The sequence below is a fragment of the Salmo salar genome, chromosome 24 (assembly GCF_965601325.2).
Source record: "Salmo salar chromosome 24, fSalSal1, whole genome shotgun sequence".
In the NCBI taxonomy this organism is placed as follows: domain Eukaryota; kingdom Metazoa; phylum Chordata; class Actinopteri; order Salmoniformes; family Salmonidae; genus Salmo; species Salmo salar.
Genome location: NC_138314.1, coordinates 27,013,742 through 27,073,243, shown reverse-complemented (window position 1 = coordinate 27,073,243; position 59,502 = coordinate 27,013,742). Strand labels below are relative to the sequence as shown.

Below are 59,502 nucleotides of genomic sequence, written 5' to 3'. Positions count from 1 at the left end.
GTCATGCTGAAACTACACTTCAAGGACGTATCGCTCGTTCACCCTGTGTATGTTACCAGCCTCGAAACTGTACCCCTGCTACTTGGAGCAGACTTGATGGATCGGTTACTCCCATTGATGGATTGGAAAACCAACCAGGTATGGTCACAGGCCACAGTGCCTTCTCCACTGACCACACTGTCTTCCCCTAACGCTACCTGCAACGCAGTCATTCACAAGGGGTATCTGTCGAAAGCACCCCTTGGGAAAAAGACGTTTAGAAACCTCTTGGTGCAGAATCCGATCCAAGGAGATATTACGATATCTCGACACATTCCATCAGCCAATCTGATTGACCATTCTTTTCATGATTTCGAGCCAGCTGTCTCTGTGAATGAGCAACTTCCCTCCTCCTTGCAGTCGTGCAATACGGTAGTTGAGATGAACTTCTCTTGCCCTTCAGACACTTCCGCAAGCACTGCGGCCGTCTCAGCAAGAAAAACATTGATGCGCAGAGTACACTCTGCTTCCGATGATACACCTTCTGCTTTGTTGGGGACTGTCACCCCTTACAATGACACTAATGGCTTCGGTCCAGCAACTGACCCAATGACTCCCACTGGTGAAAAACTTTGCGATATCACAGACCGATATCCTCATCTCAGTTTGCAGGTACTGAAGAGGTTGCCACACGCGGACGCGGTGGTGACTGACAGACCTCGACAGCCACTGAGGGTGTTGAAGCTCAAACACCAGGAGATTTGGTTGAAAGGTTACAGCCATTCTCATAATAACGCGGCCACTGACAACTCGTACATAGGGTCCGACCTTTTCATTTGCGCCTCGGACACCAACACCACCCGCTGGTGGGGGGGTCCCGAGACACAAAGGGTGGGAATAGTAGCCCAGACCCATGATGAGCCTCATCGAGGCCGGTTGGGGGGTTGAGACTACGGACAACACCATACGAGGCCGCCAGAGCATAAATCAAATCTAGTTGTAAACTCCCCTATGAGAACAGTGAGGAGCAGACAGGCCCCTAGACGGGGATTATCTTAGAACACACCTAAGATAGTACTGAGGTGTACCACACTGGTCGTAAAGGAAGTCCAATGGACTTGTCCACCTCCAAAACAAATGGCAACAATAATCATTCCTTGCCATGTGTAGGTTCAACTACAATACAACTAGTAATATGCTCCAATCATGTGTTCCGGTAGATAATATTTCAGAATAAATCGGTAGGACAACTGGACCCCTTGAATACCAGTACTAATACCACAGTCAGTCCAGCAACACTCAGTAAGAGGATTAGTAACCTCACAAGTTAAATTGCTATTGATAATAGCGACATAGGAGTCACTCAGAGTGCAACACGGGGAAGGGAATCTCCATTGCACTCTTCCAATGGTTAACACATGCCACTAATAAATAGAACCCTCCGTTCAGGAGAAAAGTTATTAGAAGTCATGAACCATGATCACACCACGTACGACTGGTCTAATATTTAGAGTACTTCCGTCGTGAGGTTAGCTCCTCCGTGGATAACATAGCTATGAAATAGACTTCATACCTACCGCCACTACAATAGTGGAAGACACCGTGACTTGTAGAAAACTACTATAGACTCCCTTGACACCAATTCTGACTGACCTCCAGGCATTGACCTGAAAATTACCTGACTACGTCAGACTCATTCTGAACAAGTTGTAATCTGCCAGGATACTTGTTTTTTTTCCCTTGACATGCGCGATTGTGTAAGCATAAACGCACATGCACAACGGAACATCCAATTAGGATTTATGCTAGGATCACTTAAGGGTCCAAGCAAAATACCAGCCTTAGTAAAGTTGAACATTTACTTCTAGGCCTTTGACTCTACAGCACTCACCAGTTTTCTAACCAGAAGTCCATAGGTCATCTTGTAGACTGCCCAAAACTAGTGCCTTACAGCTAGCTGTAGACTTATCATATAGTTGTCAACTTAGGATAGTACCCTAAGCGCCACCCCGCAAATTAGGAAAGCCCTAAATATGACATTAGACAATGCCATGATAGGGTCATTTTGCCAAGACCATGGACGTAGATAGAATACAGTCCAATTAGATGATTAAGGTGGCATAACTATATTTTGTTTTGTTTATGCTTTTATTCATTTTGTTTCATTTTCTTCGGCACATAGAAAGTGATAAAGCCATAAACAACTCCCCCATACAACCATCAGTTAGTGCCACAACGCCGCTCATTTGGGAGGAAATGTAATGATATATTTCATGAGTGTGTGTGCGTTGTTAACATCTGCCTAAGTTACTGCCCAGATATTCCAGTCTGGACGACCAGACGACGGGTCCGGAACGGCGATCCCAATCCGCTGCCGAGCCATGGAACGGACTTCTTCATTTGCAGAGACCCTACCCGGGTCAACCACCAGAGGGGGGACTGCAATAGCAACCACCAACTGGACATCTGCTGCCCAGCCTTGGAGCGGACTTCTTCATTTGCAGACACCCTACCCGGGTCGACCGCCAGATGGGGACCACAACGATGATCCACAACCAGGACAACCCAGGTTCATTTTTATGTTGGTTTACAACATGCAGGTTAATCGCAAGATTGAACCCAACATGGGGGGACTGTCATGACGTTGGCCTGTGGGTAAGGTTTATGACCCCCCCATAAATACCTTTCTCCCTTCCCCTCTCTTTCTGACCCTACTGAAGGACTGCTGTCATGAAGGACTGCTGTCCTGTTAAATATAGAGAGTCTGGGAACATCAAACAAATGGGGAAAGGAACCATATTTTGTTAATAAAACCAGTTGGAAATATGCTTTGGAATGTAATGAGTATGGATGTCAGTTCGGTTGTCATCTGAGACATTATGACTGATGACAGGACGACATAAACTGTACCTGGGAAAGTATACACCCTCTAGTTATCAGAGTCACATGGAATTGTTATGCAATTGAAATGTTTGATATTGAAATTGTTTGTTAGGAGATTAAATGTAATTTTAGCTTCCAAATGAGAGAATTGGGTTTTCATAAGGAAAGTGCCCTGCTTGATCAGTGGCCCACCTCTGTGAAGAGACAGGGGTTATAAACGATGAAACACATCCTTCCCCCTCTCCACTATATAAGCCTTTGACGAAAAGATAACCACATGTTCCAGTACGTGAGGTCTGCAGCCTCTACGTTAGAAGGACACACGTCAAGTACAGAACTAAGCCAACCTCGGCCAGCATCTACGACCAATCTACCGAAGTGCAGCTCAGAGTAAATATTTATTGCATTTTCCTTTTCCAAATGGGCGGTAATTTAGAATGCATAAGATAATGTATTTACGATAGCATAGCTGCTGTTTCTTTGTTCCTAAGTCTTCCCGCTCTTTCATTCAAGCCCAACCCCCTTTCCTTTGTGTAACCAGCCATCATACAGGTTCCGTCCACCAGGGATGTTTTCTGTATGACATCATTTGTATTCTGTGTATTTGTAATTCTGTGTGCTTAGTTTATTTAGTAAATAAATAATGAAACCCAATTTTGTATTGCTGATTCAACTTTTTAGCCAGGGTTCGTGAAGATAGCCAAGAATTTACAACTTTCATTATGAGACTGAATATAAGATAAGGGTTAATATTGACTGCTACCGATGTAAAATATTACTAAGTATTTTAAGAGTTTATTCGGAAGATAACGGCTCTATAAACGTTCTTCCGTGGTGCCCCGACTTTCTAGTTAATTACATTTACATGATTAGCTTAATCAGGTAATATTAATTACAGAGAAAGGATTTTATAGAATAGCATGACATATCACTTAATCCGGCATAGCCAAAGACACGACACCATACACATAGTCTGCGGTTGTGAGGCTGGTTGGACACTGTAACGCCCTGGCCATAGAGAGGGGTTTTTTGTTCTTTATTTTGGTTAGGCCAGGGTGTTACATTGGGTGGGCGTTCTATGTTCCTTTTTCTATGTTTTGGTATTTCTTTGTTTTGGGCCATGTGTGTGGCTCCCAATCAGGCACAGCTGAAGCTCGTTGCTGCTGATTGGGAGTCACACATAAGGAGCATGTTTTTCCTTTGGGTTTTGTGGGTAATTGTTTCTGTTTTGAGAATTTTCCTAACAGGACTGTTTGCTGTCGTTTTTGTTCATTTTGTAGTGTTCTCTTGTTTATTTGAATTAAAATTCTAATGATGAACACATCCTCTGCTGCACCTTGGTTCCCTCTTCCAGACAGCCGTTACAGACGTACTGCCAAATTCTCTAAAACAACATTGGAGTCGGCTAATTGTAAAGAATTTAACATTAAATTATCTGCCAACAGCTCTGGTGGACATTCCTGCAGCGCCAATTGCAAGCTCTGTCAAAACTTGAGACATCTGTGGCATTGTATTGTCATGACTTGACTTTTAACATTAATCTGAAGACTGTTATTTATCTAATCAACTAACTATGTTTAATTGTTACCCGATTAAATTAATAATGTAACAATTAACTCAATAGGATCTGGGGCACCACGAGAGCAGTTCTTTAAGGAGTTACCATCTCCCGAATTAAACTCAAAAGCTCTTTACCTATCACATCTATAAACAGTCAATTTATTAATCATAACCTTGTATCATATCATCATTCTGAACAGTCGTAACCTCCTTGCATCTGCAAAAACCCAAGCCTTACTTATGATTCAATACTAGACAAATTGCTTTAATTATTTATTTACTAGCTAACTAAATGGTAACACAGGATAAACATACACACTTAATACATTAAAAACAGGTCCCTAGTGGACTGACAACAATATGGCTGCTTGTTACAAAAGACATGGAGAGGATGAGAGAGAGAGAGAGGGACAGAGACATTGTAACGGGGTGAGTGACTGGTTGCCGGGAAGTCAGGCGCAGGAGAGCAGAGATGGGTGATAACAGGAGAACTTTAATATACACCCTGGCCCAAAGGCACAGGCGAGGCAGCACAAAGCACAACCCCGGTAACATGAACCGAATTAAACAAAACAAACAAACCTAGGTTTGAAACAAACCTAGTGCAAGCCAGCCTGTAGCGTAACACCCTACACAAAGAACAATTCCACACACAGACATAGGGGAAACAGAGGGTAATATACATTTAGTCTGATGAGGGAATGTGAACCAGGTGTGTGGGAAAACAAGACAAAACAAATGGAAAATGAAAGGTGGAGCGGCGATGGCTAGAAGACCGGTGACGTCGACCGCCGAACGCCGCCCGAACAAGGAGAGGAACCGACTTCGGCGGAAGTCGTGACAGACATAGAGACAATGTTGGTACAAATAGAAACTACTCTCACTTATAGTACTCATACTTTGCACACAATCCGCCACCTGCTTGGAGTAAGAAATCATGAATATATTTACGTGCAATTCCTTGGTTCGCCATGTATCTCTCGTAACCAGGCCTTTTCACGGCATGCTTGTAAGGCTCTGATGTCCGAAATGGTTTTGACAAGTCTTCTACTGTTGTCCTTTTCTGTAGTTGTCCGGTATCCGATGACTTGTCGTGTAGTCCCAAACAGAACTACAGAGTTTATTCTCCTTCTATTCGCTCTGGAAGATGCTTATTTGACAAGCTAGCCAGCCGTGTCGATGGTTCCCAGTTGGGTGATGAGCGTAGCGTAATAAGATGGTTTGAGCAGAGTAGTAGAATGGTCCCACTTAATTTTGCTTTTCTAGATACATTACCTAGGACAGCTAATCAAGCGTACCAGTGATTGGTCGTGAGGTTTATCGTCTCTACCTCGTGTTGAGATTCAGAGTTCAAACCAATTTTAACGTGAGCTGCAGCTCAACGTCTCTCTGGTGTGATATGTTCATTCTTAACCCATCATTTTATACAGTTTGTTAGAAAGGGGCGGTTGCGTCAGGCTGACACGCTCTCTGACAAGGGCCATATGTGAAACTATTATCTCTCATAGTTTCTCAAAGCACATCCCTTTCTTTTTTAATGTTTATTTTATTTTATTACCCATTTTTATCCCCAATTTCGTGGTATCCAATTGGTAGTTAGAGTCTTGTCCCATCGCTGCAACTCACGTACGGACTCGGGAGAGGCGAAGGTCAAGAGCCGTGCGTCCTCCGAAACACAACCCAGCCAAGCCGCACTGCTTCTTGACACAATGCCCGCTTAACCCGGAAGCCAGCCGCACCAATATGTCAGAGGAAACACAGTACACCTGGCAACCATGTCAGCATGCATTGCGCCTGGCCCGCCACAGGAGTCCCTAGTGCGCGATGGGACAAGAACATCACTGCCGGCCAAACCCTCCCCTAACCCGGACAACGCTGGTGGAAGTCATTCGTTGCAAACCTGATCTGAAATATTTGGATCCTCACAGGACAGTCATGACAGTGTTATGTGACAAAACTGAACATTTTAGAGTGGCCTTTAATTGTCCCCAGCACAAGGCGCACCTGTGTAATGATCATGCTGTTTAATCAGCGTCTTGATATGCCACACCTGTCAGGTGGATGGATTATCTTGGCAAAGAAGAAATGCTGACTAACAGGGATGTAAACAAATTTGTGCACAAATTTGAGATAAATAAGCTTTTTGTGCATATGGAATATTTCTGGGATCTTTTATTTCAGCTCATGAAATATGGGACCAACACTTTACATGTTGCGTTTATATTTCTGTTCAGTGTAGTTTTGATTTAGAATGGCCCATTATCAAATGGGCAGGAACAGGGGCAAGAAAAAGAGACATGTCATCCATATGCACTCAAATAGCGAATGGAGGCCACTTTCCCGCTAGTACGTTTTTCACTTATGTCAGGTAAAGTTAGGCTACTCCGGTAATTTCACTGTGCGAAAGGTGCTATTCTGCCCGAACTCTTTATGCCATGGGCTCTCCAACCCTGTTCCTGCAGCTACCCAGTGCTTAATTTGCGAAATCAAGTGAAATCTGTTCGGGAACATCGATAGTAACATGTTTTCACAACGAAACATATTTCACTAAACTGCTGACAGCCCCTCTCTCTGAACGCTGGAGAAAGGAATGAAGGAGAGAGGGGAGGAGATGGAAACGCACAGTGGTGAGATATTCTGTAGCTAAAGGTAATGTGTCAGTCTATTAAATGTTAAAATATAAAATGCCCTATTATTACTAGGCTATTCAAAATGAAAAACAAATTCACTATAATTGTAGGCTAACTCGGAACTTGTTTAATTTAGGGTAGACCAATTATGTACCAAAGATATGTTAAATCAGCATTTTTTAAATGTTTAAAATGTTTTTCTGCCATGTGCAATATGAGGTGTGCTACGCATTGTATAACTTACAATCATTCTTTTTTTTTCTTTTTTTGGGGGGGGTGGGGCTTTGGCTCATATATAGGCCAATGCATTGGCATAATCTCTAATATGCATATGGTTGTTCTGAATTAATCATCGCCTTAGAAACCGCTGTCCACTTTGTTGTGTTGTTTTTGAAACAACATCCATAAAGATCATGTTTTCCACTCAGTTTCAACCAGTTGTTGAACTTCTTTCTTCATATTGATCAATCACAGTGAGGTGACTTTTAAAAGCACATACTGTTTTGATGAAAAGTGTTTGATTTTAGTTGCATTTGCATTGATGTCAATGGTTAGTTGGACAATAGAGCCCAGGGTACCAGGCCATTAGTGACCTGATGATCATTAGCGTGTTGGGTACCCTACTACTAATGCATGTCCAGAGTGCATAAAAGGAGATTAGCGTGACTCTACAGTCACCATTTTTTTTATGGGGTCATGACTCATGACTGCCGGTGTGCAGGTAATATGGTCACCACAACAGCCCTAATCACAGGACATGATTCAGTTATGGTTTAACAATGATTTGTCTTATTCCTTATCATGCAAGACGACTTCTGGATAAAAAATATATCAAAATATTGTCATGTGTTGCAATGAAAGTAATGTGCCAGTTCTATTTTAAATCTCTATTCAAAATCCAGAATGTCAGCTATTTTAATGGGCTATTGTGTCCCTGCGTGTTCACCTATGTTGTTTCAGTACATGAATGGCCCTCCACTGGGGAATGAGAGCTTCCCCGGCCCAAGGACTTCCTGATGGAGTCCCTGCTCGTCGCAATCTTCTGCTGCCTCATGAGTGTTGTCATCGCCCTCATGTACTCATATGAGGTAACTCAAGTATACATCATAGTGCACAAACAAAGCCCTGGCTGTGAACTGAATTAGGGCAATGAGTGGGCATGTGTTTTAGTGTAGGTGTGGAATCCCAGGAATGCAGTGATAATATCAAGGCCTTCCTTATGGTAATGATGACATAAGACATCTAAGGCAGTACAAGGAAAGTTACAGGGAAATGTAAATGAATTTAACTTTACTTTACTCTAACAGACATCGTATTCACTTTCCTTAAAACAATACAGATGCCTGATGGCTACAGACCATGTCCTGAGTGTGCTAGTTGTGTCTCCCCTTTCCTCTAGCCCTGTGCTGCCCTGGCCATAGGGGACATGAGGGAGGCAAACGAGGGATTCCCAGAAGGCCCATCTGCTGGTGCTGTTCAGGCTGATGTTTGTTTGTGTGGGCTATGTAGTGATAGCTCTCTGAGCATAGCCCACATCATAAGGCCTTCCCTTCACTTTCAATGTGCACCTGATACATGTCTACTCACACAGTACATGCTGCCATGGCAGGACATGGATATGGTTGTGCAATGTTGTTTTTGTAACTGATATCTTGTTAAAATGCACCTTCTAGAACAGGGGTACTCAAGTACTATTTGAGAAGGTCTGGTCACACAAATTTACTAGGTGTCAAAGGTCCAGATGGATATCGTTACTTATCGGCGTAGTAACAAACCCCCACCTCGCAACCCATGCGATACCAAACTGTTCACACCCCTCTTGCTGTCAGAGATAGTTTTTGCTGTTTTAAAGCTTATTATTTCCTGCAATAAAAATAAATCCATGTCTTATGTGTGTTTATATGATACCAGGGGTCGAAGACCGACCGAGTTCCCCCCAAAAAATCTGTATTGACCCCATTCTGGGTCCGGATCCAGACCGCGGCCCACCAGTTGAGTATGGAGGTTCTAGAATGTACAGGCACTATAGGTAAACACAACTGTAATGACATTTCAAATATACATAAACATGAACAGTGCCTTCAGAAAGTATTCATACCTCTTGATTTATTCCACATTTTGCTGTGTTACAGCCGTGTTACTCACTATTTTTTGTAAGGGGGCCACGTTGGGTTGAGACAATCATTCAGAGGGCCGCACCGATCTTTAATTTGTTGTAATTTATCTTCCAATATTAGCAATTATCAATTGAGAGCAAATTCAGAGCAATAGAACACATGTAATTTATTTGAGGTACAGCACATCACAAATATATACATACACACATCAAATAGGCTACATCACATGTATTAGACCCATATTAAGGGTTACCTCAGTAGTTGGATGATTGAAAATGTCCCTTCTGCTCCTTGACTGAATTCATTCTAAATGTATAGTTTGTTGTTGGTATCCTTGTGAGGCAATCCAGGTGTGCATTAGTCAGTCTGTCTCACTGTTTTTGTTTGAAATTGTTGAACATGTTGCTTCACATGAGTAAGTGCTGACAAAATGTCACCTTTTGCACGCAGTGCTTCAGAAGTGGATACTCTGTGTCTGACACAGGGCACCAGAAATGGGTAACACCTGATCTTAGTTCACCTTACAATATGTAATTTGCCTGCAGCTCTACTATCTCACTCTCTATGCCAGCACGGTCAAGACAGAGGGCTGTGATGACTGGGGTCAGAGATGACACTGGCACATGAAAGGGGTCCTCAAAAACTCCTTGTACTCCATGATATCCTTGAATCTTGACTCAAACTCCAACTCTTCCAACACACGCACAAATGCATCATAGCTAAAATGTTGCAGTATGTCTGGGTTGGATGTGGGGACTGCTCTGAGTTTTGGGAAATGAACAAACTGTCTGTCAGGTATGAACAGTGAGATGGTTTTATTTTGAAATGTTGTGACCACACGCAGCATTTTGCCCAGAGATGTAGCTTTCCCTTGGAGCTGGATATTCACCGTGTTCAGGTGGCAGGTAATGTCAGTTTAAAAAGCCAGCTTTAATATTGTTAGGGCTGCGTCAATTCAATTCTGGTATCAGAACAAAATTTAACACTAGGCTACTGAATATATTTTCAGCTGTTTATTAATAGAATTAGTCAAGCAGAATAAATGGTAAATGCAATCTTCGTATATACGGGTTCACTGTAACACCTCGCAGGGCAAACAGAGAACTGAAAATGACATCATAAGTTCTTCATTAAATACTCTGACAGAGATAGTTCCCGCTCACACCTGGCCTGTCAGAGGGAGGATGAGCGTGGTTTAAACTTACTCATCCTATCGTTGGCGTGCAGGCTGGTACCAGCCTCTAGACGCATCTTTGTTGCCAAGCATAGTTGTCTTCTAGCTTATCTTCATGTGTGTACCCGAGAGTCAGACACCCAAGGACAGTGCCTGTTTTTATGCTACAGTTAGGACAGTTTCTGCTTTTGTGCTACAGCCATCTTCCATTCTACCAGCCCCTCCCGTACACCTGTCCTTGAGCGGCCCCACAACCAGGCATTGTGTGTGTGTGTCAAGAGTCTACTCAGCCTACACTCCTACTAGCCAGCAACCCTCCAGTTAGTCATGTCTATTATATGTTGCTCAATCTATGTTAATACAATATAAACCTCTTAGTGCATTACAGTCCGTTCATACTTAGGCCTACATCTACTGTAAAAGGTAATGCATCACATCTAATAAGTGAAATAAAACCCAACAATCCCCCTTTTCACACCTGATAAGTGTGAATATATAAGTTCTTAAAATGTCAGGGAAATTTTGAGATTCCCCCTTTTGACACCCCCTAGGGTGTCACTCAACACAATTTTTAATTCCCATTTTAATGATTAGATGATTAGTTAAAAAACCCTCAAGTCCTTCCGGCTACACCTCACTTGTACTAGGTTGACTACCAGCCACCCAGGAACTTCAAACCTTCACATAAGGAAAGACAAATAGTACACAAGATAAATTCAGAACATATTATTTAAAAAACGTATAAAAAGAAGACCTTTTTGCGACAGTGGCTACACCTAACATGTATGGGACAGACTTTTTGTCCCAGTACTTAAAACCTTCACATCCACCTGCCACTACATTCAATACATATGAGAACATTTTGGATAAGCTTTATTCAACCATTTCCCCAACAGCAAACCAAGGATCGTCCTCAGACAGACCCGTCTTTTGCCTAGAGGTTGATTCAGTATCCACTGGGGTCACTTCCATCAAAGACATCATTCTGGTTGCTCTGACAACTTCTGTAAGATATTTTCTCAAGCAAGGGATTATACAGGCAACACAACACAACAATAATAAGAACACAAGCACTAGGGTCAGAAATCCAGTAACCACCATAGATGTGTACTTACCAAAAAAGATGTTCAGCCAATTCCCCTCGTATACCCCTGCTACACCCTTCATTTCAGCAGATAGCTTTTCAAGTTCCAGTAGGGCTTTGGTAATGCTTACCATCAGGGCTAGTGTTATTAGGGATAAAAGTACAGCATTGTTCACCAAACGTTTTATACACCCCCCATTATTAGCCAATATCATATCCAACTCCAATCTATTTTGTCTAGTGGTTCTAGTGGTAGCCTCTAGTTGCTCAGCCATACCTGTCAGTGCAGTGCGAGTATAGTTAACAAATCTCTGTTACACACACATCAGTAAAGAACTCAACCCAGCTTTAGGCGGCTGTATTTTTCCCACAGTACACATACATTCCTTAACAACCTTGCCACCTGTCTTCTAATCTCCTGCCCACCTGCCGTTCCCAGGCCGTTGTTACTCTCCCTAACTTAGGGAGGCTTCTTCTCCTGTTCCCTTCCCAAGGTCGTCTTATCAACTCTGCCCTGCTCATTCTGGTAACAGTGTCTTACTCACACAGTATTGGAATATAGTTTTTAACCCATTATTATAGCTGTATTTCGAATACATTTCAACAGGTTATAAGGTTTCTGAGTGAAATCTTTTAGTCAAACCTTTCATTATATCCACCCGATTGGCTAAATATTTCACATACATTATAACACATCTATTTTTTTTGGATTCAGAAATTTCACACAAAATCAAACTAATTCAGGAAACTCTAAAGATGGTCTCATCTTATCATGGGCTCCTCATAGTTGAATGAATCCTCCACCAGGCTCGGCGGTAGGTAGTTGTCGTCCCACTGGTCTGAACTCACCATCTGCTCCGTTATTGATCTCTCCAGAACCGTGGAAATGAGACCTCTCGCACACGGGACCAAACAACAACCCAAACACACTCATACAGGTGAAAGCTGCCCATAATACCGTTCCTACAACACTTTTCCATTTCCCAAACATGGGCTGTGTTATCAGGAATGTACGTACAGCAATGAACCTAATCATTCTACCTACACCATCCTCCTTTGCCAGTAACATATCGAGAGTCAGTCTATTTTACCAGGTCATGAGGGAGGTGGCGGATAATTGGTCAGAGAACCTCTTTACTGCATCCCCGGTTTCATTCATGAATCTTAAATCCCACATCTTGATCTTCTTTGACTCCTTATTCTGTAAGTCACTCATCAGTGTATTATATACTTTATATTCTACTTCTTCTCAATGACAACGGTATCGTATGATTAGTACCAGAAGGTGGTGGATCTGAATGTATCAGAAAGATTAGACTATGATGCAGCTCAGAGTCCCTACTCTTCCCAAAAACCGCCAACCCTCTCCTGCCCTTAGTCTCTCTGCTAGGTACCACCCCATACTCACACCTCTAGGAGCACACACAGTGATGAACGGTCGGGATAGGAAATCTTCGTTAAGGAGGTAACCCCCGGACCCTGTTGGTACTCGGTTCTTCTCCTAACTCTGTGTGTGATCAGCAGTGGATATGTGTACATACCTTCTTGCAGTGGATAACGTGGACCCAAGTGACTCTCAGCTTTTCTAATGGCAAAGGCAATGGTTTAACAGCACCTGGTATGGGCCTTCCCCACGGGGCTGCTTCCCGTCTTTTCTCCTCAGGGACTGGATCCACACCCAGTCTCTTGGTTGGATTGAGTGAATCACCTTCTCCTGTAATTCACCTGTTGGACACAAATTCTTGGTTAACAAACAGTCTTCTCATGTGTTCTGTTAGTATTGCTTCAACTTCTATGTCTACCTGTTCTGGTATCTCTAACTCTGGCATTCTATAGGCTCTACCTGATTAGCTAAAATGTCATCCATCATTTAAAGAGATAGATCCCAGTAAACCAACTCTAGGGATAATATCTTGACCTAATATTCTAGCTACCATAATTATGTCCACCAAGTAAGTTGGGAACGCTTCTACGCATTTGCTATACTTATCTGTTATTGTTAAACACCCCTTCTTCCCCTCAATTCGGGAATAGTTCAATAAGTCCATTTCCAAATGTTGGAAAGGATATTCTACAAAAATGTTGTTAAGTAATTATCCTAACCTGTTCTATCGCCTGCCCTACCATACTCCCCCTATTTATACATGGCTCAAGCCATGTATCAATATTGCTGCATATCTAAACAAATCATTATGAGTTCAAATAACATAATCAGATCAAAAATGACTAATCTGAACTACTCCACAAAGAAAAATTATTGTACCCTTATCGTCATTCAGTCTTTTCATTGGTTCAAATTATCAACTGCGTCTAAGAACTTTAACTCCATCATAATTATCAGTTCTACAAATTTCCTTAAAGTCAGTATCACAAATGACCTTAAATTCACCATCCAAATGGCTTTTCATTGCGGCTGATCAGACCACAAAAGGAAAAGTCACCAGAGGGGTCAAAAGTCATACCACCCTTTCAGAACCGTGTTTCTTACTACTTTAGATAAATGAAAGCAAAGAACTTTATCTACATTTTGTATCCCAGGTTCCCAGAACATTCCCTATCAAAAGAATTTCACGTATTTAATTAAAACTCAGAAAACAAAACCTCAACGATTCCATGGGTGTATAACTTTTAAGATTCCATATGTGTGTATACCCCTTTAAGATATCCTGTCCCTAGGAATTTGAAACGCTCCTTTTTCCAGAAAATACAACCACTTGGTCAGCATTTCATCCTACTACACCGATTCAAAACCCCAAAAGTTAACTACAAACAAAACCTAATAATAACTCCACTGTACTTCCCCAAATCATTAATCATTTGTTTTAAACTTCCTCGATGGTTCTGTGTACTTTAATTGAACATACACTACCCTTGGATTATATATTTTACTTCCAATCTATGAAACCCCATATTTTAACGTACTATTTGACTAATTTGACCCAAGATTGCTTAAAACCTTAAAACCCCTTCAGTTTGTCTGCAAACAGGCCCATTCTGTTTGCTAGGAATACCCTGCCATTATACATAACTGTGTTTAATGTGCATCGTCCCAGTAAAATAAAATTAACTCCATGTATCGCTCAACTCCCGTAAATTCCTGCAATTCCTTTACGCGCTTCCCCCTCCTGCTTCCACTCGGAACAGGTTTTGTCTGTTTTTCATTTTAGCGTTTCCAATATTCTACCGGGCTCCCCGTCGACTGGGAGTCTGTTGGGTGCATTAATACTACCTTCTCTTATCCATTCCTTGTATAATTTCCCCCCTCCTTTTCCACTCTTTCCCGTCTCTACCCCCATTAATCTCTAGTGTTAACTTCAGTGCTTTCAGGACCCTCTCGGTCTCCTGGTTGGTCATATTCAATTTCAGTCTATGGTAACCTAACTATCAATGTTAATTTACATCCCTTTCAATTTCAGTCTATGGTAACCTAACTATCAATGTTAATTTACATCCCTTTCAATTTCAGTCTATGGTAACCTAACTATCAATGTCAATTTACGTCTCTAACGTACGTTCCTAACGTTATTTATTTCCCCAGCGCTAGATGATATAACTCAGGTCGACCGTCCCCGACCTCTTATTTACCCGCAGGTCACTCAAACTTGGTATTAGTACGCCGACTTAATACCCAATGTACTTCAGTCATTCAATGGTTACTCAGTATAACGCCTTTATCCGTAGATAATTCACACTTGATACAGTACGCCGACTAGTATCTAATGTACTTCAGTCATACGATTAGGTTGACCTCCCAATCTTCATTCAGTCTTGCTACCAGTCCCAGACTTGACAGCCACACTCAAACTTGGTACTTCAATACCTAGTACATTACAATCGCTGTTATACCTAGATCCATCCACACTCATTCCGGTTAAGTAAGCCGACTAACCACATACACACTTGGTACTTCAATACTGTCATGACGTTGGCCTGTGGGTAAGGTTTATGACCCCCCCCCCATAAATACCTTTCTCCCTTCCTCTCTCTGACCCTACTGAAGGACTTGAATAGCCTGTGTTAAATATAGAGAGTCTGGGATCATCAAACAAATGGGGAAAAGGAACCATATTTTGGTAATAAAACCAGTTGGAAATATGCTTGGGAACGTAATGAGTATGTATGTAAAGTTCGTTGTTATCTGGGACATTATGATTGATGACAGGACGACATAAACTGTATCTGAGAAAGTATACACCCTCTAGTTATCAGAGTCACATGGAATTGTTATGCAATTGAAATGTTTGATATTGGAATTGTTTGTTAGGAGATTAAATGTAATTTTAGCTTCCAAATGAGAGAATTGGGTTTTCATAAGGAAAGTGCCCTGCTTGATCAGTGGGCCACCCCTGTGAAGAGGAGGGGTTATAAACGATGAAACACATCCTTCCCCCCTCTCCACTATATAAGCCTTTGACGAAAAGATAACCACGTTGTTCCAGCACGTGAGGTCTGCAGCCTCTACGTTAGAAGGACACACATGTCAAGAACAGAACTAAGCCAACCTCGGCGTGAGCTTTGGTGGCGAATGGTATGAACTTTGAGCTTATTCACTACAGAAGTGATACTTCCTAGCCGTTGAGTAGCAGCGGCCGCTGTAGACGGGGGCTAGGAAAGGACGGACGACGGATCCAGTCTAACAGACGGACGAAGGTACCACCACGTATCCAATTTACCACCAGAGACATTCTTCCGAGTAACAGGAAGATCTGTTGGCCAACCCGGCCAGCATATACGACCAATCTACCGAAGCGCAGCTCAGAGTAAATATTTATTGCATTTTCTTTTTCCAAATGGGCGGTAATTTAGAATGCATAAGATAATGTATTTACGATAGCATAGCTGCTGTTTCTGTGTTCCTAAATCTTCCCGCTCTTTCACTCAAGCCCAACCCCCTTTCCTTTGTGTAACCAGCTTTCATACAGGTTCCGTTCACCAGGGGTGAATTCTGTATGACATCATTGTATTCTGTGTATTTGTAATTCTGTGTGATTAGTTAGGTATTTAGTAAATAAATAATTAAACCCAATTTTGTATTGCTGATTCAACTTGTTAGCCAGGGTTCGTGAAAATAGCCAAGAATTTACAACTTTCATTATGAGACTGAAAATAAGACAAGGGTTAATATTGACTGCTATCGATGTAAAATATTACAAAGTATTTTAAGAGTTTATTCGGAAGATAACGGCTCTATAAACGTTCTTCCGTGGTGCCCCGACTTTCTAGTTAATTACATTTACATGATTAGCTTAATCAGGTAATATTAATTACAGAGAAATCATTTTATAAGTTAGCATGTCATATCACTTAATCCGGCATAGCCAAAGACACGACAATACCTAGTACATTACAATCGCTGTTATACCTACATCCACCCACACTCATTCCGGTTAAGTACGCCGACTAACCACATACACACTTGGTACTTCAATACCTAGTACATTACATTCACTTGTTATATCATCAATGATCGATCGGTTTCAAGATTGCATTTATCACACCACAACTCTCAAAATTGTTTCAAAATCAAATTATTAATATAACAGGTGGACGTTCCACAATTTAATCACTTACATCAAACAGGTGCTTCACAAAATAAATTTGGATAATGCCAATATGCAGAACTTTAGTTATTCACAATAGGTGTCTGCTTACCTTTTGTTTGACCGGTCAGGATTTGTGAAACACATCGTCCGACGAGAGCGATGGCCAATCGGCCGGACAAGTTCCAGCGAAGTCCTTCTACCAGAATCACATTTGGGGTCACCAATTGTTAGGGCTGCGTCAATTCAATTCTGGTATCAGAACAAAATTTAACACTAGGCTACTGAATATATTTTCAGCTGTTTATTAATAGAATTAGTCAAGCAGAATAAATGGTAAATGCAATCTTCGTATATACGGGTTCACTGTAACACCTCGCAGGGCAAACAGAGAACTGAAAATGACATCATAAGTTCTTCATTAAATACTCTGACAGAGATAGTTCCCGCTCACACCTGGCCTGTCAGAGGGAGGATGAGCGTGGTTTAAACTTACTCATCCTATCGTTGGCGTGCAGGCTGGTCCCAGCCTCTAGACGCATCTTTGTTGCCAAGCATAGTTGTCTTCTAGCTTATCTTCATGTATGTACCCGAGAGTCAGACACCCAAGGACAGTGCCTGTTTTTATGCTACAGTTAGGACAGTTTCTGCTTTTGCGCTACAGCCATCTTCCATTCTACCAGCCCCTCCCGTACACCTGTCCTTGAGCGGCCCCACAACCAGGCATTGTGTGTGTGTGTCAAGAGTCTACTCAGCCTACACTCCTACTAGCCAGCAACCCTCCAGTTAGTCATGTCTATTATATGTTGCTCAATCTATGTTAATACAATATAAACCTCTTAGTGCATTACAGTCCGTTCATACTTAGGCCTACATCTACTGTAAAAGGTAATGCATCACATCTAATAAGTGAAATAAAACCCAACAATATCCACTTTGGATCATCCAGCTCTGGCTTCTCTCTCCCCTTGCTTGGAACAAATTCACGGATTTGAGGGAAGAGAGAGAAATCTTTCCAAAACTCTGCCACGAGACAGCCATCTCACCTCATTGTGGAATATCAAGTTGCCGTATTCTGTCTGGTATTCCTCCAGCAACTCACGGAATTGCCGGTGATTCAGTGCCCTCACAATAATTATGTTCACCACACACACGACTTGCTGCATCACATTCTGTAAGTCACAGTCTTTGAGCTTAGCCACAAGTGCTTCCTGATGAATGATACAATGAAACGTAACAAATTCGGGAATATCCTTTCTCTTTCTCGTCAGGCCTATGAGTCCCTTCTTCTTCCCTCGCATGTTTGGGGCGCCGTCAGTGCACACAGATGCCAGATTTGAGGGCTTTCAGAATATCCTCTTCTCGTGTTTGTCCCTGACGGGGCAGTAAACATAAAAGTTCCTCTCTGAACGACTCATTTTGAGGGAAGCGGATCCAAACACATAATTGTCACTTACATCAGTGCTTTCATAAAGCGCAATACTAAAACACGGCGCCACGGATATGTCAGTAATCAGTTGCTTACCGATGTCCTCACCAATGTCTTCTATACGTCTTGTTATGGTCGAGTCGGAGAGTTGCAGTCCCTTAACTTGCTTCAAAATAGCTTCCTTGTTTGTGAAATCGGCAAGCAATATTTCGGCTGAGGCCAAAAAACATTATTTGATCATCTCCGCATCTGCCTTCTTCTTTCTCACGAGTATCCAAGCAATCTCATATGTTGCCTCTGTCGTTTTCTCTGCAACAGTGCTAGATCTGTCCAACATTTGTTTTTGTCCTTTGAGCTGTCCTTTGAGTTGCGCTATTGTATTGTTTCTGAGGTGTGACAGAAAAATTACATATTTACCTGATTTGTTTGACATTAATAGTTAACACTTATATACTAATAGTAAGACATTTCTGTTTTTATAAAATGTCTGTGTAAACTGAGAGGAGCCTAAAAACCTACAGCTGGCATTCCATAGACAAGATGTGATGTGTGTGACCTGAGATAGAGATAGCCAGGAGATGAACAAACTCACGAGTATCCAAGGGTTTAGAACAATCTCTCATTGTCTCATCTTCCTGGCATCTGGGAAACTAAGCCAGGTTGGGGGTAAAACACCATCCTGTGTAGATAACCAAGGTGGTTTATTTTATGGAGTTGGAACCAGTCTGACTAAGCATTTTTAGGTCCTATATAATGTTTTTTTAAATTTCAGTTTGGCAGTTGACGGTTTCATTATTGCAATAATTAATCGATATTAAATAAAGATGATTGTTTGAAGAAATTACAAAGTCTCTCTCAGTACTCAATTTCCACGACAGAGGTTGCTTAGTGGTGGATATGTTTTGTCAAAGTGGGCATGGTGTGACTGGAAATGCCGCCCTAAATTTGCTCATTTAAAACAATTGACTGCCTTCCGGCAAATAAGACAAAGTGAGCTAGTCCCATCATGCAGTACAAAAAAACAGTTGTCTGTCCATTTCTCTTGGAACTTTCTGTGTTCTTCTTGAATAGACTGCATCCTTCTCTTGGCCACCGGAGCCACGTTAGCCACGTTAGCTAGCTGCATTTCCCCGCCGCCATCTTCCTGATTTTTCCTGGTTCTCCGGTGGTTGTTTGTTCATAGCTGTCACATTGTTCTCCAGCTCTTCCCCCTCATTTTCATTGTCAATAGATTTACCTTTCTTTTTTTACAATAAATTGATCCATGTCGACCAGACTGTAAAATTAGCTAGCAGCAAACTGATATTTGTCAGTCGCTTTAGCTGAGCAGTTGCCTTCTATTTCGGCAAACGTTCTATTTCGGCCTTTCTGTTCAACAGCTGCGCTATACTGCCATCTATCTGCCGTCCAGGGAACAATCGATATATTCAGTGAAGTGACTCAGGCATGCATTAAACACATTGAATTGAAGTTTTATCATTATGTATTATGAATGGAAAATAGGAAAATCACCGTGAGCCGCAAATTAAGGGCTCGCAGGCTGCACAATGAGTGCCACTGTGTTGCAGCCTGAATTCAAAATGGATTAAATAGATTTTTTTCTCACCCATTTACACACAATAACCCTTATTGCTAAAGTGAAAACATTTATTTTATTTTTTGCAAATGTATTGAAAATTATTATACAGAAGTATCTCATTGACATAAGTATTTACAACCCTGAGTCAATACATGTTCGAATCCCCTTTGGCAGCGATTACAGCTGTGAGTCTTTCTGGTGAAGTAAATAAGAGCTTTGTACAATATTTGCACATTCAAAATTCTTCAAGCTCAAGTTGGTTGTTGATCATTGCTAGACAGCCATTTTTAAGTCTTGCCATAGTCAAGCCGATTTAAATCAAAACTGTAACTAGGCCACACCGGAACAATCAATGTCGTCTTGGTAAGCAGCTCCAGTGTATATTTGGCCTTGTGTTTTAGGTTATTGTCCTGCTGAAAGGTGAATTTATCTCCCAGTGTCTGTTGGAAAGCAGACAAGGTTTTCCTTTAGGATTTTGCCTGCGCTTAGCTCTATTCCATTTTATTTTTTTAAACTCCCTAGTCCTTGCCGTTGACAAGCATACCCATAACATGATTCACCCACCACCATGTTTGAAAATATGAAGAGTGGAACTGAATAATGTGTTGTCGGATTTGCGAAAACATAACATTTTGTATTCAGGACATACATTTTTGGCAGTATTACTTTAGTGCCTCGTTGCAAACAGGATGCATGTTTTGGAATATTCTTTGGTTCTGTACATGTTTCCTTCTCACTCTGTCATTTAGGTTAATATTGTGGAGTAACTACAATTTTGTGACCATCACTTCTTTCCTATGATAGGTATTAAACTCTGTAACTGTTTTAAAGTCATCATTGGGTGAAACCCCTGAGCGGTTTCCGTCCTCTCCGGCAACTGGGTTAGGTAGAACGCCTGTATCTTCGTAGTGACTGGGTGTATTGATAAAGTGTAATTAATAACTTCACCATGCTCAAAGGGATATTCAATGTCTGCTTTTTTTATGTTTACACATCTACCAATTGGTGCTTTTCTTTGCACTGGAAACCCTCCCTGGTTTTTGTGGTTGAATCTGTGTTTGAAATTCACTGCTCGACTGAGGGACATTACAGATAATTGTATGTGTGGGGTACAGAGATGAGATCCTTTTTTGAATGACCATGTTAAACACTTATTTCACAGAGTGAGTCCATGCAACGTATTATGTGGCTTGTTAAGCAAATGTTAACTCCTTAACTTATTTAGGCTTGCCATAACAAACGGGTTTAATACTTACTGACAAGACATTCCAAATTAATTAAAAATGAAAAGCTGAAAACATTTCTAAAAACTTTGACATTATGGGGTATTGTTTGTAGGCCAGTGAAAGAAAAGCTCAATTTAATCCCTTTTTAACACAACAAAATGTGGAAAACGTCAAGGAGTGTGAATACTTTCTGAAGGCACTGTACATATTTGGTGGACAAATTACCTATAGTACTTATTTGAAATATGGGTTTAAGCTATTTTTCTTTAATTGTTTATTTGAAATGAAATCATTACATTAATGCCAAATTAAAATACTTTATACGCATGAACATGTTGATGCAGTACTCATAGAAAATATTGTAAAAAGGAGAGCGTGTTGTAAAAAGGAGAGCGTGTTGTAATTACCAGTATGAGTTACAGAATGGACATAAAGTTTGAATTTGAAAAAAATATGCATTTAGAAAATAATGATTACAATCCGACGGACTGCTACACCAGAATACTAAAGAACCTGAACTGACAAATCACACAAACTAGATTGTGTCCAAAGCATATATATATTTTCTTTATTACATACTACGTATTTTCATTCACCCAGCATGGCTTGGGAACAGACAATAAATACATTGACAGTAAAGGCAGAAAAGGGTCAAAACAAGACATGGCAAAACAGTCACAGCATCACAAACCTTGACAGAGTGCATGCATGCACGTGTATATTTAAGTTTGCTTTGGTACTAAAAGGTCTATGAGAAATAAATATACAGGCATTAAAATTCTGATCACAAGAAAGAAAGAGGCTTTGCATTGAACAGAGTAGTCTGACTAACTCCTGCCAGTGGCACATGTAGCAGCCTAGGTCCTGTCTTGAAGACACTGAGACTATCACAGAAAAGACAACATCGGATCAAACAATTCAACTAAAAACATACAAAGACAACTGAAGGAACAATGACATGTTAAAGAAACAGAACAGCAAAAAGAGCAAACTAAAAAAAAGGGACATAAATGGGAATATAACTCACCAGATACTTAAATAATAACAAGTTACAGTTTTGCATGCCAAAATGTATGTTCTGTGTTAGATCTGGCTTGTCCTCTTCAAAAGAAGTGTCCTAAGTGAACAGGAAAACTGGGGTGTGGACATTGCGGTGTGTCCAATACATTCTATGAGTTATAGCAGATGGACACAGCCTCTCTCCCATTATTTTAAGGCAGTTAGTAAAAGACTAGGAGTGCTTCAAATTGTCGCTGTATGAGTGCTTCAATTTCTGGTTAGTCACTAAGCAGGGCATACGGCCATGAAATGTTTCAGTGCCAGGTAGTGGTAGAGGTGTCCAGGAAAATGACAATATAGGAATGTGGACTAACGAGAGGTGCACAGCGTGTATGGAATGTTTTACATAAAAGTAATGGATTTGGGAAAGATGTCTAAAACAAGTGCAAGTGTGTGGGGAGGCTGTATGAAGCTTTTTCCACAGCTGTCAAAGGTCACCAAAGCCTGGATAATATAGGGCATTTCAGTAAGTAAATATCTTACATTTCAGAATTTTCTGCCAAGTTGTCATGGTAACTATTCCTCCGTATTCAATGTTGTGCATTTGCCTTCATATTCACCAATGATGTAATGCGGTCCGTGTGCGTACAGAATGTGGGTGTATTTGGTTGGTTGAATTTGTCAACGTCAGCATGTTTGAAGGCATGTGAGTGCAATGTTGCAAGCGTGCGTCTTTCCATTTATTTCTTTAGCTGAGCAGCTCCAGGTATGTGACAGGCACCTTCCCTTTCTGGTTCCCTCTCTCTCCCACCAGCCAGTCTGAGTCCATGCCTGGCACTGTGTAAACTGTGATTAGCTGGGAAAAGACAAAATAATAACATGCACGGAGTGTACAAAACATTAAGAACACCTTCCTAATGTTGAGTTGCCGCCCCCCCCCCCCCCCCCCCCCCATTTTGACCTCAGAACAGCCTCAATTTGTCAGGACATGGACTACAAGGTGTTGAAAGCGTTCCACAGGGATGCTGACCCATGTTGACTCCAATGCTTCCCACAGTTGTTTGAAGTTGGCTGGATCCTTAACTTAGTGATGAGCTGAGGGCACTATGGTGTTGAACACTGAGCTGTAGTCAATGAACAGCATTCTCACATAGGTGCTCCTTTTGTCCAGGTGGGAAAGGGTAGTGTGGAGTGCAATAGAGATTGTGTCATCTGTGGATCTCTTGGGGCGGTATGCGAATTGGAATGGGTTTAAGGTTTCTGGGATGATAGTGTTGATGTGAGCATTGACCAGCCTTTCAAAGCAATTCATGGCTACAGACGTGAGTGCTACGAGTTGGTAGTAATTTAGGCAGGTTACTGTGGTGTTCTTGGGCACAGGGACTATGGTGGTATGCTTGAAACATGTAGGTATTACAGACTCATTCAAGGACGGGTTGAAAATGTAATTGAAGACACTTGCCAGTTGGTCAGCGCACACTGAGTACACATCCTGGTAATCCGAAGAGCGCATAGAAGTAATTTCGCTCGGCTGGTAGGCTTGTGTCACTGAGCAGGTCGCGGCTGTGCTTCCCTTTGTAGTCCGTAATAGTTTGCAAGCCCTGCCACATCCGATGAGCGTCAGAGCCGGTGTAGCAGGATTCAATCTTAGTCCTGTATTGACACTTGTTTGATGGTTTGTCGGAGTGCATAGCGGGATTTTTTTAATAAGTGTCCGGGTTAGAGTTCTGCTCCTTGAAAGTGGCAGCTCTACCCTTTAGCTCAGTGCGGATGTTGCCTGTAATACATTGCTTCTGTTTGGGGTATGTACGTACGGGCACTGTGGGGACGACGTCATCAATGCACTTATTGATGAAGCCAGTGACTGATGTGGTGTACTCCTCACGCCATCGGATGAATCCCTGAACATATTTCAGTCTGTGGTAGCAAAACAGTCCTGTAGCTTAACATCTGCGTCATCTGACCACTTCCATATTGAGCGAGCCAATGGTACTTCCTGCTTTAGTTTTTTCTTGTAAACAGGAATCAGGAGGATGGAATTACAGTCAGATTTGCCAAATGGAGGGTGAGGGAGAGCTTTGTACGTGTCTTTGTGTGTGGCGTAAAGGTGGTCTAGAGTTTCTTTTTTTTCTCTAGTTGCACATGTGACATGCTGGTAGAAATGAGTTAAAACAGATTTAAGTTTTCCTGCATTAAAGTCCGCAGCCACTAGGAGCGTCTGCATGAGCATTTTCTTATGGCCTTATTCAGCTTGTTGAGTGCGGTCTTAGTGCCAGCATCGGTTTGTGGTGGTAAATAGACAGATACGAAAAATATAGATGAAAACTGTCTTGGTAAATAGTGTGGTCTACAGCTTATCATGACGTACTCTACCTCAGGCGAGCAAAATCTTGAGACTTCTTAAAACATTAGATTTCACACTGTTATTGACAAATAGACTCATTGACAAACCCCTCGTCTTACTGGAGGTAGCTGTTCCGTCTTGCCGATGCATGGAAAACCCAGCCAACTGTATATTATCCATGTTGTCATTCAGCCACGATTCGGTGAAACATAAGATATTAGCATTTTTAATGTCCCGGTAGGATAGTCTCAAACGGACCTCATCCAGTTTATTGTCCAATGATTGCACGTTGGTCAATGGGACGGATGGTAGAGGCGGGTTACCCACTTGCTGACGAATTCTCACAAGGCACCCGGAACTGCGTCCCCTGTATCGGCGTCTCCTCTTCATGCGAATTTCGGGGATTTAGGCCTGGTATCAGCAGTAAATCCTTTGCGTTCGACTCATTAAAGAAATAATCTTTGTCCAGTTCGAGATGAGTAATTGCTGTTCTGATATCCAGAAGCTATTTTTGGTCATAAGAGACAGTGGCAGAAACATTATGTACAGAGCAAGTTACAAACAACACAAAATATCACCATCTTGTATATTCCATCTAGTCCTAGTTGTTTCAAGACTGTTTCTTGCCCACCATACCACATATTCTAGCACTGCATGGATACACCTGATTCAACTAATGACGGGTGTGCAGGTAGAATTCTGTGTGTGTGCTCGTGTGCTCACCTCGTCAGCCAGTAGGGATAGCTCACTGGTGTCGGCAGCGTCGTAGTCGTACAGGACCTTGGCCTTGCGTGTGCCTGTGGCAGGGGCCTGCACCTCCTCGATCAGCGTGTCTGTCTCCACAGCGCTGGCAGGGTCCAGGGGAGAGGAGCCACCGGAGGCCATGGAGTGACCTGGGTTACCAGCAAACGCGTTGGGAAACCTGCAGAGGTTAATGGAGTGAAGACATTCATAAGCTATACAGCACATTCCCTGGGGAATAATCAGACTTTACTAACGGTTAACAAAAATATGTTGAGTAATGGTGAGTTCAACTGTAATCGTCATCAAATGTTACTTACACATCTCCATTGGAACTGAGAGCATAAGAGATAATAGTGGAGATGGTCATTGATAAACAGCTTACATCTATTTGGATAGCAAACACTGCAGCAAATAAAAGCCAGATCTAGACAGCCCAGCTAAGTATGCTAGTATGTCCAATATAAAGTTGTGCATCTACCCAGAGCCAGTCCTCACCTGTCCAGCTCTTTCTGCAGGTCCTGCATGTGCAGGTGACACTGCTTGTAGTAGGCTGTCTGTGCCTCCACAAACTCATGCAGGCAGCGCAGGTGGTTCACCTACAGACAACATACCCAAAACACATAACACAGTTGTTACTTGTTCCCCCTCAACATACCCTGTCACCACCATGTTAAAACAATTTATACCATGGCATTGTTGAATACTCGTTTCTGATTGGCTTGAAGTGCATTCTAGCGCATGCATTATTTCCCTATAATGCACGGTATATCAGTACAGTAGAATTCAATAGCTATAGTTCAGTCTTACATGTTCTATGTTTGAGCTGCTTTTGAAAGCAAGAGTCGAATTGAAAACATTATGACATTATGAAAATCGAATTCATCAATAAGATAGGACTGATTGTTTGGTTAGCAAAACCAGTAAGTATGTTTGGTTGCCAAGGCAACTACTGTAGCTATCTAGTAAAATTGCTACCTACTTAAGTGGATGTTGAACACATTTCTACCTGCAAATAAAAAAAAATGTGTTGCTGCAAATGTGTTAAATTATGGTATAAAGGGATAATCAACTTGGGGCTCTATGCATTTTCTGGAAAATAATGAAACTCTGTGGAAGGTTAGTCCACGCCGCACTAACACCTCTTCCACATTGTTCATTATTTTCCATAGAGCCCCTCATTGATTATCCCTAACTTATTACCTGGTAAACAGTGCATATGCTGAAAAGAGTGGCCATGTTTGTCCACTCTACAGGTTTCACCTCATGACTCACGTGTGTACTGCTGATGCCCTCCAGCAGGAGCCGTGTGACCTCTGCCTGTCTGTCAAACTCTGTCTGTGCCACTCGAAGCTCATGTTCTGCCTACAGAACAACCAAAACAAACAGAGAGCGGTATCATGTAATACTACAGCCCCCATTTTCCATTATCAGCTGTTTTGTTCTTGTGTGAACTCTGAAGGTGATAACTTGTGAAAAGAGACAGACTTTACCTAGAAACAAAGATCACTAGGAGTAAAGATATGACTTATTTATACAGTACGGGAGGAGGATGGTGTCCAAACATGTCATACTCACTTTGTCCACCTCCTCGCTCCAGAGCTGAAAAGCCGCAGGGCAACAAGAGAGGGGAAGAGAGAAACACATTCTGATGACATCACAGGGGAGACACATTCTTAGATTGGATTGAGACTGATGACAGTAAAGAAACAGATTTCCAACCCGGGGTGCATTCAAAAGAAAGCATTTTCCAAATATTCTGGTCCTGCATTCAGAGTTCATTTTATTTGGATCAATTGAAGTACAACACCTTTGAAGAGCTTTGACCGAATTTTGGTCGTGGTGCCTGGGAAATTAGACCGTTGTCTGTGATAAGTCAAGTACCACATAGATAATGGATTACTATATTACTATGCCGGAAGCAATCTGGCAATATGAAGAAATACCACTGAATTTGTAAAGTGACAGTAGGCTACATGTACAGTGTTAGTGTAGAGTGGACTGGCTGTTTAAGCTCCTTACCGCAGATGCACTGGCAGAGAGGACATAATTTCTGGGCCTGGTTTCCTGAAAATCAGGCACAGCCTACAGACACGGCAGAGCAGTTTACACATACACAAAAGGACAAACAAAAACCAAAAGTATAAGAGAGTCATGTGACAGGGACGCACACATAGCAAAAACTAAACCCTTTGTTATTATCTTGATGATATAATGAGACAAGTCTGTTCTGCAAGCACTGGCCAATCAAAGACAGCAGAGCGCTATGCAGACCTTTTTTTACAAGGAGCGCGTATGAAAAATATTTCAGATATTAAAGCTAAAATTCTAACTTTTTCTAGGCACACTGGTGTTCCAATATAAACATTCCAGGTCCCAAAGCTAAATATTTAGCCGCATATGTGAGTAAAATGGTCCCACTGTAGAGCCCTGGAATGGTACAAATATCTTTCTTCACCTGCATATCAGTGAACGCTGCTGAGGAGAGGACTGTTCATAATAATGGCTGGAACAGAGCGAATGAAATCAAACACATGGTTTCCATTCCACTTATTCTGCTCCAGCCATTACCACAAGCCCGTCCTCCCCAATTAAGTTGCCATCAACCTCCTGTGCTGCATATCTACTGCCTGGAGTCCCACGGCGTGTTAGACTAGAAGGACGACGACCATGCAGCATGTGTAAATAAACGCAGCAGCATGAGAGATGTGTACACAGCCTGTCATGTGTCATTGTCATAGCCCTTAAAGAAAGCCATCCTTCAACCATCATCTCATTCTAACCCCAAACAAACCAGGTGCTGGATTTAAAACATATATGTGTGCAGTAGCCTATAGAATGTGTAGCCTACAGTATACCTGGAGAATAGTTCCGGTCGTCTGGTCACAAAGGTTAATCTATCATATATGGAGTATGGACGAAGAAACTGTGAATGTTATGTCTGGGATTGGGTGATAAGTTGGTTTGATCTTTTATGTACAGTTTCTGTAAAATGTTGAGGTCTGTGGAAAATAATTTCCTCTTCAGAGCGCAATACATCTATCTAATCGAATACAGTAAATTACTCTCCATTGACTTCTTAATCATTACATTGGGCTGGCCAAAACCCAATGTAATTAAAGTACTTCTAAAAGACAAATATTTTGCAGGAAATAAATATGTACGCTAAACAAACATTTTTCAAAATGTGCATGCCTTCATGTGGCAATCACCATGCATACAGGTTTCAAAGGTCTGATTTGAAATGAGTCTACAATCAAAATAAAATGTATTTACGGCGTTTCCTCTGCATATCGGTTTATTTAATCATGCTATCAAGAAAACATATCTTATCAAATTAGATCTTTGACCTGAAGGAAAAATACAGCCATAAATCTTAACATTTCAAATACTCTCACTGAGAGTGGGAGCTGGGAAAGTGATGTGGAGGTAGACATTCACTGGACATGGTAGAATTGGGCAAGCATGTTAGCAATCAGGACTTTTAACCCAAGTCATCTGTACTCACATGGGACAGGGCCGTTCCTCTCACTACTGGTCTCAAAAAGGCCTTTGTGATTTAATAGGAGGATGAACTTGGTAATTGGATGCAGTTAGTCACGTTGCACCCATACACTGGTCCAATTTAAAGACACTTCTGTTACATTTTACAAATGATTTGTGTACTACTCAGTTTTGTTGACTCTAGGGCAGTAGTATTCAAAGTCGAGGTTGCAACCCCCACTGGGAACTGCAGTGGGCTCCCCAATATGTATGTATGTATAGTGAAGTTAGAAGTTTACATACACCTTAGCCAAATACATTTAACTCAGTTTTTCACAATTCCTGACATTTAATCCAAGTAAAAATTCCCTGTCTTAGGTCAGTTAGGATCACCACTTTATTTTAAGAATGTGAAATGTCAGAATAATAGTAAAGAGAATGATTTATTTCAGCTTTTATTTCTTTCATTACATTCCCAGTTGGTCAGAAGTTACATACACTCAATTAGTATTTGTTAACATTGCCTTTAAATTGTTTAACTTGGGTCAAATGTTTTGGGTAGCCTTCCACAAGCTTCCCACAATAAGTTGGGTGAATTTTGGCCCATTCCTCCTGACAGACCTGGTGTAACTGAGTCAGGTTGTAGGCCTCCTTGCTCACACACTCTTTTTCAGTTCTGCCCACAAATTTTCTATGGGATTGAGGTCAGTGCTTTGTGATGGCCACTCCAATACCTTGACTTTGTTGTCCTTACGCCATTTTGCCACAACTTTGGAAGTATGCTTGGGGTCATTGTCCATTTGGAAGATCCATTTGCCACCAAGCTTTACCTTCCTGACTGATGTCTTGAGATGATGCTTCAATATATCCACATAATTTTCCTTCCTCATGAGAACTTCTATTTTGTAAAGTGCACCAGTCCCTCCTGCAGCAAAGCACCCCCACAACATGATGCTGCCACCCCTGTGATTCACGGTTGGGATGGTATTCTTCGGCTTGCAAGCGTCCCCCTTTTTCCTCCAAACATAACAATGGTCATTATGGCCAAACAGTTCTATTTTTGTTTCATCAGACCAGAGGACATTTCTCCAAAAAGTATGATCTTTGTCTTTGTTTAAAGGCACAGTCAACTTATTGTATGTAAACTTCTGACCCACTGGAATTGTGATACAGTGAGTTAGTTATAAGTGAAATAATCTGTCTGTAAACAATTGTTGGGAAAATTACTTGTGTCATGCACAAAGTAGATGTCCTAACCAACTTGCCAAAACTATAGTAACAAGAAATTTGTGGAGTGGTTGAAAAATGAGTTTTAATAACTCCAACCTAAGTGTATGTAAACTTCCGACTTCAACTGTATGCATGTATGTATGCATGCATGTACAGTTGAAGTCGGTACTGTAAGTATTCAGACCCTTTACTCAATACTTTGTTAAAGCACCTTTGGCAGCGATTACAACCTCGAGTCTTCATGGGTATGACGCTACAAGCTTGGAAAACCTGTACTTTGGGAGTTTCTGCCATTCTTCTCTGCAGATCCTCTCAAGCTCTGTCAGGTTGGATGGGGAGCGTTGCTGCACAACTATTTTCAGGTCTCTCTAGAGATGATCGATCGGGTTCAAGTCCGGGCTCTGGCTGGGCCACAAGGACATTCAGAGACTTGTCCCGAAGTCACTCCTGTGTTGTCTTGGCTGTGTGTTAAGGATCGTGGACTTGTTCGAAGGTGAACCTTTGCCCCAGTCTGAGGTCCTGAGCAGGTTTTCATCAAGGATCTCTCTGTACTTTGCCTCAATCCTGACTAGTCTCCTAGTCCCTGCCGCTGAAAAACATCCCCACACCATGATGCTGCCACCACCATGATGCTGCCACCACCATGATGCTGCCACCACCATGCTTCATCAGCCCAGAGAAACTTATTTCTCATGGTCTGAGAGTCCTTTAGGTGCTTTTCGGCAAACTCCAAGCGGACTGTTGTGTTCCTTTTACTGAGGAGTGGCTTCCGTCTGGCCACTCTACCATAAAGGCCTGATTGGTGGAGTGCTGCAGAGATGATTGTCCTTCTGGAAGGTTCTCCCATCTCCACAGAGGAACTCTGGAGCTCTGTCAGAGTGACCATTGGGTTCTTGGTCACCTCCCTACCCTTCTCCCCTGTTTGGCCGGGCGGCCAGCTCTAGGAACAGTCTTGGTGGTTACAAACTTCTTCCATTTAAGAATGATGGAGGCCACTGTGTTCTTGGGGACCTTCAATGCTGCAGAAATATTTTGGTACCCTTCCGCAGATCTGTGCCTCAAACCAATCCTGTCTCGGAGCTCTACGGACAATTCCTTTGAGACACGTTTTTGCTCTGACATGCCTTCCCAAATCATGTCCAATCAATTGAACTTACCACAGACTCCAATCAAGATGTAGCAACCTCTCAGGGATTATCAATGGAAACAGGATGCACTTGAGCTCAATTTCGAGTCTCATAGCAAAGGGTCTGCTATGGGGGATTGTGTGTAGATTGATGAGGAAAATATTTTATTTAATCCATTTTAGAATAAGGCTGTAACGTAACAAAATGTGGAAAAAGTCAAGGGGTCTGAATACTTTCCGAAGGCACGGCACGGCACACACACAGATGTAAAAATCGTAATTTTATGATTGTGTCATTACATTTGAGGTGGGGTCCCCAGAAATTCTGGTGGGAAAAAAAATGGGGTCCCTGCTGAAAAAGTTTGAATACCACTGCTCTAGGGTCATATATGGGTTTGCTCCAGTGTACCATGCCACAAGATCATTTCTTTCACTTTCAAAAGAACGTGAAAGTCTGTCCTCTCTCTCCCTCTTGGCTTCTCACATGCGTTCAACTGGACTTCAAAGTGCCAATGAGAAAATGGGAAGAGCATGTCAGAAAGAAAAAAAAGGGGGAAAAAATAACCAAAGTGGACAATATTTTACACTAATACTCACTTCTCCCTCACACTGTGAACATAATTAGAACAGAGATAGAGGTTAGTTAGCAGTAACAGTTCACTCTGAACTGGAGCCTGGTTACATGATGCAGCTGAACTGGAACAGGGAGAGGTGGAGGAGGGCGGAGGGTAGAGGGGGGCGACGCCTGGTTACATGATGCAGGTAAAGAGGAACAGGGAGAGGTGGAGGGTAGAGGGGGGTGCCTGGTTACATTATGTAATAGAAGGGGAACAAGGAGAGCTGGAGGGGGTAGAGGGTAGACTCCCTGCTACATGATGCAGCTGAAGGGAAACAGGAAGAGGAGGGTAGACTCATGGCTACATGATGCAGCTGAAGAGAAACAGGAAGAGAAGGGTAGAGGGTAGACGCATGGCTACATGATGCAGCTGAAGGGAAACAGGAAGAGGAGGGTAGAGGGTAGACTCATGGCTACATGATGCAGCTGAAGGGAAACAGGAAGAGGAGGGTAGAGGGTAGACGCATGGCTACATGATGCAGCTGAAGGAAAACAGGAAGAGGAGGGTAGAGGGTAGACTCATGGCTACATGATGCAGCTGAAGGGAAACAGGAAGAGGAGGGTAGAGGGTAGACGCATGGCTACATGATGCAGCTGAAGGGAAACAGGAAGAGGAGGGTAGACTCATGGCTACATGATGCAGCTGAAGAGAAACACGAAGAGAAGGGTAGAGGGTAGACGCATGGCTACATGATGCAGCTGAAGGGAAACAGGAAGAGGAGGGTAGAGGGTAGACTCATGGCTACATGATGCAGCTGAAGGGAAACAGGAAGAGGAGGGTAGAGGGTAGACGCATGGCTACATGATGCAGCTGAAGGAAAACAGGAAGAGGAGGGTAGAGGGTAGACTCATGCCTACATGATGCAGCTGAAGGGAAACAGGAAGAGGAGGGTAGAGGGTAGACGCATGGCTACATGATGCAGCTGAAGGGAAACAGGAAGAGGAGGGTAGACTCATGGCTACATGATGCAGCTGAAGAGAAACACGAAGAGAAGGGTAGAGGGTAGACGCATGGCTACATGATGCAGCTGAAGGGAAACAGGAAGAGGAGGGTAGAGGGTAGACTCATGGCTACATGATGCAGCTGAAGAGAAACAGGAAGAGGAGGGTAGAGGGTAGACTCATGGCTACATGATGCAGCTAAAGGGGAACAGGGAGAGGAGGGTAGAGGGTAGACTCATGGCTACATGATGCAGCTAAAGGGGAACAGGGAGAGGAGGGTAGAGGGTAGACTCATGGCTACATGATGCAGCTAAAGGGGAACAGGGAGAGGAGGGTAGACTCACCGCAGCCTTGGACTCTGCTAATTTGGCTTTCTTCAGCCGTGCTTTACAGGAGTCCAGGTCCAGTCTGCGGTTCTCCAGGAGACGCCTCTCTTTCTGAGACAGGGAGGAGAAGATCAGCAACTCTCTGCACAACATAAATGTAGCCTATATGTGTGGGGTTAAGTTGGCTAGGTCCTAAAACTCTGCTACATCCATATAGGAATAAGTAGAAAGGTAAACCCCAAGGTGTTGATCAGCATTGTATTAAATCCTGGTCTAGACACTGGTCTGCATGCAATCCCAAAATGTCACTGAGGCCAGATAGCCAGACTCACTGAGATGGTCCTCCAGTCTCCTTCCAGAAAGTTCCTGAGTGGGGTGAGGAAGCCGATAGCGGAGGTCTGTAGGAACTCCCTCTGTACACTGCCCAGTCTCCTCTCACAATCGCCTACTTTGATCAGGGTGCTACCTACAGCAGCACACACACACAATATATGTGAAATATAGGCCTAGGAGTGACTTATTAATTTGGAATGACTTATTACTCAGAGGAATGACTTACTACTTATCAGAAGACGTACTTACTACTTATCAGAGGAATGACGTATTACTTATCAGAAGAATACAAACAGAAAGTCTTGACCAATAGGACATGGTAGCGCAATACAACCTGTATCAAACATTTAGGCTATTCCCATCCCAGTAACCTATGGCACAAACGCCACTTCAACTGTCTATCAATGCCCTGATGAGCCTACCCCACAAAGCCTTCTGTTTTGGTGTAGTAGTGTAGATTCAGAGCTCCATCTAGATAGCAACACCCAGTGCATCAATAATGAATGCACTGCAGCTGTGTGGGAGAACCTTGGCCAACTACAATATACCTGCAAAGAGAGGGGGAGGGCCTCACTGAGGGAACCTCTAGACATGGCGACATTCTTGACATGACTTTTACCAAAACAACAAAACTCAAAATTCCCCATTTTAACATTGGGGTTTCCCCAGATGTAAAACAGACTAGATTACAGACCTCAAGGGAATATCTAATGAATAACAACACACAGCAATGATTATAGCATCAAAAAGATCTATACTAGCAGAATTTGAAGTATGCAAATCTGTGTCAAACATGGACAGACCGCATTTTAATACAGAGGAAATGTTTTTCTACACATCTTTGCTGTTTTTGCTGTTAGAGCCACTATTTCAACACAGAAGGCTGCATCACTAAAAGCCACCACTGAGAAACAGGCCACTAATGGCCTGATTAAAGCAACTGAGTGTCCATCTAGTAATAGTTGCTATGGCAGGAGAGAAGGGGATTGATGATTGATGTCTTGCTCTTCCACGGTTCCAAATGTCTGTGACATTTATGCCTAGTTACAGAACTGAATACCCTGTGTACAAATTAATTCATTATAAATAAATTATTTCAAAATCACTAAAACATGCCTGTTTCCCTCATGAGGAGGGAATTACAGCATATAAACGTAACTTGCTTAGTGTAGGCAGGGTTGGGGAGTAACGGAATACATGTAAGGGATTACAAAAAACGGTAACTGTAATCCGTTACGTTACCACCAAAAATATTGTAACCAGATTACAGATACTTTTGAAAAACTAGATGATTACTTTGAGGATTACTTTTAAATTCAGAAAGGATGTTTCCCCAAAAAATCTTTGACACTTCAATGACATTCAAACCAGCATTGAAAAAAGGCGCAAGTTTAAATTTGTTCCACCTGAGAGAGTCAGAGACCACTATGATGACACACCAAATGTGTATGATGGATCGCGGGAAAAGAGCAGGAACAGGCTTTTGTAGGCTACAGTCCAAGCTATGTCTTCCAATGGTGTGACTGCTGTCTGCATCCAAAGATTATCCAACTTGAATAAACGCTTGGAGGCAAGGATGACTGCAGTGGTGTAGTCTATGACGATATGGAGATCACTTATCATTGATATCTGTATAGCGCATTTAGCAATTTGCGCCTTACATTGTGGTTGTTGTGGATGGCTGTTCACAAATGTAAATGTGTATTTGAACCCAATAATGGTTAAATTCAAGAAGTTTAAACTGCCTATCAATCATTGTTTTTGAAACCAGTGAACAGCTAGTGAAAAATGCGCTCGCAACAGCTGCATAGTCCGGATCCCAGCCTATGGAATAATACTGTTCAATCGAATTCATGCCGATAAAAAAAATTAAAAAATTCATAGGCCTAATGGACACATGCTTAAACCCTCACACATTTGATAGACTTAAAAGGGGAAATCTGTAGTTGCTACATCCATTTTTGGACTTATAAATGATATATATTTATTTATGGTAAAGATAATTGAATTGTATTATTATATATAGTAGAAAGCAATGGGTTTGAAGAAGCCTACATAACCAACCCATAAAGTAAAATGTAACATCCATATATGGCCAGCTATGTAAACTGCAATAGATTTTGTTCAACTGGTAACATACATTTTTCCCTATTTCTAATGCCTCTTCAGGGGAAAGTAATCTAAAAGTAACTGAATGTAAATCAGATTACATTACTGAGTTTACGCATTACAAAAGTTACATTACTGATTACAATTTTGGACAGGTAACTAGTAACGGATTGCATTTAGAAAATAACCTACCCAACCCTGAGTATAGGCTACTGTATTTGTGCATTTTTCCTCTTGGAAAAAAGCCAACGTGGATGTAATGGCATGAGCTTTCCATTCCAAATTAGCTGAATTAATTTATAAAACAACTCCTAGCTAAACAGGTCTACAGAGCCCTAAATAAATTTGTACATGACCCATCACTCAGGTCTCTGTGACATTTTACATTTACATTTTAGTCATTTAGCAGACACTCTTATCCAGAGCGACTTACAGTAGTGAATGCATACATTTCATACATTATTTTTTTTGTTGGAGAAGTTACATTTCTCCAACTGAAGGGGAAAAGCTCCACAGAGAGACAGCCTAACTAATACGTGCATAAACTTCATGCATTAAGGTTGTCGTTGCAGAGCCAGGCCTGCAGAGCCAACTCTGAACAACATTAACAGAGAGAGAAAGAGCACTATTGATCCTCAGGATTGCCAGTGAAGGTGATTTATTGGGCAGACAGATATGAGACAGACTGGACCGCAGGGGAGTGAAGGGGCGACAGGAGATGAATTGACTAACGCTCACAACAGCCCTGATCACCAAGCTCACTGCTCACTCACTTTAGGGTGAAATCATCAGTATAAGCAAAAGCGTTGGGAAGAGTGACAGTACAAACTCTTGGAAAAAGAGCATAGAGTCAAGATCAATAGCAACTATGGTGAGGTTCTCTGACATGGATATACAGTACCTTCAGGAAGTATTCATACCCCTTGACTTATTCCACATTTTGTTGTGTTACAGCCTGAATTCTAAATGGATTAGATTTTTTTTATTTTTTATTCACTGATCTACACACAACAACCTGTAAGAGTTTCCACACCTGGATTGTGTAACAATTTGCCCATTATTACTTTCAAAATCCTTCAAGCTCTGTCAAATTGGTTGTTGATCATTGCTAGACAAACATTTTCAGGTCTTGCCATAGATTTAAGTAGATTTAAGTCAAAACTGTAACTTGGCCATTCAGGAACATTCACTCTTCTTGGTAATCAAGTCCAGCGAAGATTTGCCCTTGTACTATACGTTATTGTCCTGCTGAAAGGTGAATTCATCTCCCAGTGTCTGGTGAAAAGCAGACAACCAGATTTTGCCTGTGCTTAGCTCCATTTCATTTATTTTTTATCCTGGAAAACTCCCCAGTCCTTAACGATTACATTTACATTTTAGTCACTTAGCAGACGCTCTTATCCGGAGCGACTTACAGTTGTGAATGCATACATTTCATACATTTTTTTTTCTTCCGTTCCCGATTACAAGTATACCCATAACATGATGCAGCCTGCTTACTCAGTAATGTGTTGTATTTCACCACTGAGTTAGGAAGGATGCCTGTGTCTTTGTAGTGACTGGGTGTATTGATATACCATCCAAAGTGTAATTAATAACTTCACCATGCTCAAAGGGATATACAATGTCTGCATTTTTTTACCCTTCTACCAATAGGTGCCCTTCTTTGCGAGGCATTGGAAAATCTCCCTGGTCTTTGTGGGAATCTGTGTTTGAAATTGACTGCTCGACTGAGGAACCTTAAAGATAATTGTATGTGTGGGGTGCAGAGATGAGGTAGTCATTCAAAATTCATGTTAAACACTATTATTGCACACCGAGTTTGTCCACGCAACTTATTGTGACTTGTTAAGCACATTCAGCTCAGTCTTCTCTACTTGTCCAAACTTTTCCCCTATGAACTTTGGCAAAAAAAAACAAAAAAAACATCACCCTTCAGTTCTCAGTAAACAAGGCCTATTGCAGTTACACAACATCAATAGTGACCTTCCACTGTTTCTGTGTATCATTGTACTTTCACATTGTGCCCATGAAACTGCCCTATGAAATGTCACTGGAAGCTGCATCATTATCACTGGTTTGGGGGAATTAAACCATGCAACTAAATACCAAGCCCTTATAGGCCATGAAACAATACACCTGCTAGTTGTCTAATGTTTCACCAGTCTTTCCCATTCCAAGTATCCTCTGCCAATGGGTTCAGATACAAAGAAAAACTAAACTGAATATAATTTCTAAGGGCTGAGCAGACATTCACTGCTCAATGCATTGCTTAAATGCAACATAGTCATTAGGAAATTAATCTGACTGTCATTCCCTGGGGACATTTTCGTCAAGACCTGTTACACATTGTCACAACAATGAAAGATATCTCTTGCATTGGCATTTTTGGGCGGTGGGGGCACGAAAGGTCATGTCTGATCGCATAGATACACTGACTGTACCTGAAACCGAAAGGCAAAGAGTTCTGCGAAGCTAGCAGTGCCAGTGGCTATAGCAGACGGCACAGAAACCTTCCTCTAATATCTAACATTAGTCTGGCTATAGCACAAGCCAGAAAAGCTACCCAGCAGTACGACAGCTACTGCAGAGAAGGGAGGATAATTCATGTCAGCTGAACCAATGTTTTGTGTAGGACATATAGGGTATGCAACTTATTAAGTACATTTTCACTCCTGAACTTATTTAGGCTTGCCATAACAAAGGGGTTGAATACTTATGAGTCTTGTAAAACTTTTACAAACATCTTTCCAATTTCACATGATGTGATAGTGTTTATGCCAGTGACAAAACATCTAAATTGAATCCATTTTAAATTCAGGTTGTAACAACAAAATGTGGAAAAAGTCAAGGTCTGTGAATGCTTTCTGAAGACAATGTACCACAAATGGTTCGAGCCATTCTTAGGGATTGCATGAGGGAGAGAGCACAGAGTGGAGATGTATTAAGTAAGATCATCAGGTGAAATGCATTTTCCAGAAATTCTAATTATTGGATTTGACTGGGGCCCAAGACACGGCCTCAGTTTCCTCTCTGAAATTGTATTATCACTTGCCAATCCTATAAAAAAATAAAAAAAACATTTTTATACCACCTGGAAAGACCGTGTAGCTTGAGTCACACTCACCATATGGAGTTCCAGGACCAAAATCTTTTGCCGCATCTTGCATATAATGACCCAGCAGTTCTTCATTATTTGGTCTGGAGGGAACCGTTCTGTCAAGCTTCTCATACAGGAACTCCTCAATCCTGGAACCTGCAGATCGAAAGAAGGGGCCTGCTTCAAGAGAGTACTGGCAAAAATAGCCATCAAATGAAAATGGAAATTGGTGGGAGAGGAGAATGCCAAAGCAAAGTAAGCCAATGCCCAGTATGAGAATGTACAGTATTGTAATTCAACATTGTGGGAATAAGGTGTTGAATGAAGTCGTCATGGAAATAAATGTTATTTCACTCAGATAATGAAAAGAACTAGCCTTAGTAGTAGGGCTGACTCCATTTAGTAGACTGGTCGATTGTTTGGTCCATAGGCTGTTGGTCGACCAAGATTTTTTTTTAGTCGAGCAGAGGCAAATATATACTAAATAATTGTCACATGAGACACGTCTGATTCACGCCTGGCTGAGAGGACTAATCCATTGCGGAGGCCACGGGGATGGCACACCAGTATCACCAGTAGTACATTTACCATTAGTTCCTGTAATTTCTAATCTACAATGTTTCCTTGGTTATGGTCATTTCTGTAAATGCATTCTATATATTATTATTATTACAGTCTTACTGTTGTCATTGTAGGAGTGGACACGTTGTTTGCAGAGTGCACAACCTAGGCTACACTTGTGAGAAAAAGTTTTGGTTTACTTCATTCCAATTACGAGTAGTCAATCTATTCATTGTCTTTTGTTTGGAGTGCTCCTGTCAATCTTGAGTTAGGACACACACCCGATTAACCATATAGAAGTAGGACTAGTCTACATGGCCTATGTGCAAATGTAGGCCTGCCTAGAAGTGTGTCTATTTGGGGATCTGACACCCTTTCTGATTGTCTTAACTCACCATCCCTGTGGAGCTTCTCTAAGTCATTTTTTCTTCGCCTCAAAACAGCAAGTAAACAAAGTCCGTTTTTACATCCACTGAAAATGACAACAGTTCCTATACGTAGCCTATTTGAAAAATATTTTCAGCTCTCTCCAATTCGATTACCACTCAGCATGAAAGGGGGAAAATGTCATGCTCTGAGCTGGTGGAAACAACATAAAATAGGCCTACCTGATTACTTCTTATCCCTTGCGCAAAATAGCCTACAACTGTGTCTGTTTGGGGCAGGAAACTCTAACACAGAATATTTTATATAATGTTGCAAGTTTGCTAGCACTAGCTTTGGGCTGGACCAATACAATACATAGTTGATACAATGTTTCAAGTTCCTTGCAAATAGGCCATGCAGAGCCAATGTGATTTATAGGATATTTATTTTCATCAGAATATTCTCTACCTGCAGGATGCAATGTTTTTATTTGTTGGCTTTATGTTGGCTATTTTTACATATTGGCAATAGAAGTTACTTTTTCATTCGTATCATTTTCATTTATAATTTTGATTAACCACATGACATTGATTTTGAGTTATGAAGACTATTATAAATTAAATTAACCTGTTCCACAAAAATGTGCATATTAAAATCATAACTGCCACGCAGATCAGTAGGAATGGTACGATAACGTGGCACTCCAAATGGAAAAGGTTGCCGACCGCTGGTGTAGCCTATTACCGGCAACTTCAAGAGCTTAATGGCAGAATCTGCTAAGGCCAGCAGCAGCGGAGGCGGCTTAAAGCATCAGAAAAGTTCATTAGCCTACACATAGTTGATTTTATTCAAAAATAGGGTGTGTCTATATATGGAAAAATACTAACTTTAAAATGTTGACCAATCGATTGGTTGAAAGAACAGATGACTCTCAGTCTACAAAGATTATATATTTTTTCTGGTACAGCTTACTTAGTAGAGAGACTAACATGGGAATTAATTTCTGCATGTTACCAACAAGCCTGCAGTGCTGAGTCATTGTCTGGTGTGGCTAACAGGCACAGCTATTGAGCTGCTCACTGATAAGTACTACTTGCGACAGAGGATAGGCTAAACAACAGGTTTTCACAAAAGACTGGTGCTTGAAAACACCCAATACAGCATCGTAACACTTGTCTGTTGCACTACAGACCACACGGATGAAAAGATTGCACGACAGAGATACTCACCAGTGTTGTCAACTGTAGCATGGAGAATCAGAAAGGCACAGGTTAGCGATCCCTGCTCTCCATCACTGTGTAACCTAACCACCATGTTTCACTTTTTTTTTTTTAACTGATCTGAAGTTTTTGAAGCGGTTTTCAATTGATGTGTTTTTGGTTAACTATCCTGTGTGTGCGTGTGTGTTTGCATTAAGCAGGGAGTAGGGATGGGTGGTGGGAGTTGGAGGCCTCTGTCCTGATCAATTCAGTTTGTATGCTGGGCCTTACTGGGATTGGGCTGCAGCAGAACCTCTGTCTGCCTGAAGATTTTCTCTGTCCAGTTTTTAGTGGAATCAGCACGGCTGAGCAGATTCTCAAAGTGGGCATCCAGCTCAGTCTTCTCTACCTGTCCAAACTTTTCCCCTGTGAACTTTGGCAAAAGAAACAATAACAGCATCACCCTTTCAGTTCTCAGTAAACAAGGCCTATTGCAGCAACTCAACATCAATAGTGACCTTCCACTGTTTCTGTGTATCATTGTTCTTTCACATGGTGGCCCTATGTCATGCCACTAGAAGCGGCATCATTATCACTGGTTCTGGGGATGCACTTCATGTCATGGTCTCCTCATAGGCTACTGGAAAGCATACAACTAAATCCCAAGTCCTAATAGGCCATTAAACAATACACCTGCTAGTTTCCCCATCTAATATTTCACCAGTCTTTTCCCCATTCCCAGTATCCTCTGCCAATGGGTTCAGATACAAAGATAAACTAATCTGAATGCAATTTCTATGGGCTGAGCTGACATTCATTGCTTTATGTGCAACATAGTCATTAGGAAATCAGTCTGACTGTCATTCCCTGGGGAGATTTTCATCATGACCTGTTACACAGTCACAATAATGAAATATCTCTTGCGTTGGCATTTTTTGGGGGGGGGGTGAGGGTACGAAAGGTCACGTCTGACCCCATAGATACTGACTGTACCTGAAACCGAAAAGCAAAGAGTTATTCGAAAACATGACTATAGTAGATAGCGAAAACATAGCTACCTAGCATCAAGCTAGCAGTGCCAGTGGCTATAGCAGACGGCATAGAAACCTTCCTCTAATATCTAGTTAATGTACTGGCAAATATGCTAAATCATATGTAATGATGCTTCCAGTTTTTACATCTGACCCCATAGACATAGATACACTGACTGTACCCGAAACCGAAAAGCAAATAGTTTTTTCAAAAACATAGCTAAATTAGATAGCGAACGTTTGTTAGCCAAAACATAGGTAGCTGTCGATAGCCACTGGCACTGCTAGCTTGATGCTATAGCAGACGGCACAGAAACCTTCTAATATCTAGCTAAAGGACTGGCAAATATGCATAAATCAGATATGTAATGATGCTTCCAGTTTTTACTGAAGCCAGACGCTAGCTAACGTCAACTAGCTAGTTATCGAACATTAGCTAGCTAGCGAGCAACAGTATACAGTAACTTTAGTAACGTTATTTAGTCCATTTATTGGAGACACGAAATACATTTAATGTACAAATATAGTTACTGTTAGATGAGTTACCTGTATAGCTCGAGTGAAAAAAATTCCTGCATCCGAAGCTAATTTCTTCACGTTGAAATCCATGTCAGTATTATCTGGCTAAACCAACGACTAACGTTAGCTATATATGATGAACACACACTGTCTCCACGAGAGTTCACCGCATCAAGCTAGCTACTGTATGTCCAGTCAGGGACATGACGTTACGTTGCCCAGTCAGTGACAGCGCTAGCTCGGATCTGTCACTGTCAAGCAATGTGTCCCCGGTATTTACACATCATCCTGGAATCATTACTTATATCCTTTATCGTCTACCCATACTACAATTTATGCAGCGTATGGTTTATTATGCAGTGACATGTTTTTATTATTGATTCCGTATTCACGACTAATTGCAAGAAAATGTCATAGATATTCATGCGTGATTGTTTTCTGAGAAACTTGGCACATAATTGTTTGGGTAAAATATATCTTCAGTGAAATTCCTGTTGGTAATTGATTTATATAAACACACAGAATACCATAATAATATGAACAAATTTAATAATAAGTATAAACTGGATGGTTTGAGCCCTGAATACTGATTGGCTGACATACAATGGGTATGACAACACTTTTCTTTTTACTGCTTTAATTGCGTTGGTAACCAGTTTCAAATAGCACTAAGGCACCCCGGGGGTTTGTGGTATACGGCCAATATAAGAGCTGTATCCAGGCACTCCGCGTTGAGTCGTGACTAAGAACAGCCCATAGCCGCAGTATATTGGTCATATACACCACAACCCCTCAGGCGTTATTGCTTAATTAAATTGTGCGTGTTGTATCTGTATTTTGAAATAGGCTACCACCACTACAACAGAAGCTGTGGTGCCACTTATTGTGCATACTGTTACCAACAAAAACTGAAAAAAATGCCCAGATTATCTGTGTCTTTCAATTGGCTTTGAGATGGCTAGATGCATTTCTAGAGACACAGTGTCCGTTTTACTTGGTGTGGTCCTTTACCCACCGGCAGAACCTCTGGGAGTAGGTAGATGGGCTGACAGTGGAGAAGGCTCTGCCAGGGAAGCGCAGACTCTTCCACAGGTTCTCCAGCCTTTTCTTCAAACCATACACAGTAAAAATGTCTACAATACCCACAAAGTAGCGCAGCTCTGGCCCATCTATGACATGCACTGAGTTCTTGAAATTAGGCAGCAGCCTACGGTGATGAGCATGGAACTCCTGGAGTTCTGCATCTGTACTGTTTACAGAGGGCAGGTTTATCTCCTGGCAGGTGATTGAATGGTCTGACCCACTGTCTATTGCATCTGATTCCAGTCGAGAAGAGTCTCCCCCCAACAATGGAGTAGTGGGGTGATCTTCCTCTGTGGGACTGTCTTGGGCCATGGACCTGCAGAGGAAAGAGCGTGTAAGAACTGAATAACAAAAGAGATAACAATCAGGATAAGAGTAAAAGCCCTCATTACCAATGATCTTCTCACTGTGTTACCTTACATTAGCTGAGCAACAACTGCATGTCTGGAGTGTCCAATAAAGACTACTCAGTAACATTTTTTTTTCTTCCATACAGTAGATTGTGCGCCACGGAACACCTACTTTTCAGTGCGCACAATAAGGTTACTAAAGGAGTGCTTCCCGTCCAGCTCATCTTTGTGCAAGGGTTGATGGGCCAACAGGATGCTGTAGTCAAGCACATTGAGGCTACGGAGGAAAGCTGTGTCTATTTCAACCTGATCCACAAGCCAGGAGCTCTTCTGATCTGTCAACACATGATAAACGTTTACGTCTTAGGGGAATGCATGTGTTTTTACCTTTGTGAATGGCACTTCATTTCCCTTTCTGTTTAAGTCATAAGACACAAGGAAACAACACAATAAAATGTTACTTTCTCCATTCCGTCAGGTGCTGGCAGATATAGGGCATACCAGGCTCTTACCCAGAATGATGTGCTTTCCTTCAAAGTTGTTATCCTTCAGAATCTTAACTGGGCTTCCAGTAGATGCAGGGTCAGTCCACCTACCCACCTCACAGCCCTTAATGTCATATCTAAGAGACAAGGACAAAATTGTCACACAATCCAGAAATAGATTTTTTTTAACTACATCACAAATGATGTTCACCTTGTATCAATCCTCTCGTCCGGGTAAAACACACTCTGCATCACAATGAAATACTTCTGAGAAAGATTAAGAGAAGAGTTAAAATAGTTGTTTTTTTACAGCTGTGTTTAATGTGTACTTCATTATAATCACCTTTGTTTCATTTGGTACTTGGATACTATGGAGACCTGGAATAAGAAAAGAGCATGCACAGCTGACAAAATTATATGCAACAGGTGACATTCTACCCAATATTTCTCATGGGATATTTTCTCTCTCACCCAGGAACCTGACCAACAACGAGTGGGGGTATTTCTCCAAGTGATCCATATATGCCATCAGGTTGGAAAGAAGAAACTTTACCTCCCGCTTATTCTGTGTCTTTAGGAAGAACCTCTTGTCATTCCTTGAGGTAAAAAATAAATAAAAAATAAGGCATTTTCTACATGTGCTACTATAGAGTTGGGATAGATTAAATGTGTTGATTTTATGATTTGTATGTTGTCCTTCAGTTGGCCTCACGTGAGGAAGAAGTCAGCCTTGCTCTTGGAGTTGCTCATGAACTGTAGATAGCAGCAGTCTGAAGAGAGGGATCTCTTGTACTCCTCCTCCTCTATGTCCAGGGACCGCCGCAGGCTGGAAAACACCAGTCCTGCAAATGTCTGCATCTCATAGTCCTACAGGGACAGGCAACAGAGGACCATGGATCAAAACAGATATGTCCCACAAAACATTTACTAAAATAGACAGTAAATTGTCAGGATTGGTTTTCCATGCGAATAGTGATTCATAGTGTTATTCATGTGAATATTGTTTAAAGAGCACCTTGTGGACTTGAGTTTGCTCCGATTTGTAATGTTCAGCAGAAAGTTCATCCTGAGTGAAATAATAAATCAACCCACAATGAAAGGTTTGTCATATGCAACACGATAAAAACTATGGGTATTTAGCAGATGCTCTTATCTAGAGCGACTTACAGTTAATGCATTCATTTTAAGATACTGTAGCTAGAATGCATTCGGAAAGTGTTTAGACCCCTTCACTTTTTCCACATTGTTACGTAACAGCCTTATTCTAACATGGATTAAATTGTCCCCCCAACCCCTCAATCTACACACAATACTCCAGAATGATAAAGCAAAAACGGGTTAAGAAATGTTCGCAAATGTATAAAAAGACATTTAAAAAAAACACTGAAATATCACATTTACGTAAGTACTCAGACACTTTACTCAATACTTTATTGAAGCACCTTTGGCAGCGATTACAGCCTCAAGTCTTCTTGGGTATGATGCTACAAACTTGGCACACCCGTCTTTAGGGAGTTTCTCCCATTCTTCTCTGCAGATCCTCTCAAGCTCTGTCAGGTTGGATGGGGAGCATCACTGCACAGGTATTTTCAGGTCTCGCCAGAGATGTTCGATCGGGTTCAAGGCCAGGCTCTGGGTGGGCCACTGAAGGACATTCAAAGAAGCCACTCCGGCATTGTCTTGGCTGTGTGCTTAGGGTTGTTGTCCTGTTGGAAGGTGAACCTTCGCCCCAGTCTGAGGTCCTGCGCGCTCTGGAGCAGGTTGTCATCAAGGATCTTTCTGTACTTTGCTCCGTTCATCTTTCCCTCGATCCTGACTAGTCTCCCAATCCCTGCCACTGAAAAACATCCCCACACCATGATGCTGCCACCACGCTTCACCGTAGGGATGGTATTGGCCAGGTGATCAGCAGTGCCTCGTTTCCTCCGCAAGTGACGCTTGGATTTCAATCTTGGATTCATCATACCAGAGAATCTGGTTTCTCATGGTCGGAGAGTCCTTTAGGATGTCTTTTGGCAAACTCCGAGCAGGCTGACATGCATCTTTTACTGAGGAGTGGCTTCCGTCTGGCCACTCTACCATAAAGGGCTGATTGGTGGAGTGCTGCAGAGATGGTCGTCCTTCTGGAAGGTTCTCCCATCTCCACAGAGGAACTCTGGAGCTCTGTCAGAGTGAACGTCGGGTTCTTGGTCACCTCCCTGACCAAGGCCCTTCTCCCCCGACTGATCAGTTTGGCCGGGCGGCCAGCTCTAGGAACAGTCTTGGTGGTTCCAAACTTCTTCCATTTAAGAATGATGGAGGCCAATGTGTTCTTGTGTACCTTCAATGCTGCAGAAATGTTTTGGTACCCTTCCCCAGATCTGTGCCTCGACACAATCCTGTCTCGGAGCTCTTAGACAACTCCTTTTGACCTCATGGCTTGGTTTTTGCTCTGACATGTACTGTCAACTGTGGGACCTTATATAGACAGGTTTGTGCCTTTCCAAATCAATTGAATTTACCACAGGTGGACTCCAATCAAGTGATGATCGATGGAAACAGGAGGCACCGGAGCTCAATTTCGAGTCTCATAGCAAAGGTTCTCAATACTTATGTAAATAAGGCATTTGTTTTTTTAAATTTACAAAACATTTCTAAAACTTGTTGTTTCGCTTTGTCATTATGGGGTATTGTATGTAAAATAATTTAATACATTTTAGAATAAGGCTGTAATGTAACAAAATGTGGAAAAAGTCAAGGGGCCTGAATACTTTCCGAATGCACTGTCGATGGGACAACCACATATCTCAGTCATAGTAAGTAACTGTTACCGCAAAGTAGCTACCAAAGACAGTGCTAGTAGTGGGGATTGGTCAAATACGAGTATTAGTTCACAAAAGGCAATCTTATTAAATTGGGGGCGGGGGGGGTGCCGTGGGATTATTTAAGAAACTCTTTGAAGAGGTACTTGCATTGTACTTCGAAATATGCTGAACAAAAATATAAAATATCTGTCTGTATAAAATATCTGTCTGTAATAAAGCCCTTTTGTGGGGAAAAACGAATTCTGATTGTCTGGGCCTGGCTCCCAAGTAGCTGCGCCCCTGCCCAGTCATGTGAAATCCATAGATTAGGGCCTAATAATTTATTTCAATTGACTGAACTGTAACTCAGTAAAATATTTGAAATTGTTGCATTTACATTTTTTGTTCAGGACAGATGTACAATGCAAGTACTGTATGTACAGTACTTCTCTCAGAGGTGTGTCAATGTAGTAAGTTACTATGGTATAAAAATGTATTCTGTGCGACAGTTGAAATAGTGTGTATATTGTTGTCTATAGTTTTACTGACAGGTCCTGGTGGGTCGATGCCGGTCTGTAGGGCAGCATGCAGCCCCTCTTTCATAAGACAGGTGAAGCTGTAGAACTCATGTTCCTGGTTGATTTCAAACAGGCCTAACATTCTCCAGCGCCTCCTCAGACCCCACCACCGCCTCCGCCTTGTTGTCCCAGAGTAAGGCTGACCGATCCTCTTCTCCATCTGACACACACACACACACACACACACACACACACACACACACACACACGCACTGAGTGCACAAAACTTGAAGAACACCTTCCTAATATTGAGTTGCACCCACTTTTTCCCTTTAGAACAGCCTCAATTCATCAGGGCATTGACTCTACAATGTGTCCCATGTTGACTCCAATGCTTCCCACAGTTGTGTCAAGTTGGCTGGATGTCCTTTGGGTGGTGGACTATTCTTGATACACACAGGAAACTGATGAGCGTGAAAAAAACCACGCTCATCAGACCGATGTGCCTGGCACCTACTAGCATATCCCGTTCAAAGGCACTTAATTTTGTCTTGCCCATTCACCTTCAATGGCACACATACACAATCCATGTCTCCATGTCTTTAACCTGTCTCTTCCCCTTCATCTACATTGATCGAAGTGGATTTAACCAGTGACATCAACAAGGGATCATAGCTTTCACCTGGTCAGTCTGTCATGGAAAAAGCAGATGTTCCTAATGTTTTGTACAATCAGTGTATACTGAGTAGTTCAATTTCAAGTTAGACAGGTGTTTTTAATTTGAAGAAATTGGAATTCTCGTGGCTAAGAAATTCATATTTTTGGGGAGAACATGGACAACTGTATATTGATTACAACAGTAAACAATGTCTGAGTAACTGGCATGAAAGCTGATAACTTTTGTGAACATAGTGGTTCTTACCTTAACCTGGTTTCCTGACGTTGTCCTGTATCTTTGGATGCCTGGCTGTACCAAGAATATCTGAATTCAGTGAAAATCATTAGTCATTATTTTCATATTCAATTGAATAGCATTTGGTTTAGCCATATATAGAAAAAGAAGCACATTTCATGACAATTGTCTATATTCTCTTAACTCTTTCTCCAGCCGAGAGTAGTACCACAGTAAGCGTGTTGGACAAGATTTTCAGGGTGTATCACACCTGCAGAGACCTAAAAGTTGTGTGCAAAGCAGTGAGGGTGTTTACTTCCTATTGTAGTGATGTAGGCCATGTTCAAAACAACTGGGAACTTGGAAATCTGCAACTTACGACTTCAGTGCGTTCAAGACAATTGGGAACTTGGAAGAAAACTAGCTCCAACTGGTGAAAATGTTTGTCTGAAGTCTGAAACTCTGGCATCTTTCTAGAGCTAGACCTGAAGATCACTGATGTCAGGATTTTACCTTGTTTTTTTTTCAGAGTTCCCAGTTGTCTTGAAAGCACCATAATAGTTCCCCACATTGGATGTGTCATAATACCCATAAAACCTAGTGTTCAAACACAGAAATGATTCCAATCATCTTTCTACCATTCATTTTTCACATAGTGAATTTTTCAAACACTTCAAATTAAGTATGTATTTGGTCAAATCAAATGTAATTTGTCACATGCGTTGAATACAACAGGAGTAGACCTTACCGTGAAATGCTTACTTACAAGCCCTAAACCAACAATGAAGTTCAAGGAATAAAGTTAAGAAAATATTTACTAAGTAAACTAAAGTAAAAAAATGAAATAAAAAGTAACACAATAAAATAACAATAACAAGGCTATATACAGGGGGTTCCCGTACTGAGTCCATGTGCTGGGGGGGGGGGGGGGTGTTAATGTAAATAGTCCGGGTGGCCATTTTATTAATTGTTCAGCAGTCTTATGGCTTGGGGGTAGAAGCTGTTAGGAAGCTTTTGGACCTAGACTTGGCACTCCGGTACCGCTTGTCGTGCAGTAGCAGAGAGAACAGTCTGGGTGACTGAAGTCTTTGACAATGTGTTGGGCCTTCCTCTGACACCGCCTAGTATATAGGTCCTGGATGGCTGGAAGCTTGGCCCCAGTGATGTACTGGTCCGTACGTGATGTACCTCTGTTGAGCCTTTCGGTTGGATGTCGAGCAATTGGCATACCAGGCCGTGATGCAACCGGTCAGGATGCTCTCGATGGTGCAGCTGTAGAACCTTTTGAGGATCTGGGGACCCATGTCAAATCTTTTCAGTCTCCTGAGAGGGAAAAGGTGTTGTCATGCCCACTTCGCGACTTAGTGTTTGGACCATGATAGTTTGTTAGTGATGTGGACACCAAGGAACTTGAAACTCTCAACCCGCTCCATTACAGCCCAGTCAATGTTAATGGAGGCCTGTTCGGCCTTCCTTTTCTTGTAGTCCACAATTAGCTCCTTTGTCTTGCTCATATTGAGATACCTCTTCCCTATAGGCTGTCCCATCACTGTCGGTGATGTTGTGTCGTCAGAAAACGTAATGATGGTGTTGGAGTCGTACTTGGCCATGCAGCCGTGGTTGAACTGGGAGTACACGAGGGGAGTAAGCACGCACCCCTGAGGGGCCCCAGTGTTGAGGATCAGTGTGGCAGATGTGTTGTTGCCTACCCTTAACATCTGGGGGAGGCCCGTCAGGAAGTCCAGGATCCAGTTGTTGAGGGAGGTGTTTAGTTCCAGGGTCCTTAGCTTAGTGATGAGCTTTGTGTGTACTATGGTGTTGAACGCTGAGCTGTAGGGTAACCTTGGCATGACATTTTGATAACGTGTAATTGTCTCTCGGACAAGGTGAGTTTTATCAATATATTTGCCTCAATATACAACAAAAATTGTTTGACCGCTAATTAGCAACAGAGAAGACCTCTGCAAGACTACAAATTCCTGCAAGAAGTTCCTACACGTCATCTCTAGCCAACACTGTCAGCTACCATTCACCAGCGCGATCAGAGACCTTCTGTGCCCAATCCATGATGAATCCATGTGCTGTAAAAATCATTTTGTTTTACTTTGCCTAGATAATTGTTTGTACAGTATGTCAACTTTGGTGTCTAGTTCAGACCTTATGGTATTTTTCAAAAGCATTAAAAGGGGAAAAGTCTGGCCATGTGGAGAAGTGCAGCTATAGTGAGGGGATGTAAAGTACTTAAGTAAGAATACTTTAAAGTACTCCTTAAGTTGTTTTTGGGGGTATCTGTACTTTACTTTACTATTTATATTTTTGACAACTTTTACTTTTACTTCACTACATTCCTGAAGAAAATGTTGTACTTTTTACTCCGTACATTTTCCCTGACACCTAAAAGTACTCGTTACATTTTGAATGCTTCGCAAGACAGGAAAATGGTCAGATTCAAGCACTTATCAAGAGAACACTTGGTCATCCCTACTGCCTCTGGCCAGGCGGACTCACTTAACACAAATGCATTTTTTGTAAATAATGTTGGAGTGTTGGAGTGTGACCGTGCTTAATATAATTAATTTTAAATGATTTATAGTTTTACTTTTCCTTTTGATACTTAAGTATATTTAAAACCAAATACTTTTAGACTTTTACTCAAGTAGTATTTTACTGGCTGACTTTCACTTTTACTTGAGTAACTTTCTATTAAGGTATCTATACTTTTACTCAAGTATTACAATTGGGTACTTTTCCACCACTGGGTAAGGGCCAGCATGGGATAAAGTTTATCCTGTGTTGGTGAGTGTAGCTATTAAGTTTGAGCATCTTAGCAATACTATGTGTTCTACACAGCTGTCAACATTGAACAAGGAAAGAGACACTTAATCAATTATATAATCATTAACCAGATTACCCTGTATACCAGACTTAGATGAGTGATAACTCAGTTCTAGAATGTTGTCATTGATGAGAATGAATCAAACAATCTATTGACATTCAGAATTATTGACTTTGTTTAGACAACCAGCCTGTATTGTAGTTGCATCACCAGAGCACAGTATTTATTTATCCTGAATGGTACAGCTAGCCTACCTGGTTAAATAAAGGTGAAATAAATGAATAAAAACATGCATTCACACAGTCTTGATTTATAGGATCCTTCCCACTGTATGATTGATATGCCAAGTGATAAAATCCCAAGTTATCAATTAAGTTTAGGGAAAAACGGCACTTGTCCTCATGAAAATTACAGTTGATTCAATACTTTACAGCTGTAATACCATCAATCAAATCAAACTTTATACAGCACATTTCTTAAAACAAAGGCATTTGAAGGTGTTTAAAGTCATGCATTGAAAGGCATGTGGCACTTAACATCCTTCCTCTTGGCAGGTCTCTATAGGTGACCAGGGGATTCTCTCTACCACATGCGAATGCAGCCGTGACGCTCATAAGTGTAGCCATGCTGCTGCATTGGCTATTTATGCAGTTCACAATGTCAGCTGTATGGATGTGGAATGTGAGTGGAGGAAGCCAGCCGTGCCCATCGAGATGCAGTCAGTGGAGGACCTGTACCTGGACGATGTGGTGGCTAATTTCTGCATTACCAAATGAGGAGTTACAAACACACCAGTCCGAGTTAACTACATTTTTAATACTTAATTAAGATACTTTTGCAAAAGTTCTTGACCCCCAATAATGCATTCTCTCGAATGAATCATTTAATGAGGTGATTGCAGAATGGCTACAGGGATCTTTTATAGCAACGATACAGCCCCTTCAACGTACATTGACAAACCACAGATACTTAGTAACAGTTCACAAAGGTTACGTTTTGTATGACAGATATCCATAAAACACATCAGACAGTAACTGCTATGTCAACAGGATTAATTGTATAGCCCAGTATCTGGTCTCCTTAGAACTGTCCCTCCCTGGTACGGTATTGAACATAACTATTTCATCCAATGGCATATATCAATTGTCAACTCTAGATACTCCCATCTCAAGCAAACCCCCTCTTGACCCCACTCCTGGACAGGCTCACTGGAGGGAGTGAGCCTCTAGGCCATATATTATCACAGGATAAGTGTGAGATCTAAGAGACCATGGTCCCAGACACTGCCATAAACCTCCCCACAATAAGGAAAAGGAGGGTGTGACTTGCTCACAGACATTGTGGAGACAAGTCATTGGTTTCCCAGTAATCACGCCATCCCTTCACATGGTTTAAGCATAGGTAAAGACACATTCCCATGACGACAAGTCTGACCTCTCCCCTCTCTGGGCCCCAAGTGTCTGAGCCCCAGCTAAGGTAGACATGCAACTGAAAAGACACCAGAGTCCAATGGACACTTTCTAATGACAAGTACCTCAAATAAGCATATTATACAAATAAAACATCTTAATTATCTATGTTACCCAACTAATTCTGATTCGTCCACGACAACGAACACTACAAGCCTCTGTCCCTAGAGCCCACAGAGGAGGATCTTCAATGGCTAAGGAACCGTCTCTGTCGCAGGTTCAGTGGAATTGCATGTGTCCTTGAACCTGTCCCAGAACAACAACTACCATCCCTGTCATCCCTGTCTGTACCGGACATTGTTAAAAAAACAAGGGCACCTGGGGCATGCAGGCATCCTGCCTGGCATGGCGCTGTCGGTGGAGCTGCAAGAGGCTATTTGAATTCCATGCTGTCACAGTTACCAGCCCTTTCAAGCTTAACATCCTTATCATTTATCGCCCTCCAGGTTCCCTTGGAGAGTGCATCAATGAGCTTGACGTCTTGATAAGTTCCTTTCCTGAGGATGGCTCACCTCTCACAGTTCTGGGTGACTTTAACCTCCCCACGTCTACCTTTGACTCATTCCTCTCTGCCTCCTTCTTTCCACTCCTCTCCTCTTTTGACCTCACCCTCTCACCTTCCCCCCCTACTCACAAGGCAGGCAATACGCTTGACCTCATCTTTACTAGATGCTGTTCTTCCACTAATCTCATTGCAACTCCCCTCCAAGTCTCCGACCACTACCTTGTATCCTTTTCCCTCTCGCTCTCATCCAACACTTCTCACTCTGCCCCTACTCGGATGGTATTGCGCCGTCCCAACCTTCGCTCTCTCTCTCCCGCTACTCTCTCCTCTTCCATCCTATCATCTCTTCCCTCTACTCAAACCTTCTCCAACCTATCCCCTGATTCTGCCTCCTCAACCCTCCTCTCCTTCCTTTCTGCATCCTTTGATTCTCTATGTCCCCTATCCTCCAGGCCGGCTCGGTCCTCCCCTCCTGCTCCGTGGCTCGACGACTCATTGCGAGCTCACAGAACAGGGCTCCGGGCAGCCGAGCGGAAATGGAGGAAAACTCGCCTCCCTGCGGACCTGGCATCCTTTCACTCCCTCCTCTCTACATTTTCCTCTTCTGTCTCTGCTGCTAAAGCCACTTTCTACCACTCTAAATTCCAAGCATCTGCCTCTAACCCTAGGAAGCTCTTTGCCACTTTCTCCTCCCTCCTGAATCCTCCTCCCCCTCCCCCCCTCCTCCCTCTCTGCGGATGACTTCGTCAACCATTTTGTAAAGAAGGTCAACGACATCCGATCCTCGTTTGCTAAGTCAAACGACACCGCTGGTCCTGCTCACACTGCCCTACCCTGTTCCTTGACCTCTTTCTCCCCTCTCTCTCCAGATGAAATCTCGCGTCTTGTGACGGCCGGCCGCCCAACAACCTGCCCGCTCGACCCTATCCCCTCCTCTCTTCTCCAGACCATTTCCGGAGACCTTCTCCCTTACCTCACCTCGCTCATCAACTCATCCTTGACCGCTGGCTACGTTCCTTCCGTCTTGAAGAGAGCGAGAGTTGCACCCCTTCTAAAAAAACCTACACTCGATCCCTCCGATGTCAACAACTACAGACCAGTATCCCTTCTTTCTTTTCTCTCCAAAACTCTTGAACGTGCCGTCCTTGGCCAGCTCTCCTGCTATCTCTCTCAGAATGACCTTCTTGATCCAAATCAGTCAGGTTTCAAGACTGGTCATTCAACTGAGACTGCTCTTCTCTGTGTCACGGAGGCTCTCCGCACTGCTAAAGCTAACTCTCTCTCCTCTGCTCTCATCCTCCTAGACCTATCTGCTGCCTTTGATACTGTGAACCATCAGATCCTCCTCTCCACCCTCTCCGAGTTGGGCATCTCCGGCGCGGCCCACGCTTGGATTGCGTCCTACCTGACAGGTCGCTCCTACCAGGTGGCGTGGCGAGAATCTGTCTCAGCACCACGTGCTCTCACCACTGGTGTCCCCCAGGGCTCTGTTCTAGGCCCTCTCCTATTCTCGCTATACACCAAGTCACTTGGCTCTGTCATATCCTCACATGGTCTCTCCTATCATTGCTATGCAGACGACACACAATTAATCTTCTCCTTTCCCCCTTCTGATAACCAGGTGGCGAATCGCATCTCTGCATGTCTGGCAGACATATCAGTGTGGATGACGGATCACCACCTCAAGCTGAACCTCGGCAAGACGGAGCTGCTCTTCCTCCCGGGGAAGGACTGCCCGTTCCATGATCTCGCCATCACGGTTGACAACTCCCTTGTGTCCTCCTCCCAGAGTGCTAAGAACCTTGGCGTGACCCTGGACAACACCCTGTCGTTCTCCACTAACATTAAGGCGGTGACCCGATCCTACAACATTCGCAGAGTACGACCCTGCCTCACACAGGAAGCGGCGCAGGTCCTAATCCAGGCACTTGTCATCTCCCGTCTGGATTACTGCAACTCGCTGTTGGCTGGGCTCCCTGCCTGTGCCATTAAACCCCTACAACTCATCCAGAACGCCACAGCCCGTCTGGTGTTCAACCTTCCCAAGTTCTCTCATGTCACCCCGCTCCTCCGCTCTCTCCACTGGCTTCCAGTTGAAGCTCGCATCTGCTACAAGACCATGGTGCTTGCCTACGGAGCTGTGAGGGGAATGGCACCTCCGTACCTTCAGGCTCTGATCAGGCCCTACACCCAAACAAGGGCACTGCGTTCATCCACCTCTGGCCTGCTCGCCTCCCTACCTCTGAGGAAGCACAGTTCCCGCTCAGCCCAGTCAAAACTGTTCGCTGCTCTGGCACCCCAATGGTGGAACAAGCTCCCTCACGATGCCAGGACAGCGGAGTCAATCACCACCTTCCGGAGACACCTGAAATCCCATCTCTTTAAGGAATACCTAGGATAGGATAAAGTAATCCTTCTAACCCCCCCCCCCCCCCTTAAGATTTAGAAAAAGATTTAGATGCACTATTGTAAAGTGGTTGTTCCACTGGATATCATAAGGTGAATGCACCAATTTGTAAGTCGCTCTGGATAAGAGCGTCTGCTAAATGACTTAAATGTAAATGTAATGTAAATGCTATACGGCAGGCAACAGTTAGACAGCGCAACAACCCAAACTGGCACACCATGAGGTGAGGAAGGTTGACGGCCAGCAATTGTGGAGTAGTGGTTAGGGCCAAGCGCATTACTCCGTCACTGCTAAAAAGGGTACTCAGATCACAGACGTTGGATGGGGTGTTGTGTGTAAAGTGGAGCACAGATAATGAAGAGGTGGGCATCAAGGCATTCAAAATGTCCACAGGAATGGATGTGCAGGAGTCAGGGCTTTGGGTCACAGGGTCTGGGATCCTGGGTGCCTCACCGGATGGTCTGGTGGGCACCACAGCAGTGGTGGACGTCAAGTGTCCCTACCATTGAAAAGGCAGTGAAGTCAAAGGATTTTTATATCCAAGAGGAGGGAGGGTCTTACCACCTCCTTGAAGAGCATCCTCACTGAGGTCCAAAGGCAGCTCCACATCACTGGAAGGGACACTTGATTCTTCGCTGTGTGGACCACCAAAGCCTCCATCACTATCCCCATCCAGCGTGACGACCTCTGGCAGACTCATATTGCTGCACTAGACAGGTTCCTCAAGGACCACATGCTCCCAAAGTTGGCACTGCAACAGTGAACATCTGTAAATATCTTATAAATAGTTTTTTGTACACAAATCAGTTTTTATCTTACCTTGAGGTTTTATTCCAATCAAATTGGGTTTTGCAGGGAGGAGGCACTGGATCAGTGTTCTCGTCACACCTTTTGTCAGTAGCCAATGGTCCAAAAATATTCCTCACACACTAGGCTCCCAGAATAGGTTACATTACATACACGTTTTGGTAAAAGCAGCCAACTAAAGTAATATAGTTAACTTTATCATGGGCACAGTGGGAATTTATATCTGTGATGTTCAAATAATTTCTTAACCCCTATCTTACTTGCTGAAGGCCCCAGTCATCCCTGCCTGTCCCTGACATTGTTGAAAAACAAGTGAACAATGAATAAAGATCACACACAAACAATAGGCTCCTAGAATAGGTTATATTACATTCAAGTTTTGCTCAAAGCAGCCAGCTGAAGTAATGTAGGTAGTCTCTGCACAGTATGTTAGTTTGTCAGCTAACTAGCCAGCCAGCTTAAGTGGAATGATTAACCGACAATATTTAAATTGAACTGACAATATTTCAAATGAAGCATCCGCCCCTTTTTTTCTAAATTTTCGCCGAAAATGACATACCTAAATCTAACTGCCTGTAACTCCGGCCCTGAAGCAAGGATATGCATATTCTTGGTACCATTTGAAAGGAAACACTTTGAAGTTTGTGGAAATGTGAAAAGAATGTAGGAGAATATAACACAATAGATCTGGTAAAAGATAATACAAAGAAAAAAACTGTTATTTTGTATTTTTTTGTACTGTCATCTTTAAAATGCAAGAGAAAGGCCATAATGTATTATTCCAGCCCAGGTGCAATTTAGATTTTGGCCACTAGATGACAGCAGTGTATGTGCAAAGTTTTAGACTGATCCAATGAACCATTGTATTTCTGTTAAAAAATTGTATCAAGACTGCCCAAATGTGCCTCATTTGTTTATTAATAACTTTTCATGTTCAAAATTGTGCACTCTCCTCAAACAATAGCATGATATTTTTTTACTGTAATAGCTAATGTAAATAGGACAGTGCAGTTAGATTAACAAGAATTTAAGCTTTCTGCCAATATCAGATGTGTCTATGTCCTGGGAAATGTTCTTGTTAATTTCAACCTCATGCTAATCGCATTAGCCTATGTTAGCTCAACCATCCCGTGGAAGGGACACCGATCCCGAATAAGTTTTTTAACCTGTCTGTGCTAGGGGGCAGTATTTTCAAGGCCGGATAAAAAACATACCCGATTTAAACTGGTTACTACTCTTTCCCAAAAATGAGAATATGCATATTATTAGTAGATTTGGATAGAAAACACTCTGAAGTTTCTAAAACTGTTTGAATGATGTCTGTGAGTATAACAGAACTCATATGGCAGGCAAAAACCTGAGAAAATTCCAAGCAGGAAGTGGTCTGTCTGCGAATTTGTAGTTGTCCCTTTGCTTCTCTATCGAAACTACAGTGCCCGTGGGGTTATGTAGCACTTTCTAAGGCTTCCATTGGCTCTCTAAAGCGTTCAAAAAGCAGATTGACGCATCTCCTGTCTCTGGGAAGATAACAGGAGCACAGTTTGTCAGTGGACTGCCTGGTGGCTAAGAGATTGGAAATGCGCATTCACGAGACCTCAAAAAATTTTCTCTTCCTTTTTGAATGAATACAGCATTGTCCGGTTGGAATATTATCGCTATTTTACGAGAAAAATACCATAAAAATTGATTTTAAACAGCGTTTGACATGCTTCTAAGTACGGTAAAGCAACATTTTGAATTTTTTTGTCTCGAAATGCGCTCGCGCGTTACCCTTTGGATAGTGACCCGAACGGACGAACAAAACGGGGGTATTTGCACATAACTATGGATTATTTGGAACAAAAATAACATTTGTTGTGGAAGTAGCAGTCCTGGGAGTGCATTCTGACGAAGAACAGCAAAGGTAATCCAATTTTTCTAATAGTAATTCTGAGTTTAGGTTGCCCCGAACTTGGCGGGTGTCAAATTAGCTAGCCGTGATGGCTGAGCTATGTACTCAGAATATTGCAAAATGTGCTTTCACCGAAAAGCTATTTTAAAATCTGACATAGCGATTGCATAAAGGAGTTCTGTATCTATAATTCTTAAAATAATTGTTATGTATTTTGTCAATGTTTATCATGAGTAATTTAGTAAATTCACTGGAAGTTTTCGGTGGGAATACAATTTCTGAACATCACACGCCAATGTAAAAAGCTGTTTTTTTATATAAATATGAACTTGATTGAACAAAACATGCATGTATTGTATAACATAGTGTCCTAGGAGTGTCATCTGATGAAGATCATCAAAGGTTAGTGCTGCATTTAGCTGTGTTTCGGGTTATTGTGACATATATGCTTGCTTGAAAAATGGCTGTGTGGTTATTTGTGCCCATGTACTCTCCTAACATAATCTAATGTTTTGCTTTCGCTGTAAAACCTTTTTGAAATCGGACAATGTGGTTAGATTAACGAGAGCCTTGTCTTTCAAATGGTGTAAAATAGTCGTATGTTTGAAATATTGAAATGATTGCATTTTTGAGGTATTTGTATTTCGCGCCACGCGATTCCACTGGCTGTTGAATAGAGTGGGACGCTAACGTCCCACCTAGCCCGTAGAGGTTAATAAATATACAGATGATTTTCGTATGGTGTGACCTATCCAACTCTACTTCTTATTTGGAATTCAATGGAACGAGGAAGGATGCCAGATGCAGGGATAGCAGGCTACCTGCTACCTGCTATCCCTGCTATCCCTGCATCTGGCATCCTTCCTCGTTCCATTGAATTCCAAATAAGAAGTAAGTAGAGTTGGATAGGTCACACCATACGAAAATCATCTGGACTGCTTAACTAGAGCGAGAGAGAGTACATCTCAACACCCAATCTTAAGTCATGAGAACCTTACACAAACATGACAAACATACTGTGCAGATATATCTACAAATTCATTGTTGTACACAATATTGTGTCATATTTGATGAGTTACTGACCTGTCCATCCACAGGCTCGATCTTCTGTAGTTTCAACAACTGGACGCTTGTACTCAGATCACACTGGCACAGGATGTCCATGCACCGGATGGGCTGAGGGTGGCACTCCTATTGGATGGGAAATCAAAGAGATATTTGGTCAGTGATGGGTCTTTTTCAATGCCTTA

The 59,502-nt window shown here is 42.2% G+C and overlaps 2 protein-coding genes and 1 long non-coding RNA gene across 4 annotated transcripts; all 3 read right to left on the bottom strand.

Moving 5' to 3' along the window:
- Positions 1-10,167: 10,167 nt before the first annotated feature.
- LOC145863968 (uncharacterized) lies at positions 10,168-18,930 on the bottom strand. Its single transcript, XR_014382536.1, has 2 exons — positions 17,080-18,930; positions 10,168-13,152 (listed from the first exon to the last, which is right to left on the bottom strand). It is a non-coding gene; the product is annotated as an uncharacterized LOC145863968 (long non-coding RNA).
- Positions 18,931-21,741: 2,811 nt separating this feature from the next.
- Positions 21,742-42,551, bottom strand: shlb2 (Endophilin-B2). 2 transcript variants are annotated; one of them, XM_014171397.3, is made up of 12 exons: positions 42,254-42,551; positions 40,968-41,109; positions 38,578-38,706; positions 33,341-33,474; positions 33,027-33,119; positions 27,308-27,370; positions 26,864-26,887; positions 26,561-26,650; positions 25,784-25,884; positions 25,606-25,620; positions 25,268-25,466; positions 21,742-23,056 (listed from the first exon to the last, which is right to left on the bottom strand). In XM_014171397.3, exons 1-12 carry the CDS (start codon positions 42,314-42,316, stop codon positions 22,949-22,951), a joined length of 1,161 nt encoding a protein of 386 aa, XP_014026872.2. In that variant the 5' UTR covers positions 42,317-42,551; the 3' UTR covers positions 21,742-22,948.
- Positions 42,552-42,768: 217 nt separating this feature from the next.
- LOC106585448 (phosphatidylinositol 4-phosphate 5-kinase-like protein 1) lies at positions 42,769-48,634 on the bottom strand. Its single transcript, XM_014171658.3, has 11 exons — positions 48,543-48,634; positions 48,368-48,427; positions 47,477-47,665; positions 45,160-45,210; positions 44,857-45,011; positions 44,616-44,740; positions 44,488-44,522; positions 44,356-44,411; positions 44,172-44,281; positions 43,832-43,994; positions 42,769-43,625 (listed from the first exon to the last, which is right to left on the bottom strand). The coding sequence occupies exons 3-11, from the start codon at positions 47,663-47,665 to the stop codon at positions 43,217-43,219; spliced, it is 1,293 nt and encodes a 430-aa protein (XP_014027133.1). The 5' UTR covers positions 48,368-48,427; positions 48,543-48,634; the 3' UTR covers positions 42,769-43,216.
- Positions 48,635-59,502: the final 10,868 nt, after the last annotated feature.

Excerpts from the sequence above, each read along its gene's own strand:
- LOC106585448 (XM_014171658.3), bottom strand. The coding sequence starts at position 47,665 with ATGGAGAAGAGGATCGGTCAGCCTTACTCTGGGACAACAAGGCGGAGG. Across the intron at positions 45,211-47,476 it reads GCATCGACCCACCAGGACCT|GATGAACTTTCTGCTGAACA; the intron begins GTCAGTAAAACT and ends TATTTCACTCAG. Across the intron at positions 44,741-44,856 it reads AAGGCTGACTTCTTCCTCAC|GAATGACAAGAGGTTCTTCC; the intron begins GTGAGGCCAACT and ends TTTTACCTCAAG.
- shlb2 (XM_014171397.3), bottom strand. The coding sequence starts at position 42,316 with ATGGATTTCAACGTGAAGAAATTAGCTTCGGATGCAGGAATTTTTTTC. Across the intron at positions 38,707-40,967 it reads TCTGCTGCAGCCCAATCCCA|GTTCCAGGATTGAGGAGTTC; the intron begins GTAAGGCCCAGC and ends TTCGATCTGCAG. Across the intron at positions 26,651-26,863 it reads GGAGCGAGGAGGTGGACAAA|GCAGAACATGAGCTTCGAGT; the intron begins GTGAGTATGACA and ends GTTGTTCTGTAG.